General features: G+C 42.9%; 1 long non-coding RNA gene across 1 annotated transcript; it reads left to right on the top strand.

Annotated features, from left to right (window-relative positions):
• The first annotated feature begins 29,065 nt into the window (after positions 1-29,065).
• Positions 29,066-31,724, top strand: LOC118318266. The gene is made up of 3 exons (XR_004795656.2): positions 29,066-29,167; positions 30,900-31,046; positions 31,167-31,724. It is a non-coding gene; the product is annotated as an uncharacterized LOC118318266 (long non-coding RNA).
• Positions 31,725-72,089: the final 40,365 nt, after the last annotated feature.

Genomic DNA, 72,089 nt, shown 5'->3' with positions numbered 1-72,089 from the left:
AATCACCAGTTTGCATACCGAGGTAACAGATCCACAGAGGATGCAATCTGTTCTGCTCTTCACCCAGCCCTCACCCACCTTGATACCAAGAACTCCTACGTCAGAATGCTGTTCATAGACTTTAGTTCAGCATTCAACACCATCATCCCTCAGCAGCTGATCTGCAAACTGGACCAGCTGGGGCTCAGCACTTTTCTGTGCAACTGGCTGCTGGACTTCCTCAGTGAGAGGCCTCAGGCAGTTCGGGTCTGCAGCAACACATAGAGAACCACCATTCTAAGCACGGGGGCCCCCCAAGGCTGTGTGCTCAGCCCGCTGCTCTTCACGCTGCTGACCAATGACTGCGCTCCATCCTTCAGCAGCAACCATTAGTGAAGTTTGCAGACGACACAACCGTGGTTGGTCTCATCTCCAACAATGATGAGACCCACTACAGGAAGGAGGTCAGCCAATTTGTCACGTGGTGTAGGGATAACAACCTCTTCTTGAACATCAACAAGACCAAAGAGGTTGTTATTGACTTCCGGAGAGGCCACACCCATAAACCCCCACTGACCATCAATGGTGCTGCTGTGGAGAGAGTGAGCAGCACCAAATTCCTGGGGGTAAACATCAGTGAGGACCTCTCCTGGACAATGAACACTGCATCACTGGCCAAAAAGGGCCACCGGCGCCTCTACTTCCTCCACAAACTGAAGAGAGCAAGAGCCCCCCAACCCATCAAGTGCTCCTTTTACGGGGCACCATCGAGAGCATCCTGACCAGCTGCATCACTGAGTGGTACGGGAGCTGCACTTCCTCCAACCGCAAGACCCTGCAGCGCATAGTAAAGGCAGCTGGACGGATCATTGGTGTCCCACTCCCCTCACTCCTGGAAACCTATGAAATCCGCCTCACCCGCAAAGCAACCAGCATTGTGGGTGACCCCAGCCACCAGTCACACAGCCTCTTCAGCCTCCTGCCATCTGGGAGAAGGTACTGGAGTCTCCGAGCCCATTCCACCAGACTGGCAAACAGTTTTATTCACCAGGCTGTCAGGAAGCTCAACACCCTCCCCTCCCTCCCCTCCCCTCTGGCCCCAAGAACTCTGGACTCTGAACCCCGCCCCATCAGGAACTGCGCCGGTCACTTTACATAGACTCTGAGGAACACTAATGCACACTACTTTTGCACATTTTCCATTTCTTTAGCTTTTCTATCCTGCGTGGTTTGCCTTACTCTTACTTTAGCACTACTTAGAACTTACTTATTTTGTATGTTACATACTTTATTTTCTGTTTTGGTTTAGTTTTTTTGTTTTGTACTATTGCAACGTGGGTCAGAGAAAAAACGTAGGTTGTTCCTCTGTATGTCTGGAACAATACTGCAGGAATTGACAATAAAGTTGACTTGACTTGACAAGTCCTAATCTCGACTAGGGCACCAAAGTGGCTAGAGCCTGAGGTCAGTGCTTTGCTATGGGTTTGTGCCCTTGCACTATTTTTATTTTCTTTTTTAATATTCCATTTACTGAGCTTCCTTCTCTGATCTCTAACCATTTGAGCATGCACACTTAAAAGAACAAATACTTCAAAAGTCTTAATCTCTATAGTCAGACTAGACCAGGTTGTGTATGTTATAGCACCCTCGCCTCTCCATGTTTCTCTTACCTGCAAACATTTAACATCAAAGATCCATCACAGGCTCAGCAGTGCCACATGACCAAAACTGTGCCCCAGGCCACACACACTCTACATGGGTGTGGTATGAAAATGTAGTGTGCAAAGTGCATGGTGTACTCAATCAGCCACCATAATCATGCCACACATTCTAAATGTTTTAAACTACGCAGAATAACTACTCGATTTTCCAGTATGTTTGTGCCAGGATGTAGATTGCAATTTTCTCAGTACGCTGTCTTAAATTACTTCATAATACCTACATGAAATTGTTTATTCCCATTCTGGTTACTCCATCCCATCTTTCTGGTCTCACCACTACCACATCATCGGAACATCACATCTGGGACTAGTAGTAGCGCTGCAAACAACGTGAGACCTGTTCACACCAAGAGGGACAGAAAATGTGGAGTGGATTTCAGTGTACTTCGGCCTCTACAGTCCACCACCCCATCCTCAAGCCTCAAAATTGAACTGTTAAACACGCACTCTCTAACAGATAAATCCAGTCTCATACATGATCACATCTTAGACAAAAAAATTTACTTCATGTGTCTTACTGAGACTTGGCACCCGCCAGAGGACTATTTTGCACTAAATGAAGCCTGCCTACTGGCTATCATCATTTGGAAAAAACCCGCTACTCTGGTTGCGGTGGTGGCTTAGCAGTAATACACCGCTGTGACTTGAATCTCACCCCTCTATCTCTGCCTGAACTGCCCTCCTTTGAATGCCTTGCTTTCAAATGCAAACCCCCCCTCCCCAGTGACTATTCTTCTCATTTACCGGCCACCCAGATCAAACCCAGCTTTTCGTCCCAGAGATAAGTGAACTTCTCACCTCACTGTGTACCACCTATTTTTTTTAAATATATTTATTTTATCTTGTTTTTACTCTGTAGCTCCTTGAGATTGCTTTTAGCAAATAAAATCCATAAGACAGTGGTTTGATAAGTCAAAATATTGACAAAGAAAAGAGTATTTATTCATTCATTTTGATGGTTGAGGTGGTTTTTCAGTAAGAGAAACTTGGAAATGTCTGATGCTCAGGGCATTTTCTTTGGTTTGTACCTTCATCTTCCAAGCCAGCCCCTCTGACTTTAAAAGAGTATAATGAAAATTGTGAAACCTGTGGTTACATAAACTCATTCAGGCTTACTCAAATTGGTGAATTCTTTTAAAACGCTGCTTCATTTTTCATCCTCTCAGTAAAAGCCTCTGTTATAGATCACACAGTATCCAACAGCACTAAAAAAAGGACAGATCATTCTCAATAAATATCTGCTGTGGAAAAATAACACTGTAACTCACAATTAAAAAGCCATCTTGATCTGTGTGTGAGGGAGTGTGATTATTTTCATATCAATTTTCATAGAGTAAACAGGAAATACGACTATGTATATAGAGCTTTTCTAGCCTTATTGACCACTCAGAGCATTACAGTACAAGTCATGTGTGTGTATGAGTCTGTCAGCCCAGTGCTGTCAACCTGTTAAGAGGTAGTGCGTGTGTGTGTGAGAGAGTGTGTGTGGTTTTAAGGAGATCAAGCATCATCTTGTCTTCATTGCCTCTTTGAACACAAGGCAACTGGAGTAATTGAAACGTCTTGTGTCAAAGAATTATAAATTTGAAGTTTTAAACAAAGTAACTATTTGCTTACTTTATGTTGCAACAGTAGTTTATCCTAGGATAGGTGGAATTATATATATATTTAATTTTTGTTTACAAGATCAAACTGAAAAAGTTGTCAGGTAGGAGAGCAGGAAGCAGGACCCAAATGCAGGATGTGGCAAAAAAAAGATATTTAATAATAAAACGAACAACTCAAAAATCCAAACAAGGGTGTCCACACTACGTAGTAAAAAGGAGAACTGAAAACTGGAGCCAGGGGAAAAATCACAATGAACAGATTCGGGGTAAACAGCAGAAACAGACCCGGGAAGACAACAGGAACCGACCAGGGAAACCACAGGAACAGACGACTCAGGACAGACTGGGGGAAAAACAACAGACGATCTGACACAGACAAAGGGAAGCACAGAGACTAAATACACACACGGTGGGCGGGGCAAATAGAACACAGGTGAGACACATTAGGAACAGGTGCAGACAATCACAGGGGCAGGAGACACAGGAAAAACAAAGTGAACAGACAAGAGACAGGGAAACAGGAAGTACAAAAACTAATTCAAAATAAAACAGGAAATACAAAACACGAGATCATGACAAAAGTTAGGGGTCAATGAAATCTATGATGAAACAACAACTTGATTTGACGCAGGCTGTACTGTCTCTCATCTGTCATTGATTTTGAGTCCTTCACTCGTTCGGGGCAGTACAATGGAAGAATGGAGACACACATAGGCAGTGTTCAGTGTTATTTTGTGCATCCCCACTCCTGGCTGCTTATCTTTCCTCTCCCTTCTCCCCTTTCCAGCCATCCGTATAGCGTCCATCTCCCTCCTCCAGGCACATTGTGAAAATATGGGCAAGCTTGTTTGATTGCTGTGAAGAAAAACAAGCCTTTTCAGCTCACAAGCTGGATATCATGTCAGTATGAAACCCCAAATCCGATTGCTATGGGAGTAAAATTACCATCGATTTGATTTGCAGGGATTAATTAAGTAGCATTACAGAAAGCATCACTTGCCTGGCAGCATTAACACTGCCGACTCAACCACTTAATTGTTGTTTCTAGAGGAGCGTGTGTGAGATAGTGTTTTTCGGGGAGGTTGAGTGACAGTTTCCTTCCACTCCTTGTGCACACTCTGACAAGCTGACAAACTCTTCTGTCTGCCTGCCCCAGCGATTTAAATCCATCTATTGAATACACTCATTAATATCACTGACGCACGCTTGTGTACGCGTTCACCCACATACACTACACACTCATACCCCTCTCCACTTCCTTACAATTCACGTCTATCATTGCCAAACACTTGTCGACATAATCTTTGAATTTATTCAGCAGTATGCATGAGCTCAGCACGCATCACTGTACACTTCGATGTAAACAGCTTCTGGAATTGCTAATACTTGACTGTTTACCTCAATGGGTTTATGGACTCAATCAGCAAACTAGCATAATTCACATGAATAATCACTGTAAAGTGCTGCGGGTATAAAACTGTATGAGGGAAGAGAGAAGCAGCTTAAGAAGAAAAGTTGGTGTTGGACATGTTCAATGACAGAACTCAAACATTAGCTACATGTATGCTTTTCTGATGACCTTTTCTTATCAAAATTACACTGCAAATCGTCAAATGTGTGAGTCTTCTCAGTAGTACTTTTACACTATCATGGCATATCATGATTGCATAAATCCCTACTACTGTTTTTAGCCAACCTGATCCTTCTCCAATGACGTCTGGGCCCCCTATCTCCAGCCTTATCCAGGTAATATTGCTCTTAGCAAGCCCGTTTTACTTGATAATGTCAAGGCCTCCCGTTCTGCCCATCTGATAAGAGATGGGGAGTTGGTACTTAAAGGAAAGCTTTCTCTCTGCACCTCCACGTTGAGCAGATTTAATCTACCCGTGTTATCTACTGCTCAGATTGTACAATCCTGGTGTAAATAAATGCCTGTACAAAACTTGTTGCATGTAGTGCATTTCCATCTCAACCATAAAGACTTCTAGTATAACATGAATCCAATGTGCCCATCATGTGTCAGGAGATATGCAAACAATTAGACATGAGCTCATCAAAATTGGAAATATTTAGGCTGATCTGAAGAATCGCCATTCATGCTAACACAAGCAGATGGTAGGGTCAGAATTTGGCATCAACAGCATGAATCCATTGACCCAACTTGTCCTGCTAGGCCAGGCTGGTGTCAGTCATGGTGTAGAGGTGCAGCATATCTGGTGCTGTATGGCCATCTATTAGTGACTACCTCAAGCATGATAATACACCATGTCATAATGCAGAAGTCATCTCAAACTGGTTGTATGAACATGAAAATTAGTTCAGTTGACTACAATCACCTCTGAAGTCACAAGATGGGAATCCATCACCTTTAGCATGCGGTAGAATGCCAGATGTGACAAATCAGCAGCAATGATGTGATGCAATCATATCGACATGGAGCAGAGTATCAAAGTAAAGTTTCAAACATTTTGTGGAATCTATGCCACAAAGAACTGATGCCTTATACTGTATTAGTATCGTGTCCCTAATAAAATGCCTTGTGAGTTTTACACACAGTATTAAGCAATTTACTTACGCAATAAACACAGTAGTTGTTCATGTGTGAAGAATGCACAAATAATTTCTACTGACATTTCCCATGGAAGTTAAATGCGCTTTTTGTAAGCCTCTTGAACAAAAGCACCTTCCAAAGAAGACAAAGAGTCATTAGGGGAGTCAATAATTGTTGATTAATCTGCTGAATATAACTTTGAACAATAGTTTAGTCCTTTAATTGTAAAAAAAAAACTGTGATACATCAAATCATATCTAATTCTGACAAGGAAAAAAAAAACCATTGAATCCATCTATTTTGACATGATGCTAAATATGGTTTAATTTATTTTGGAGTCAAAAGCAGGTGAGAAAAAACATGGATATGCAGCAACACACATGCTTGCACTCACATTCCCATTTGTTCCCCTTCCTTCCCCTGTTCTTCATTGCATAGACTAATGAGGCATCTTGCATACATGGCCTGAATTTATATGGGGCTATTTGTATTTGCAGAGGAGGAATTTGGAAGATGGCACAAGTAATTTCACATGAAAGTCATTTTAACCAGGTCCAAACCTCTGAGCGGGGGAACAACTGCTTCCCTATCATCTATTTGTCATGCTTTTGTTGGAGGACTCTGGCAAAACGCAAAAGGTCACAATGCGAGCAGCCACAACTCAGCAAGAAAGAGAAAAATACATCATGAAATAGGCACAAACAAGGAGAGGAAAGAAAAAAGGAGGGGTTGTGGGGCAAAAGGAGCAAGGCATGGGGGCGAGAGATGTAAGTGTAAGATTTGTTGGTTTTGTCGGCAACACAAGGCATAGACAGATAAAGAAACAGAGAGAGAGAAAGAAAAAAAAAAGAGGACAGAGAGAGCAGCAGTAGGAATGCCCAGAGGAAGCAACAAAATCTCTTGTAGTGTCAGTGGTCATGTAGTCATTGGTGGGTTAACTCCTGCTTCTCCATGGACTCAATTCCTTTCCCTTTGAGGTTTTTGTTTTGGCTAATTTCAACTGAGCCCTGGCCTGTAGATGGGGTGTGGTGATTTATCTTACTCATTATAGGCCTGAATGTTTCCGCTCACACAGTCCAGTATTTGTTAGGTAGTTGGCCATTAGAGAAATCCCTCAGTGCAGTGCACACACTCAGTATGATGCACCAAAGGGCGGACTACACTTCACTGACGCATCATCCTACTGCACATCTGAAGACTGCTTCCATTCAGTTTACACAGTGCTTTCTTAAATCACCAGCAAATGACAGCAAATATCCAATCATAGTTTATCAACCATATAAATGCATGGCAGGTCTGTCAAGATTTGGATTTTACGCATGCTAAAGTGGTGTACATGAGGGTGTAGTAAGTGAGAGATACAACATCAGCAAAGTCACAGATAATAGATTAACCCATACAGTATGTGTGTCTGCTTCAGTATAATACATACCTAGCACCTTAGCATAACTGGCTTACTTCCAACAGTATTAGTCCTCACAAAGAGTTTATTTAAGGCCAATGAGCTCCATCAGCAGTGCGGCATTGGTGATGCCGATGATCACCAATCTCTTGATCAATAAACCTTCACACTGAGTAGCCTCAACAGTTAAAAGTCAAACATTACCTAATGTATCACAGTATAAATGGCACTCTAATGTAAACTGACGTTTGAGGCTCCTCATAATTATTTAATTTGTACATTGAACTATTTCAATCAAGATACGACTTACAAAAACAATAACTAATAAACCTCCGCTCCTATGGACGATCTGTTCATTGAATTTCCATCTACACCAGAGAGCAAGCCAGACTGCAGAATGAACATTGTGGAGAACTGTGGAGTATAAAATAAAAATGAGAGGGATGAAGAGCCACTTCATCTCAACATCTATATTGTATGTACTTCAAAAAGGGATTGCTGTCACTGAGCTGTATATTTTGCAGGCAGTTCTGTAGCAGATAACTTAAAGCCTTCCCACAGGTTTTGTAAAATATCATGCGAGACTCAGGAGTTTTGAATCTGTGCTAGGTCGGTATGAGTGCTGCTCTGATAATAATACAGCCTGCTTTCCCCCAGGGGGGAGAGACAGAGCCCAGCGATCTCTCATCCCTGCTTCATTACAGACAACGTGACACCTGGTATGGATCACCTGGCCTCACCCATCCTTGCACTGTCACATGCGCCACATTCAAGCATGTTCCCCCCCACACATATCTTCTTCCTGGCACATGACCCTCTCCCTCTCCATCTAACCCTGTCACTGTGTTCGCCATGCTTTTCAGAAACCTAGTCACCCCTTGGAAAGGCCACACACACACAAACACACACACACAAGCACATACTAGGCCATGGCCTAATGCATGAACAGTCACAGACATGACCCTATGTGTTTCACTAGTGACCCTGTTCCAAAGCTCCCTTTCTGTTAATAACACACACTGCCACCCATGGTGACACACGCACTTTGCCCTGGGAGAGAGAACTGCAATTTAGTGCTGAGAAGAGGGAGAGCAGGAATGGGAAACATTGGTCACATGACCATTGGAGGCAGGCAAAGATGTGTGTAGACTATACTACATCTCGGTAGTCAAATTTTGATGTGGTTTGTGGCCAAATGCAACAGCCAGGCTGGAGAAAGTTGTTGACAAACACAAAAAGTAAACATGCTCAGTCTTATTCTTTATGGCCGGCAATGGGCACGCTGCAGCTTTGCTTTGTGGTGGTAGTGTTAATTCAGCAGCCTCAGACAGTCACATGACCCTCACCTTACATGCTGTACTGCTCCGCTGAGACTCTCCTGAGCAGATAAAGTCAAGCAGACTAGTTTTATGAGGCATGTGTGCACATGTATAGGCCTGTGAAGTGGTCAAGAATCATGCAATCAAAGCAAATCATAAGGGGACAGACTTACAGGACAGTACACACGCTCACTCTCTCTCACACACAAACACACACACACACACACACACATAATGGAAATGGGGGAAAACATGGTTCCACAGAGGCAGAAAATGGGATGCATTAGAATGCTGGTCTGTCTGTACAACTAATTATGTCCACAGAAATGTCCGAGGTCACTCGTATCCCCTCTGCTGTCCTCTTCCTGTTTTTAATTCTACAGTTTGAGTGAAACTTTCCCCGACGGGAGAAGTCACTGAAATTACATAGCCTAAACCATATCATTTTTATACACATTCAAAGGCCTGCTGCCTCCCCCTTTCTCTGTTTCCCGGGATTAAAGAAAGTGATGCATGTTATTAACCACAGCAGTCTTGATTAATGTTGAGACGAGTCACCAGAATATCCTCACATTCAAGTAAAGTCCTGAAGATACACAGTTTTGAGATACTATATCTATTTTTTACCCTGTCCTTTTCCCTTATTGTCTCTCTTGGTGTGTGTGAGCTGAGAATCGTTGGTTTCCTCGAATGGACTTGTGTACACCAATCTGGTGGGAAAAAGCTTCACGGTACTCCAGGGTAACGGGTAGAACGAAACATTTAATCCACAGTTTGTGAAAAGTTACAGATGTATCCAAAGCAAAGTAAAGATGGGTATACTACAGTAAGAAAACCGTGTCGCTTGGTCGGTTTCTGAATCTCCACTGAACTAACTGGTCAGCACCAACGCGATGCTGACCAACATCAACGGCACATTGATACTCTGATGTCCAGTACATCAAGAGCATTAGGTTCTTCTCTTAAGGTGACAGTAACATGCTTAACTATTAGACCTAAGGTACTATAAATTATATAAACTGCATTCATTCTAGACTAAGCACGAACATGAACATGTCGCAGTGTAACTTGGCTCCCACATGGTATTTGGAGTTCTTTTTTTAACCTGTTAACACACACAAGCTCACGAGCACTGCTACGTGCTGTAAAAAAATCTGGTTCATGTTCATGTGGTGCGAATCCAGTTTTATTCATTTATTCCTGCCCCTGCATCAAACACAGCAGAAAGCTCCTAACAGACCTATTTTCTTTTCTCTCTGTCTCTGCCCCACACAGGCATACACACACACACACACGCATGCACACACTCACACACACAAAAAAATGCACTCTTTAATCCTCTTTGTCCTGATCCCCTCCTCACACCTTAAGCTGAAATCTGCCTCTGACCTCTCCTTTTTCTTGCTGCTGAACTATCACTATCATAGCTCCTTCATTACCAATGCTCCAATGCTCAATCAATGTCACATGTCATGCATACAGGTGCAATACACACACATGCATGCACACATACACACACACGCATGGTTTATCAAAAAACACCAGACCAGATCTCATGCTGTCACTCATTTTGGGACTCTGTCTGCCCCCTGGCTGTAAATGTGTGTCACTGATGACATTGCTCTGAAATACATTTTCATCTCTTGTTGAGACATCATTGTAACCTATTTTGTTTATTTAGTTTAGCTTTGGCCATGTTTAATGATACAACAACATAGGTATAAGAGTCCACAAACTTGCTAGATGCTGTGAGGCTAAATCATAACGTATTCACATTAACAATTCGTACAGGTTGATGCTAAGAGGGTGTAAACTATGAATACATTCCATTTACATGCTTTGGTTCCAATCTGTTTCGTAGATGTTGAAATATTTGACAGAATAGGTGAAAACTCTGACCTTTTTGCAGTTTATATGCACACAGTGATCACAAAACTCATCAACATTTATCATTTGTGGAGCATAAATATCAACATGTCAAATGTTAATAACTTCAGTCGTCAACAACCAAAATGTCTTCATCCATGCCGTTAAAATAACTTGGTTTTAAGTTCAGCCCAGGATGTTTACTATTATCTACTAATGTCATTCAATTAAGCCTGGAAGCTGTGCAGCGTTATTTGCAATATTTTGTATTTCAAACCTGTCTTGCCATTTCTTCAACAGCATCAAAAACGAATCAAAGAACCTCAATTTACAATAATAGAAGATATTGTTATTAGAATGTGATTTATTATTCACTGTCCTGAACAATAAAGAATGATCACAAAATCTAAAACTATACACATTGATCCTATGTAAGCCACACCTAATTCAAGCTGCCATGTTCTACAAATTGTTATAGGCCTTCCAGTATATCAAGCTCCAAAGCAGGGTTGAATCTTAGTGGGGATCTCCAAGGATTTGCTATTGATACCCGGAGTGGATTGAGCAGAGATCTCACTGTACCCTAACCTCATCCCAGACACATTGTCAATATCTGCTTTTGTCCCAGCATTTTTGTTGTCTAAGTACTAAAACCCCATTGGGAGGTTACACCTTGAGGCAACAGTGACTTGAATTGAGCAAGAAAATATATTTCTTCAATTACACAACACCTATTTTGTTAAGTAACATCTTTTTTTTCTATGACACTAAGCAAACAATCATTGGTTTTAATCATGCGTTATTTCTACAAGAGTATATTTGAGTTGGAGAAGTGTCAAAAAAATCACTAGTAGCTGCTGGATACAGTTCAACTAATGAACAGCTCAGTAATTCTGACGGATAGTGTCAGGACTTTTTCATTAATTTGTGAAGTAATTGAATTTCATCTATAAATCTAATTGTCCCTGTTATTATTCAGCAACCCTCTGTCTGCATATAGCATCAACATTGTTTCATACCAAAATAAAAACCAGATTATTATTCATTCAGTTATTCATTTTTCACTTGCTCTCATCTTCCTGACGCTCTCTGCCTCTGACCAAAGCGGGAGATTTGAGTCACGCAACAGCAAAACATCATAAACATAAAGAAAGGATGTACTTGTCAACTGACATGTTGTTTTGCTTATTAATTGAAGAAGTCAATCTATTTTTAATCAAGTTTGGTCAAAGTCACTATGCCACAGCCCTTCTGCTGAGTTGTTGACAAGCAAGAATTGTTCATGCTGATTTATTGCTATATTTTGCTATGAAAGGTTGCCTTATCTGTCTTCTATCATCTCCCATCTCTCCATAACTTTCCCCATCACCAAGGTCTTTAAATCTGACTCCAAATGACAGTTTACTTTCTCTTAAAATTCCAAAAGAAAGCTTGGAATATAAGTGTCCTTTTTGTGAGAGCAATTTATAGCAGAAGGGCCAAGGCTTCTCTTTACAATGGGCATGTCCTGTTTACTTCACAAAGGACTTGTTTATGCGTCGGAATCATGAATAATAATAAGGAAGATGGAGCCTTCATCTTAACACTCCATCACGGTTTGAACCCTGGCCATCACTGGCAACATGAAATGGAATGCAGACAGATAAAGGCAGAGACATTTATTTACTAATGTGATTAGGTTTATTTTTCTCTCTTGTTAGAATTATTCTTGACCACAGAGTCAGATCCCGAGAGTCAAGTTACCCTAAAGTCTTGTGGGCAGGGGTAGCAGTGGGATGGCAGAACGGAGCCTGCAGTTGAGCAGGCAGAATCACATCTATGATATGTAGTCCTCATAAACATTGGCTAGCAGAAGGACTGGGCTAGGAACAGCCATCAACCCCCATTATGAAGCTCAGGGATAGTAGAAGAGATAACTGATCGAGAACGAGGTGAGAGGTGCTGTTGAGGAGGAGAGGTCCAACAGAGCAGTGGGAACTGGAATAACAATAGAGTAGAGCTTATATGTCCACCAAGACCCAACAATCCCCTGAAATCAAATGAAGCCACACCAAGTTGCACAACTCATAGATATCATTCCCCAAAATATGCCTGATCAACACATTGCTCCCTGGGGAATCGCTAAAATTTTCCCCCCAAATTTTTAAAAACTACATATATCACCTCTTTGTCCAGATCTAAGCCAAAATTGAATGTGTTCTTTCTTGGTCCATGTCCCATCCTTCCACCAAGTTCAGTGGATATGTGTTCTATAGTTTTTGTGTAATCATACTGAAAAAAAATCAACCAAACAGGGGCAAAAACGCAACCTTTGTGGTGCAAGGACTAGATGGGAGCCAAACCTGACATCAGGTTCTTGGTTCCAGGCCCTCCATGATGTCCTCCCCAGTCATTCAAACCAACACTGCCGGGGTTTGAGTGCTCCCATCGCCAGAGAAAGGGGACTTTTGAGTACATCTTGAGCTGCTGTTCGAAAGCTCCGGGTCAAGGCCAACATTGCTGGCAGTGCAAACAGATGCCCAAGACCATTGCAGAGATCATCTACAGTACCATGACCAGCCAATGGAGATGAAAAAACTTAAAGCAAACAATCAGATTAATCAAAGCTGGAGAGAAGCCAAAACCAATGCCCGATGCAACATCTGGAACTCTCAAATCTGCACCGGACTGGCTGCTGCCAGTGGTAGCAGCATGTCCCAAAGTCCACAATCAGGCCTGACATTGTTCTTGTATCAGAAGCATCGCTCGCCTGTTTAGGTAGAGTGCAGAGGCTTTGAAGAATTGTCCCTCTGATGGGCTCACATGTTGCTCAGCATCACATTTGAGAGGAAGATGAAGGCCCTCTAAAACAACACAGACTTCTGAGAAACTTGTTAAGTGGCTTAGAACGAGAGAGATTAATGGCAGAGTGCAGCAAGGGCACACACTGAGGCTTGATCAACCTCAGCAGGGTGGCCTGAGAGAGGTTGTCTGTCTGACAGACCCAGATAAATTGTTGACAATATGCCTTAGCTTAGCATTAGTAAACGTTTCCTGAGCCAATAAATTGACCCTTCATCTCAAAGGCTTTGGCATTTTGGTAAATGATTAGGAAATCAACTATGGCAGTTATACTGACAATGCTTGCTGAATTGGTTTCAGCTGCACTGAAATAGAGAGACAGGGAAAGAGAGGACAAAAGAATAAGTAGGGGGAAATGATGCAGAGAAGAGAGGAGGTGGAGCTGACCAGAAGGGAAGCAGAGAGAGGAAAGAGATGCAGCAGAGGAAAGAGAAGCAGCAGAGGAGGTGTTTTTGGGAGGATGCAGTGATGGAGAAAGGGATGCACTGGCAGGAAGAGAAACATGAGGGATGATGCATGAGAAGAAATAAACAGGAGGATAAAAATGCAGACAGGAAGGGAATGATTGACACTTGATCCTGGGATGGAAATTTAGACATCACAACGTGGGGAGTTCCTAAGGAGTAAAGTGATAGATAGAAGACCACACAGAGATCAGACAGAAAGTGACAAAAAGATTTGGATCTACCACTCGTGACCTTTAGAAATGGACAACAGGGCCTTTAGCTGCTGTTAATCTCCTTGCATCGTCAGACTCATGTAAAAAAAAATTATAGATTTTCCAGTGGCCATTACCCCCAGAATTGTAACACAGCCCCTTCTCCTCTAAGGACTCCAAGAACAACTGTATCTAAAATAACTATATCTGAACCCCCCACTAAGATTTACAGCTTAAAAAAACAACAATAAAACATAAGCTTTCTTAAGGCACCCATCTGTGATTCTGACAACACGTTCTTACACAACTCACACACACACACACACACACACTTATATCAAGACAATATCAAGACAATGAAAAGCAGCACAGAAATAGATGCAGGCCTTCTGTCTGCCAGTTAGATTAGGTAATATTCGCTGACACGTTTGCTATAAAAGCTTTTTAAGGTGATAATGAGTCAGATGTTGTGTTTACAGCTTAGTCCACTGTTCCAAAGAAGACAAAATATCTAATGATGCGGTTTTATGAAGTTAGTATTCAATTAATTGTCATTCATTGCGTGGAAAAATACATTGAAGTAGGATGGAGTAGTTAAGTTAGTAAAAAAAAGACAAATATAAATGATAAGATAAATTTACAGAATATAATAAAATGTTTATTTACAAAACAATCAATACAAAAATAAAATAAGAACAGCTCTTACAGTAAAAGGCAGATTATTTGAAGATATTTCACAATCGTTTTGTTGTGTGGAGTAATGTCATGATTTTTCAATTAGTGAAATAATTGATGGTTTACTGTAAATGTATCAAGTGTTTTTTTATCAAGTGCAACAAACCAGATCATTCTGCGTGACACTGAATTGTTGGTCTCTTCCTTTCATGTTACATCGTAAAAAAGCAAACAAATTCATTTTCTTTTGTCGCTTTCACTTAGGACCAAGCTTAGCTGGGAAACTGTCCAAATCAGTGACTCCACAAGCAGTGAGCATGTTTCTAGTTGCTGAATTATCATAGCTGGCTTGCTTGACACACCTGGGAATGAAAGGAGAGGGAGAGGCTAGGGGAAACGAAGAGCGGGCAAGAAAGCAATAGTGAGAAAGAGAGAGATAGAGAGAGAAATAGTGTGTGGAGGAGAGCAGAGGTTGATGTGCTCATTTCCTCTACTGTGCATGATCCAGGTGACAGGTGCTGGTGCAGGAAATGGCACCAGCACCCCCCCCAGACATCCACCTAAGGGTTCCGTCACTGGTGTACAGGTGTAAGTGTTTGTGTGCATGCGGTCTTTTAAATATATATACTCATATGTAAATATCAGCATTTCAACTTCTGTTTGTGCGTATTCATCATTGTGTCCACAATGTGTGCTATTTGTGCATGTATAATGACAGTAATACTTTATGACAGAATGATCACACCCTTCTCCCCACAGCTCTGAGGAGTCTCTCTACTCCACTCCATCCCCCCCACCACCACCACCACTCCCCAAATGAGCTATGCGCTTCCACATATGTCAAAGCCTGTTTCCCTGTGGGCACACAGGGACCCACATAATCTCAGGAGTCTGTCCAACGCTTAACAACTTTACCAACATAAATCATGTACAGTAGAACATATGGACCCCCTGATATGACAATATTAAGCCACAATGTCCATCTGGCCCGGCTGCGAGTTTGAGTTTTGCCCTGTCTTCTGTGCTATGGCTCTGCTGCGACAAATAATGAGGATGTGAGTTTTTAAAACTAATTATATCCGTATTTGTTACTGTTTAATGAGCTGCTGAGAGACGTTTTGAACCCAGATGTTAAAAGGGAAAAAAATAAAGAAAATGTTGATACTGTTTACATCTGGCTGGGGTGGCTCATGTTGCAACAAAAATGATGCATGATCTGTTTGCTTTCATAATGCATTGACATTGTTTTTGTTGTTGTCACTACTTTTCATGTAACTATTTACACATAAAAAAATGATTACAAGCTTTCATATGAGAAATCATTTGAAGAGATGCTGTCATATTAATCATGCTGCACAAATACAGGGAAAACATGACAGACACGGGATGATTACATTACATTACTGCAGGGGATTATGTTCTTGAATTATCATTTTGCATATCTCAATCTTGAATTAGTAGTAATTAAATGTAGTATTCAAGTTTTATTACTGATAAAAAAAAGAAATGGGCCTGTAGGTTCAAATAATTTCATTTGTTTCTCTGCTGATTGTCTTATTTAGGGTGAAAAAGGACGAGGTTGTTAGACTCAAAATGCCATTTAATTAATTAATTAGTTAATATTTTGTCTATTTTTTGCTGCACCATCTATTCTTCTCTTCAATCCATTCCTCCACTTCTTCATCAAGTAACCTTGCGCCGCTAGCCGACACTTGCACCATAAAGCATCTCACTTGCACTAGTCCATTTCCAGACAATTACTTCTCCTAAATCACAGCCTCCAATAAAGAGTGAACAGATACTCTCAACAGAGGGACGTTGTGTGCAGGGGCCGGGCCTGACTGGTGTCACGTTATAAAATCTTCCTCCCTTGTTTGGCGGGCCATGCCAGGCATTTTAAAAGGTGGATGGCACAAAAGTTCCCACCCTTGACTGCTGGTCCCATAAGGATGGAGAGGTGGCTCCTTACATCTCGCTGGGAGTGAAGCATGAGCAATTGTTTGTGTAGGTGGGTTGACAAAGAGTGAGAGAGAGAGAGACGAGGCTTCTAATGTAATTGCTTGGACCACTTCATCATAAACAAAGCACTCATGTGCCACCACTCCACCTTCAACCCCTCCATCCCGGACGACACTATCAAGGCTTTGGGCCACATCAATAAACGCCATTAAGATCAACCTGTCAGCAGGAGGGAGGCTTGGCATAAACCAGGCTATATGTAAAAAGAAACAAAAACAAAAAAGGGGGGTGGACAAATGTTTTTAATCCAGTTTGAAAGTTAAGATTCTGAAGATTTCAGTCCTTCCAAGTACCTCTAGTCAGGGTAGGGGCATTTTGATGGAAATAGACTGCTGGTTTGTTATGAATGCAAAAGAGAAAAGCCACATTTTTACAGCGCAACCAAACAAAGTTAAATAAATGAGAAGTTGACTCCGTGATGAAGTTGTAATTGACAGCTCAGAAATAGTAAACAGAAATGATAGAATTTTGAGACTGAAATAAAATAGTTTTTCCTGTGTCGACCATAGTGCTTGATTCATAAAAGGAAGTGTGATGAACAAAAAAAAGGCAAATAAAAAGTCAGAATCTACTCAAATACATAACCCAAGTCTACCTTACTTTGCAACACTTGAACTGCTCACTGTGTTTCATAGTTGCAGCAGATTTAGGGAATGCCTTTTATTTGTTGACAAAGATGCTGGGTGCACAGTCTGGGGAAAATTTTGTATGAGAGAGAATGTGTGAGAGTGTGCGCTTGCTGCCTGTGTGTACCTGTGGCATAAACAGGCTTTGGTTGACTGGCTGAGTAGCGTTGCATCAGAACCAGTCTCAGACCAAAGCTCCTATCTCTAATGGCTTTCTCCTCCTTTCCTATCTAGACTCATGTTGACTTTGTTCCCGACCTACACATGGTGTTTTGATACATCTCTATTTACCTGCTGTTTTTTTGTGTTTGAGCATGTCGATGATCATGCCTGTGTGTACCAAATGAGGGGGGGCATTCCACTCAGATCATCTACGTCGATCGATTCCTCCCTTCACCACTTTGTACCCCTACCTTGTACATCCATTCCTGATTGCAGAATGCATGCTGGGCTGAGATTGATTCATTCCAGGGTTTCTAAATTTCAATACCCCCTCTGGCATTTATTTGGTACATGCCAAGTTAAAGCTGATCCATATCAGCCTTCAACTCCTGTGATCTTGGTGTCCTCATTGATCTGTCTGTCAGTCTGCAAAGAGGAAGGTTGCAAGGGTGGCATATTTTGCACATCCCCCTTTTCCCCGCTGACACAGGGACAAGTGGGGGTTGGAGAAATATTAGTAAAACTCAGTTTTCTTCTGAAATGATAAAGCAGACCATATGACCCTGAGCTACAATCTAAACTTGAACGAGAGGACAACAAGAAACAAGAACATTTGTGTTTGCAAGCACTTTCGTCTCTGTAATACCCCTAATCCCGTTTGATATCTCTCCAACATCTCCTGTTTTGTTGTGTTTTTGTTTTTTCAAGTGATGGTGTGAGCCTCTTCAGCCTTGCAGATTTTTGTATGATGGCGGGCAAAACAAAAACAAAGTTTATAAAGAGAAAGCTTTAAATCTTTAATAAAAAAGATTGAGAGATGACAAGCATTGTCTGCACTGCAGTAGGGAAATATATATTCCTTCATAGCTTGATGTAGTTGGCATGGGGCCAATGGAGGAGTTAATGCCTGTAACTGTAAAGAACATTGAGGTCCCTACCTCACTGTCCTGTTCAGCCAATTCTAATGAGAATCTTATCTGTCTGAAAAAAAAGTGGACACTGTGTTTCCTGAAAAATAAGCTTCCAAAGGAAGAGCAAGTCATCTTTGTTTACATTTAATAATGCACCCTGTACTCAAAAACGTACTTTACATATTATTACTTCACTTGGATGTTTGAACTTCACTGTGCAGAAAAAGTTATGGTTTTGACTGAATCTTATTTTATCTAAGCTCACCTTAAATCTCAGCTTAAATTTCAGTTAGATTTTTTAACTTAATTGCAGGAGGTCAACAGTGGACCAGTGTGCGACAGACACAAGTGTGAGTGTGTGTGTGTGTGTGTGTGTGTGTGTGTGTGTGTGTGTGTGTGATGAAACAAAACAAGCAATGGCACTAACAGAGGTGAGGATCAATATTTTTTAGATAGTTGTTTTGGCTAAAACCAGCTGTGAGAAGCATCATTATCATCTAACACCAGATGGCCCACCAGAGAGAAGCAGCTCCAGCCATCGCATCAGAGACGTTACTATGATATAGTGAGTAGAATAAGCAAATTTTATATGAAAAGTCACATACAAAATCACAAAGAGCTTTACATCAATTTAAAACAATACATTTTTAAAAACAATATCCCAGGTAAAAATCATAACAACAGAAAATTAAGTCAGACAGAAAAAAGGTAGAAAATATAATATATATTTTTAACAACCAATGTTTTCAATTCATATAAGTAAAACACTGCACAAACAGTACACACCCATGGCTTACAGGGAAACACGAATAGACACAGCCATTGTTAATAGTATCACCTTTGCTTTTCCTACAATGACAAGTCAAATGTTGATTGTGAAAACATCAATTATTGCTTATTGACATGTATTTTGTCTGTGTTTTAAAGGACCTAAACAGTACAAATGAACACTTAACACAACAGCCCAGATTTGGAGACCTTCCCTGTTTTGATGCATTACAGACAATCAACAGTCACTCATCAGAACCAGGAAAGGCAAATGAAAAATAATTAAACAAACAAAAAACAAGGTTGCTAACGACTTGATGATGATACTTCTAAGTGCAATGTAATAAAAGTATCACCTATATGAGTAAAAATTCAAGATAGCGAGTGTCTTTGGTCTGATATTTACATATACTGAGATGCTAACAGACCATACACTGTTACAAGCTGATGTTGGCATCCACAGCATGCCAGCAATAACCTAATGCAGAAATTAAATAAAATATTCTGCTGTAAAACGTTAGCACTGGAATAGCAAAAATCTAACCAAAATCAGTGTTATTCAACATGGACAAGCAGAAGGTTGAAAAATGACCACAGCATTAATCAGTCACTGTGAATTTGCTGCGAGAAATTACAGGAATACACTTTTAGTGCCCAAATCCCTCCTACCTTTCAGTGTAGTTTTGGGATAGTAAAAAAATAATTAACAGGACTTCACTCCTATATTTCAGTTCTTTATTTAATCCTTCTTGGAAAACAAAAGACTCAAAACATGAGTTGTTTTTTTTTCTTTTTCTTTTGGGGTTCAATGGAGTATATCACAACGAAAATAACAAATGTTAAAATTAACAAGCACTGCTGGGTCTACACTGATGGATTATAGACTCAGAATATGTCACATTTCTGCCAACAGGATATTTAAGTTTCAAACAAAAGCAAAGAATTGACAGTAAATCTTATGAGCAGCTGTCGGAAAGCAACTAGAAGTAACATATTATGCTCTTGTAAATTTTACCCATAATATTTATTTTGCATTGTTTTCCATGTCTGATAGCGTGAAAGGGAAAAGTATGAACTAAAAAGGTACTGGTAATCCTTTCTGCAAACTGGCACATTTATGTTGTATATTTTCCATGAACCTTTGCTGACATGTTTAAGATCCTGAAAAAAGAGGCAAACAATCTAATTATCTAGTCAGAACAAGTCTCCTGCACCCATCAGTGGCGGAGTGATTTGCATACCACCATGCTGAGATTAAATTGTTCAGTGTACGTGGGTATATCCTTGCAGTTTTCACAAATTAAAAATGCTGAGGTAATTAACTCTGTATATTTATTCAGGCTTGCACCAGGGAAATGAACTACATCAGTTTCAATTTTGCTTAATTCCTCTGTCTATCATACTATAATGTACAACCAGAGCTGCTCTTTTTTTCTCTCCATTTTTACCTTTCTTCTCTACCATATCTCTACCCTTCACCTTTAACTGTGTTATTATGCAGCACATCCTTCTCTTCTTGCACACATTTAGTAGGCGAGGGAGTTCTGGAAAGCCCAGATGTTTGCTGAACTGGAAGTCTGCCTTGGCAGCAGCTGCCAGCCCATCACAGAGGAACAAAGGCACAAAGTTAAAAAAATAAATAAATACCAACTTATAGATCCTTTCCCTTCTCCTTTTCTCAGGCTCATCTCCACCAACATCATCTCTCCCTCCAATAAGAGAGTAAAGTGACTCCAGCACCTATACATGTGCACAGATGTGTTGTGACCACAGAACGGCCTTCAGTTTGAGTTGTTTGTGAAGGAGAAAAAAAAAACCTTGGTTGGCATTTGATCTCTTAACCTAGTTCCTCACAGTTCTATCACTGTACTGCCAGATCCTCAAAATCCTTCCTCCATCCTTGAGCATACAGGTCACATCCCTGATCTCTCAGTGATCATGCTTCAGCATTATTCAGAGCTCATTTCCTATAGCATCTGTTGTCTACTGGCCTAATTTCACTTAGAACAAGTAGTGGCAGAAAAGGAGGGAGGGGGCAAGCAAATAAAGAAAGAGGGACCCTGGCAGCAAGAGACGGAATCCATTTGGAGCACTCAGCCAAGAGTCCCCAACGATAAAACTGAGAGGGAAAATGACCAGCAGGCAGGCATTAGTGACTCCAGAGAAACGAGAATACATTGAAGTAAAATGTAACCTAGAAATAACAACCCGGTGAAAACTCCGTCAACCAGTGGCCTCCCATCACTTCCATTTTTTTTCAGCCACAGCTGTGACACAAATTTGCACCGCAATACAGATTTTAAGTCTCTGTTTAAACAATTAGTAAATGAATATACACACTGTCAGCTCAACATCTGGGCTTCATGGTCATGTTCTGGACAACCATATCCTTGGGTGTCACAGTACTTGGTTTTAGGCTCTTATAGTCCACAGTGATACAGCTATGTTTGCAACAGTACTTGATTAGATATAACTTGACTTTGGACAATTGGCCTTAAATATATATTTTCCTTTAATAAAATAAGGGTGACTGAAATAAGCTAAATATTCCCACATTTTTCCTTAAAAATATGGATTCAGAAATAGCCAAGGGTCCAGTTTCATCAGCTGGTCTTAGACCTTGTCTTAAACTGAGTTGGTCGTAACCAAGTGGCAACCCACTGTAACGTCACCCATTGGTTTGTGAACTGTTTCAAAGCCTCGAGATTAGCATTTTGTCCAGCGCCATGTAGTTTTTTTTGCAACTGGATGTAGAATTGGGGCTGGGAGAGCTCGTCCACTGTGCACACACCTGCAACTAGGTGTCAATGAAGCTGTAACCACGCTATGGTGCTTTAGCGTCTATTTTACTCTGACTAAGACCACAATTTACAAAGACTTATAGCTAGAGATTGAACCATAAACTCTTCAGGAAAATGTTTACTGACGTTATAAATCAAGGGAGAAGCAGGGTCATTTTCTCATAGACTTCTAAACAGTAGGGTTGCACTGGTTGCAATTTTGTTGGCCGACCCCAATTGCTGATTTTAAAGTCTAACCTACCGATACCGATTTTTGCAGATTCCATATTTTTTCCACCCTTAATCTATAATTCACAGCGTACAGAACATTTTTTGGAACTTTTCTTTCATTTATTGAACCAAACTATGAAACATAACATGTTTAAAACAAATGAATATTAATATTTGTAAATCAAAAAAAAATGTAACAGGTGAGGTAGTCTAAAATAAATAATTCAATTCAATTCAATTTTATTTGTATGGTGCCATATCTGTTATATTCTGCTCTTTATGAATCACGAAGACTGCAGAATTCCTTATTACTACCCAACGGGGTACTTAGTTTTAATAAACTTCGGCATCACATTACATCTCTAAGACGCTGGTCACTCTATGTGTTACCCTAAAACAGGTCCATGTTGCAACAACAACAACTGGTGGGCAGGTCCATAGCAACATACACTTACAAGGATGTAACAATAGTTCCTATTGTTACATCCTTTCTCTTTTGAGTTTTTTCCTCTTTACAGATATAACAGTTATAACATCTCAATGTCCAACTTGTACCTGATTTAGGATCAAAAAACTTAAATCTCTTCTTGATAGAAATACAACAAAAAATCTTCATCATAAGGTGCATTTTCAGCTACTGAGAACAAAAGTGTTTTGTTTTCCCATTCAGCTGGTATGTATCTGTACAGCTCAAATTTCACAAACAATGAGTGAGTAAACATTCCTGAAAATTGTACATAACCATTTTAGCATTTTTTTAACATGTGTACATCATCGTTTCAGAAGACTTTAGAACATGTTTACAAACATTATAGAAAACTTTAGAGCATCTTTTCGTCAACATTTCTGTGACTTCTGTAAAATTTTCTTCACATTTCACCTTTCCCCCCAAAGTCCATTCGTGCCACCTTTGTTTTTATTTGTTTTTTTTTAGTTCTTTTAAGTCACAAAGTCTGTGTAGCGTTGTGGCTTCACCACTGTGCGGCCAAATCTGGTGGTAACTGATGTGTTAGCGTTCTCCTTGTCTGTGGTTCTCTCAGAGGGAGTATGTGGAAGAGAAACAGTCTCTGAGTCACTGGGGTCAACAGTTCCTGTGTCAGTGGGCTCACTGGGGCCCATTCCTTGAGCACGTCTCAGGTGTCTCCGATTTCTCCTGAGAACACCACCAGAGTCCAACTGGACTTCGTAGGACCTAGCATCAACTTGCTTCCGCACTCTGCCTGCTCTCCAGACAGTGTACAAATGGCTGTACCCTCAAACAGTCACCTGGTTTCAGTGTGTCTAGGCCTCTGGCTGATCTGTCGTAGTAGGCACACTGAGGTTGTTGTTTGTTTTTCAGATTCAGCTGTGCTCCTATGACTTTTGGCTGCAGAAGACTTGTTTTTGTAGAAAGCAATGTTCTAGTATGGCGGCTAAGTAGTCTCTGTGCTGGACTGGTTTTAAGGCCCTGTGACGGCGTGTTGCGGTGGTCTAGGTGTGCAAGATAGGGGTCCTGACCAGCAGCTTTGGCTTTGAGCATGAGTCTCTTTGCTGCCTTCACGGCGGACTCAGCCTTGCCGTTGCTTTGAGGGTAGCCTGGTGATGAAGTCTTATGTTGGAATTCCCACAGTCAGCTGAACCTCTGGAACTCTTGTGATGTGTATTGTGGTCCATTGTCTGAAATGACAGTATCTGGGATACCTTTTTGTGGGCGAAATGGGCTTTCAGTTTCTTTATCACGGTAGTAGACTTTGTATCAGACTGGTAATCTATTTCCCGAAAAATTTGAATAATAGTCTATTGTGATGAGGTAGATCTGTGCCCACCTTTGCCCATGGTCTGCTTTGCATGTCATGTGGGAGTAGTGTCTCTTTTTGCTGTTTATCGTCCACTGACCTGCAGATGTCACACTTTGCCACATGCGTCTTGATGTGGTCATTCATGCCCTGCCAGTAGATACACTCTCGAGCCCTTCATAGGCATCCCTCCACAACAAGATGAGAGGAGTGCAAACGGTGAGTAATGTCTCTCCTCAGTGCATCAAGGATAACAGCACGTTCTCCTCTGAACACTATTCCGTCTTGACAGCTCAGCACTTCCTGGAATGAGAAGGACGGCCTGATTTCACTTGGTAACTTTGTGTTGTCGTTTGGCCATCCCTGGCACATGGTTTTGATGAGAATCTGTAATGTTTTATCCTCTTTTGTTGCAGAGCAGATCGCGTTGAGCCTGTCTTCAGAGATTGGTAAGTGTTGTACCATATTCACAGTCTCTATTTCAGCTTCCACTGAGCCAAAGGATGAACACTCAGGGAGGTAGGCTCTGCTCAGGGTGTCCGCCAGCAACATGTCTTTTCCTGGGACATACACTACATCCAGATCATACTTCTGAATGAGCAGCATCATTCTTTGAAGTCTTTTAGGCGCACTCAGTAGTGGTTTTCTCACTATGGTCTCTAGCGGCTTGTGATCACTTTGAACAGTAACTTTACGGCCATAGGTGTACTGGTGGAACTTTACCATGCTGAATACCATGGCTAAAAACTCCTTTTCTATCTGGGCATAGCCGCGCTCTGTTTGTGAGAGAGCTCTGCTTGCGAATGCGACAGGCTTACTCTTCTGCATAAGTGCCGCGCCCAAACCTGTGTCTGAGGCATCGCACTGTACAGTCAGTTCTTCATCTGGGCTGTAATACTTCAGGACAGGACCATCTGCAATAGTCTCTTTCAGTTTGAGGAATGCTTCCTCATGCTGTGCTGTCCAGTTCCATTCAAAGTCTTTATGTGTCAGCTGCCTCAGCACCTCACACTGGTCAGAGAGGTGTGGGCAGAACTTAGCAAGGTAATTTACCATACCCAGTAGTACCCTGTGAACAGCTTTCACGTCTGTTGGTTTCGGTTTTCGTCATGTGTTTGATGGCACACACCTTTTCTGGATCTATTTTTAGTCCATCAGCTGTCAGGAGGTGTCCGATATATGCGACCTCCTTTTGTCTCAGTTTGAACTTGTCTGCATTTAGTTTGATGTTCTTTTGTTTGCATTGGTTCAGAAACAGTCTCAGTTTTTCATCATGGTCACGCTCGGCTGCCTCTTGTGTCTCACCTTCACCTGTGATCAGCACATCATCAGCGATAATGTACAGGCCAGGCAGATGGTCCAGGGCTTGTGTGAGCTTTCTTTGAAAGATCTCAGGGGCTGTACTTATCCCCATTGGCATCCTTAGCCATTGGTAACGTCCAAAAGGAGGGGAGAACGTTGTCAGGTAACTGGACACCTCTTCTAGCTTGACATGCCAGAAACCACTTTTGACGTCACACACTGTAAACACTTTGGCTTTCGACAGGTCCGGGAGTATGTCCTCAATGGTTGGTAATGGGAAATGGCTGCACTTTAACGCCTTGTTCAAGGGTCTCGGATCAATACATACTCTTGGCTTCCCATTCTGCTTTTGTACAACAACCATCCCGCTGATCCAGTCCGTGCTGCATTCTACTGGTGTGATGATGCCTCTGCACTGCAGATCCTGCAGTTCATCTTTCAGCGGCTTCATCATGGCAACTGGAACGCGTCTCTTTGGCAGCTGCACTGGCTTCACGGTGCTGTCTACCTCTATTTTGTATTCTCCCTCAAGACAGCCGTCCCCTGTGAACACCTCAGCATACGCTGCTTTTATTTGTTCCATTGGCCACTGTTTGCTCTCTGTGATGATGAAGTTGTTCTATTGCCATAATGTTCTCATACTGCACTTTTATCAGTTCCAACTGGTACAGTTTTTTGTTTCTTGGGTTCCTTAGCTTTACTTAGCATTTCCCCAGTGGCTTCAGTTTGCTTTTGTTGTACATTAAGTTTTGTGTCAGGATTAAGCAGTTCAATCGGGATAATATTGCAGCTAGCACCACAGTCAATTTGGAATTTCACAACATCTTTGCCTAGTAGCATGCCCGCAAAGAGCTGAGTATCCTCCACATTCTCAGTATCTGCTTCAGGAACACAAAGGATTTCTTCATACTCATCACTCTCACATTCTGCTACATTGTGCAAAGGTCTCTTTTTCTTTTGTTCTGGGCGTGCTCTACATTTAACTGCGAAGTGGTTGTCTTTTCCACATTTTTTGCATTTCTTACCGTATGCTGGGCATTTCTGTTTACTTCTTTCATGCGTTTTCCCGTAAAACTTGCATTCCAGTGTGTTGCTGGTTTGTCTCTGGCGCGCTGCTCCTTGTACTGCATGAACCTCTTCCACCTTCAGTTCGGAGATGGCTTTACTGTTCTTATGGGAAAGCTCTGCGGCCCTGCAAAGCTGTATGCATGAGTCCAGCGTCATGTTCTTCTCACGCAGCAGTCTCTCCCTCATCCCTCCGTCGATAAGTCCACACACAATCCTATCACAGATGACCGAGTCTCCCAAAATTGCACGTTTTGGTCAGCAATTTCAGTTCTGTGACATAACTGTCAATAGTTTCACTAGCGCCTTGGTTTCTTGTAAAGAAACGATAAAGTTCCACGGTCTCATTAATAACCGGGTTGCAATGGTGATCAAATTTCTCAATAATGTCATCTACCTTCCATGCATCTGCAGTTATGTCACCAATCAGCGTGTCCAGTAGCTCCCTGCCACTCTCGCCGACAAGATAGCTGAAAAGTTCACTTTCTTCTTTTTGTCCTTGGCCGCCATCGTTAAGTCCACGTAGAGCATAAACTCATCCCTCCATGTCTTCCATGTCCGTGAAAGATTACCGGAATCCAGGCACAGAGTTTGTATATATATATATGTGCATACAGACTGTTACCTAAAGACCTTGGACTTTTCCTCCGTCTCCCCACTAGCTGCAGCTGTTGTCTCTAACTGGGACAAGCATAATTAGCGTTTACATTTACTTTCACTCTTACTAAATATTTCACAGCTCGATCATGTGACCGACTTTACTTGCAAAACATTTGTTTCTCTTGTGGCAATGAGCGTTGTCTCCATTCATTTTTACAAGTACAACGATACGTTCACTCTCTGCCATCTTCACACGGAGGAGGTTAGTGTCTCGGACACAGCCCAACTCTCATCCCTCATTGGTAGAGACCCGTACGGCACAGCGAGGGGTCCCGTGATGACACAAAAACCATAAAAAGCTAGCTGTATTGCGGCGCGCGCGCGCGCACACACACACACACACACACACACACACACACACACACACTCTTGCTTGTTGTCTTTTCATAGGATTTTCCTATGATACATGATTGGTAGCTTCGTATATGATAGATATTTGTTATATTTTAAAGTTTTTTGGGGTTATTTGCATGTACATTGTGATAAAGGCTGGTTGAGAGAGTCAGTGCTCAGATTCACACCTTCAGTTCACATAAGTGCCATTTCATTCAAACATCTTTTAATTTTTTTTCATTCCATCAAACTCTGCGCAGCTTTAAAAAAGCCCAAAGCACCCTCTCCATTGGCAGAGGAGATGGTTTAAATTCAGAGTTTCTTCCAGCTTAGGCGGACTTTTTCTGAGTTTCGATGACAACACTCATAACAGAAAACATCTCATATCAGCATTTTGGGAATTTCTCTCTATTTTTTCAGTCCCTTTAAATAAGTTCTTGAAAGAAGACCAATGTGGGATAAAAAAGTAACCCTAACCCTGGCTGACAAAAATTAAGTCCTTGGAGAGACTATATGCTGTGTTTTAGATGACTGGAAGCTTCTCGCATCTCCCTAAGGCAAATGACGGAGCCAAAGCTGTTGGTTTGAGATTCTGATGCGAACGCTCACCAGCAAAGAAAGACAAATTCTTCATAAAGTCTGTGCAAGCTTTTAAGACACATAATGACAAACATATTTAGCAGCCTATTCCTCATATGTAGTTTGTTGGGTGGAATAAAACAATATTGTTTCCAGGCTATTGACAAAATCCTGTTCACAGTGAAATGGGAGGCTGGCAACCATATGTCTGCTGTCCTTGGCTGCAGTTCTGCTTATCCGGCTGGATAAAGTCCAGCAAGAGTGACATTTTGTATGAAATGTCTTAATAGTGAGCTGAGAAAGCCCACAGAATGGCAGACAGGCCTTCCTTACTGTAAGCCGTCAGACAGAGACAGAAGGAGAGATTCTGTTGATTACCTGACCTGAGTTTGGCATCGATCCCTGTTTAGCCATGGGTTGGAGTGTCTATGTGTCATTGAGAAAGTGAGCCGCTACCCACAGCTACAACGTCTGATATACACAAGCAGAAGTGATTTCAAGGTTATTTCAGTATGCACAAACCATAATGGAACCAAAGCAGGCGTAGTACTAACTCCATCTGTGGAGGTTCACTCTCATCATGAACACACACCAGGTAGGTGTAGGTGTAGGGCTGGGTGATAAAACGATAAAGATAATTATCATGAAAAAACTTTTCCTCGATAGAAATATAAGACACGGTCGATATAACTTACATAGAACTAACTCCATCCATGTTTTGACAGACAACACAAACAGCCAATGATAATGAGAATAGCGCTGTGCCGGATCAATCATGTGACTGGAATAGTAACAGCCACGTCAACATACAGTAGGTCGACGCACACAGCAGAGCGAAGGAGAAGCAGCCGGCAGCAGCTCACCTGTTAATGTTTTGGATACTGCAGTCCTGAACATCAGTACGTCAGGAGTGAGAGTGAAATAAAAGAGAAAATGACAGCCAGAAATATTAACTCGAGCGGAAGCGTTACAGAAGAAGATTTCCCGGTGGACACAGCCCAAGGCTTAAAAGACGAGGACATTGTTTAAAAGAAGGGGCCGGGGGAATTTGGTAGTGTGAAGATATTTTGGCTATTTAAAGACTGACAAGAAGCAAAGTAGTAGCATGCGCTGCAAACTTTGTCGAAAGCATTTGTAGCAGTTGTATTTATACAATGGCATTATGCAGCAGTTTTATAATGTTCTACAGTTGATTGGTCGTATTCAACTTCTGACAGAAAATAAATTATATTTAGACCAAAATTAAATGGAATGTCAAAATGGAACATTTCACCTCCGGCTGACGCCCTATACTGAAAGAGGACCCACCACAACGAACCAGTGACATGGAATAATCTGTAAGTGGCTGGAGAGCATTGCACAACAGCAGGAATGTTTGTTAGGCAGGGTCGAGGTAACATGTAAGTCAGTTGAGACCCTTTAAAATCCGCCGTCTAAGGCTGATAAACATACGAGTCAAAAATTTGCTTGTGTGCGTATTTGTGTTCAGCGATGTTTACATAAGTGGGTGCATTCGTTTGTCTGTTGCTTGGATCCATGGTGATGGATTAGGGCTGGAACTAATGTGCTTGTCCACCTGTGAAATGAGAAGCAGGGGAGAAGGGGATAGACAGAGGAGGGCCCCTGTCACACTCACATCAGGCTTACTACACACAACCTGGCATTTTATGACCGTTTGATTGTGTAAACACATACACTCAATCTATGCCCCGCATTCTCACTTTCCTTTTTTATTTCTCCTAGAAACCTCTGCACAAAACAGACCTGATAGTCGCACAGCTCTGAGAGATGCTTGTAGTGCGAGACGCGTATGACCATGTCATCCAATACAGGAGGCCATGGATGAGGTGGACACGCATGAAAAATAAAAATCTGGCACAGCCAATAGCTCTGCAGAGAATTTTTCAAAGAGCAACAAGGCAGAACTGCAATATACCAACAGTATTGTTTACTGTGACATGATTGATGTGTTCTCCTCTTTGCTTTGTATATTGTATTTCTTATGAGTGAGACATTTTTTTCTATTGTGATTGTGTAAACGATTATACACTTGTTAACAAGTTTTAGATTTTATGCTTAGTTAAGTTTTTATTTGAAGGTTTTATATCCATATGAACAATACTCAGGGTTATGCATCGTCAATGCCACTATAAGCATGTGGTTGTTGTTACACATTCTGAACACTAGAGGGACTTCCAACATCAGCCTGGCCTTGAAGGGGACCTATGTCACAGCGCATTGCATTTCTAACACGCCGCTCTCTGTTTACATTCATTTTCCACCACGAGCACACGGCGACAAACACAAATCAACAGAGAACTCTGTAATGAAACATGATCTAACAATTATATTGAAGCGGCTCTGTTGTAAAGGCTAACGTTGCTTGGTTAGCACAATGACATCATGTTAGAAAGCACGGCCGAAACAATTTGTCAAAAAATAAAGTGAGAAAGGTGTTAGCCACGATGCTAACGGCATTGATAACTAAGCCAAGCTGTCATTGCTATTTTAGTGATTTAAAAGCAAACCTGTTTCTTGCAGATTGTCACGAGAATACAGCTGCAATGTTAGTCGTGCTGCCAGTGGAAGACTATGGAAAACTGTGGCTTTTTTGTCAACAACGCGAACGTTGTCAACATAACTCACTGGAAATCCAAAATACTTCCACACCGGTGACTACAGTGAAAGAGGAGGGGGTTCAAGTTCTGTCGATGGGTCTCCTGCATCTGCAGTTGCCATGCTATCTTTTGACTGGCTGTAGCTAAGTTAGAGGAGTTTGACTCGCAGCACTTCAACATGTGTTTTTTTCCGCTTGGCAAGCCGACCGGACGTGACATGGAGGCGTGGCAGCATCGACGATTCCATTTTTTAATTCGAAGTTCGAGATTGTGACTTCATTTCGGTTGATTTAGAATTAAAATCGAAATCGTGACACCCTTAATTTCTTTGGACTTTTGTTTCTTTCTCCTGCACTGCTGTACTAATAACAAACACTGAAGCTGATTACAAAAACAATTGTGAGCTAGCTAACCTTGCTATTCTAATTGGAGCATTGTAATCATCAACAAGGTCCTGAGCCTACTGGTCGACATCCGCCATCGCCTGAAGGAAACGCAGCCTGCCTCTTCAGCTGTCCATGTAGAGAGGATTGACACCATGGAGGACTTTGAGTTACAGGAGCAACACCTCTCTGATGCACAGGCCTTTGATACCCTGGTAGGTTTTACAAGTCTGGAAGTAATGGATAGCCTAGAATAAAATAATACAGTGCACTCGCACACTGTTAGATTCCTCTGGGGAGTGTCAGTCAACTTTATTATGGACTGATTCCAACAGGTGCTGCAAATTTCAAGAATTGGTGGGTGGAACACCAAGGACTGTGTCCACAAAGTGTTGGACAGGTATCTACAACATTTTCTGCATGTTCTCATTATCCTTCTTTCTGAGCATGTCAGAATAGGTCAAAATTAAATGAAAATACAAGTTCACAACCAAATGCATTGTGAGATTATAGACCAGCTGTGCTTGACAAGGAGATAAGTAGAGGGATAAAAGGAGGACCACCCTAGGGGACACTGATAAAGTAGTGTAAAGGGTTTATTGCATGTGTAATGTTGTTCCTACATATATCTTTCACATACATTTATTTTAATTTATTTTTTCTTTAGGCTCTTCACCAACAGCCTCATGGCCAAATTTAATTTGAAGGGCAAGGGGAAAAGGGGGAAACACCCTTTAGAGGGAATGAAGGTTTATAGAGCAATAGACTCCCAGAGTCTGTAAAAGTAGAATGGGAGGCAGAGCCTTCAGCCACCAGGCTCCTCTCCTCTGGAACCAGCTCCCAGTTTGTGTCAGGGATGCAGATACCCTGTCTACATTTAAAGTTAAACTTAAAACCTTCCTTTTTGATAAAGCTTATAGTTAGAACTGCTCAGGTGTTTAATAAACCATTTCTTTATTATGCTGTTATAGGCCTAGACTGCTGGGGGAACTTATATCATGAGCATCTTTCTCCCTCTCCCGTTCTCTCCTTCTCCCTCTTTCTCTCCCTTTATATCTCTCTCCTTCTCCCACCTTTTCAATCTCTCTCTCTCTCTCTCTCTCTCTCTGCCCCCATGTATCTACATTACATGTCACTAACTCTGTTTTCTCTCTCCCCTAGTAGATCTGACCCCAGATCTGCAGGATCCAAACCCGTCATTATTATTATTACTATCATTATTATTAATAACATCATTGTATTTATAAGTATCAGTTTTCACTAATTATAAGTATCAGTCTGGAAGAAATTAAAGCCACTGTTATACTACCCCCCCATCCCCCGATATGTTTACAGTACATGTCACTAACCCTGTTTGTGTTTTCTATCTCTCCTAGTGTATCTCTGACCCCAGAGCTGCAGGACCCAAACCTGTCATTATTATTATTGCTATTATTAATATTAATGTTAATATCATCACTAATAATGACAACAACATAATTGTATTTTTTAATTATAAGTATCAGTCTGGTAGAGATTACAGCGGCGGTTGTACAACTGTCCTCTCTCTCTCTTCTCTCCTACTGTCTCTCCTCCCACCCTCTTTCTGCCCACCTCTCCTCTCTTCCTCCTCCCTCTCCTCAACCCAACCGGTCGAGACAGATGACCGCCCACAACTGAGTCTGGTTCTGTCAGAGATTTCTTCCTGTTAAAAGGGAGTTTTTTCTCTCCACCGTCGCCAAGTGCTTTGCTCATTGTGGGATTTGTTGGGTTTTCCCTGTAATATTGTAATATTGACCTCACTATGTAAAGTGCCTTGAGACAATGTATGTTGTGATATGGCGCTATACAAATAAAATTGAATTGAATTGAATTGAATTGAATACAAGGTAAGCCCAAGTTTCATGTTGACCAGTCTATAAATATTAACTTTGGACAAAACATTTCCTTCCCTTCTGACTTTTAAAAAAAGCAATGCCAATTCTCTATCTTGATAGATAGTTAGATAGACTTTATTCATCAACAAGAGGAAATTAAGGTGTTACAGCATTAAGAAAGAAACAAAAGACAGCAAAGTTGAAAATAAAATATGGTAAATAATGGTCACAATTCTCTCAAAATATTATTCTCCTCTCACGGCACAAAGGTGAGTCATTACAAACTGTTATACCAGTGGGTATGAATGACTTCCTGTGGCGGTCCTTATTACATTGAAGCTGAAGTAGCCTCCAACTGAAAACAGTCTGCTGTCTGACAAGTAGTACAAGTAGTGGATGAGTTGTATTATCCAGAATACTTTTTTTTGCAAAACTCTTCTCAATAGTAATTTCTATGGAGTCCAGTGTGTTTCCAAGCACAGAGCCAGTAAATTGCACTAAGCACAACAGGCTGATAAAACACTGTTAACATTCTAATGCACACATTAAAGGATCTAAGCTTTCTCAAAAAGGACAGTCTGCTTAGTCCCTTCTTGTAGACAGCCTAAGTGTTACAGTTAACAGTTGCTGAGATGGCTTTGTATTAATCCAGTATTGATAGTGGATGCAGAGGAAACATATTTTTGCTTACAAATGTGTATGACTGCAGACTCCCTTTGCATATATCTAAATCATTTGTCTTTTTCCGCTTGTGCAGAAGGGCTCATGAAATTCGATTCCGCAGCCACTGAGGAGTACATCAAGGTGAACGTGTCCGAGCACCTCAAGCATGCGCCGCAAAGATGTGGAGGTGGAAGATTCACTACGCCCTGATGAGCTAAGCCTACAGGACTTTTAAAAGAGTTCAATTCAATTAAGAGTTCAATTCAATGAAAAGAGTTCAGTTAAATTAGAATCTAATTATGCATTAATAATTCTGCCTCCACTGTACATTATGCTTATTTTTGAATAAAGATGGAAATGGCGGTATTGAATTGTGATTTATTTGTATGTGTATGTGTATAACTGTAGTCCCATGTTTCCAGAGGGTGGAGGACATGTTTTCTGTGCCAGTTAATTCTCATGTAGCTCCAAAAACTCCATTTGATTGTCTCAGCAGCAGATAACTGAAGACGCATACAACGGTCTTATGCATTTCCAGTTCAAACTAGCTGCTGAGCCAAACAAAGATACAGGAAAATGAACACATGGTACAGAAAACGTGTACTCCACCCTCTTGAAACATAGGACTACAGTTATAGAAGTAGTATAAAAACAACATCTAAAATTTGACTAAATTTGATGTTGAAAAGACGTCCACAAATGGCCACATTTGGACTTTAAATAGCCCTTACACAGAGGTCCCACGGACGTCAACATTAGACGTGCAGTAGACGTCTAAAAAAGACGTTACAAAACAACCCCTACAGTGGACCGAAATTGGACGGCCAAAAATTAGATAGAAAAGACGTCATTCCGACATCACATTTCGCAGTGGGTATTCAGGACGTTGTCTGGCATAGACATGGCTTTCATCTTTGTGATCATCCATTCAGTACAAAGCCAATATTTGACATGAGCACCTGAGATGTCTTCAATGTGGCCATTTTTTTTTTTTAAATTGCAGCAGTTAATTTTGAAAAGTGCAAATATTTTGTTAATAATTCTAGTACTGCAGTCTTTGACCTGAGATCATTTTAATCTATCCCACAGAGAGACAGTCAGCATTTGTTTGTTTTTACATACACTAGAGGAAGACAAATGACTGGGCCAGAATAGCTCCAATGACAGTTTGAGACCTTTTCGAGATTTGTGTGGCAGCGGTGAGAAGTGACGCCAACATTGAGAGAGGGATGCAGTGCCCTTACAGAGGCCAAAGGTAAACAACAGAGAGTTGAGAGACACTGGACTGTTTTTGAGAACAAGAGACACTGGAATTAGCGTCTAACAGTCTGTTTGAAGCTGCCTTTCATGCTGAGAAAGAAAAAGAGATACTGACATCGTTAAGGAACATTGTATCTGCCCTTCTGCGGACAAGACCTTTCGTGATCTAAGGCAAGCCCTCACCACAGCACCAGCTTTGCTCCTCTCAGAACATCATCAGCTTCCACCTGCATGAGAAGCGTGTGTCACATGATCGCCCTGTTGCATATTGCTCCTACTGGTTTCCACCTGTGGTCTTGTCATGGCGAGCTGTCTCAGAGATGTAGCCGCTGTTGCTACCATAATTACCCTAATTGTTAAATTTCAGCCATAGTACTTGGTCATGACTGCTGTTTGTGTTTTTTATGTTGTTTATGCAGGGCTGCACATCTTGAACATGATGCAGCAAGGAGATCTGACTAGGAAGCTTTTAGATAGTCAAACCCTCACGTTTTTTTTGAACAGAATTAAAGCAGACCAATTCAAAATTCTGATCTGATTTTGAAAATTGATGGATTTGAAGATAACACACGCCTGAATGCGCTGTAGTGAGTGATTGGGAAGTTATGGAAGCAATTCAATGTGTAAAGGCACATCGACAAGCAGTAGAACTATATGCTCTCATTAGAGCCTGCATTCTGGCTATTCCTGCCTGTTGGTTTCCTGGTCGTTTTCCCCCTGGCTCCAGTATTTGGATTATCGTTTTGTTCGCTACATTTCGTGGACACCTTTAGTTGTATGTTGGTTTTCTTTTATTATTAAATATCTTTTTTTTATCACCTTTGCATTTGGGTCCTGCTTCCTGCTCCCCGTGACAGAACGATCCAACCACAAAATGGACCCAGCAGGTGATTTTTTTTGATTTAGATCTTTGTGAGTTAATTTACACCCTGACTTGTATTCATGCACAATTTAATAGAGACATAGGATGGGAATACAAGGAAGGGTGTCTGCGCATGGCACGCAGGGAAGTTTCCCAGAGGCCCTGGTTGAAGTGTTCGTTGCCTGGCTGGCTCAAGGACTTTTTGAATACTCCGGACTCCCACCCAGTCTCCCAGTGTGCCATCCAGCCGGCACCCCAGTTGGCTAGCATCAGGCCTGCTAGCATCCAGCCAGCCTCCCAGTGTGCCATCCAGCCGGCACGCCAATTGGCTAGCATCAGGCCTGCTAGCATCCAGCCAGCCTCCCAGTGTGCCATCCAGCCAGCACCCCAGTTGGCCAGCATCAGGCCTGCTAGCATCATGGTTCCGTGTGTGCCGGTCTCCACGTCGTCAGTCAGAGGACCAATCGACACGTTCCCCGTCGGTGGTTCGGCCGACGTCTGCTCCTCCTCGTCCTCAGTTTGTAGGGCAAAGAGTGGCGTTTCAGTTGAGGAGCTTTATGACATGATACGAGAACTCCAGGTATTTTTGGATTATTCGGCTCGAGCTAAGAACAGGCCAACAATGTCGGCAGGCCTGCGGCTTGCTTGCCTCCAGCCGTCCTCCTCGTCCCCAGTCGGTGGGCTGATCGACATGTTCCCCGTCGGTGGTCCGACCAACGTCTGCTCCTTGTCCCCGGTCAGTGGACCGATCGACATGTTCCCCGTCGGTGGTCCGGCCAATGCCTGTTACATGTCTCCAGTCGGTGGGCCGATCGACACGTCACTCGTCGGTGGTCCAGCCGAACCCTCCTCGTCCCCAGTCGATGGACCGATCGACAGGTTCCCCGTCGGTGGTCCGGCTGACATCTGCTCCTCCTCGTCTTCAGTCGATGGACCGATCGACACGTTCCTCGCTGATCGACATGTTCCCCGTCGGTGGTCCGACCAACGTCTGCTCCTCGTCCCCGGTCGGTGGGCCGATCGACACATCACTCGTCGGTGGTCCAGCCGAACCCTCCTCGTCCCCAGTCGATGGACCGATCGACACGTTTTCCGTTGGTGGTCCGGCGGACGTCTGTTCCTCGTCCCCAGTCGTTGGGCCGTTCGACATGTTCCCCGTCGTTGGTCCGGCTGACATCTGCTCCTCCTCGTCTTCAGTCGATGGACTGATCGACACGTTCCTGGTCGGTGGTCCGACCGTCACCTACTCCACGTCCCCTGATGGTGGGCCGATCGGCGTGTCCCTCGTCGGTGGTCCGACCTCACCTGCTCCACGTCCCCGGTCGCTTGGCCGATCGACGCGTCCCTCGGCGGTGGTCCGCTCAAGGCCTGCTCTACGTCCCCGGTCGGAGGGCCGATCGACGCGTCCCTCGTCGGTGGTCCGACCAAGGCCTGCTACACGTCGCCAGTCACAGGCCGATCGCTGCGTTGCTCGTCGGTGGTCCAACCAATGCCTGCTCCGCGTCGCCAGTCCGACGGCCGATCGACGCGTCGCTCGTCGGTGGTCCAGCTGAACTCTGCTCCTTCTCGCCAGTTGGTTGGCCGATCGACGCGTCCCTAGTAGGTGGTCCCCCGGAACTGCTATGCCTGCCAGCAAGGCCACCAGGCCTTCCCCCAGAACTGTCGTGCCTGCCTGCAAGGCCACCGGACCTTCCCCCAGAACTGTCGTGCCTGCCTGCAAGGCCTCCGGCCCTTCTCCCAGAACTGTCGTGCCTGCCTGCAAGGCCTCCGGCCCTTCCCCCAGAACTGTCGTGCCTGCCTGCAAGGCCACCGGCCCTTCGGCCACCGGGCCTTTTATAGCCAGAATGCAGTCTCTAATGAGAGGATATTATTTTGCTGCTTGTCGACGTGCCTTTTAACATTGAATTGCTTCCATAACTTCCCAATCACTTAATACAATACATCCAGGTGTTTGTTATGTTTAAACCCTACTATTTACAAAATCAGATCAGAACTTTGAATCAGTCTGCTTTGATACTCTTTAAAGAAATGTGAGGGTTTGACTATATGAAAGCCTCCTAGCCAGATCTCCTTCTGCATTATGTTCAAGATGTGCAGACATACATAAACAACATAAACAACAAAAACAACACAGTTGTGACCAAGTACTATGGCGGAAATTAAACAATTATGGTAGCAACAAAAGCTACATCTCTGAGACAGCTCGCCATGCAACACGGCGATAATGTGACACACGCTTCTCGTGAAGGTGGAAGCTGATGATAGTCTGAGAGGCCCTAAGCCGGTGCTGAGGTGAAGGCTTGCCTTAGTTCAGGGGGGGGCAGAGATAATGTTCCTTAGACATACAGTCAGTGTCTTTTTCTTTCTCAGAACGAAAGGCAGCTTAAAAACAGTCTTTTAGACACATATTCCAGTGTCTCGTTGTGAAAAACAGACCAGTGTCTTTCAACTTCTCCGTTGTTGACCTTTGGCTTCTGTAATGGCATGCCTGTAAACAACCATCAAACTTGAATGGAGTTGAAAATGTGTTATCTGCAAAAATTTAACCCCAACAAACATCCCACAAAAGACCCTGCCACATGCTGTGTGTGTGTATGTGTGTGCGTGTGCGTGTGTGTGTGTGTGTGTGGTTAAAGGTAAAAGGAGGCTTAAATACAACTGGTGCATTTCTCACAAAGTAAACACAACAAATTTGAATGCTCATCTCTTTTGCTTGCATGCAAGGGATGGTGAGTTGCGTCTGAGATTGCAACTGACTGCGCTCAAATCAAGCTTATAAACATCTAACTTCCTGTTTTCTTTCATAATTCAAAAAAGAGGCTTTAATAATCTGCCTATTAGAAAGACTTCCCCGAGGGAGCAGCAGCTTTTAGTTTTCTATAATTACTATTTAAAAGTAGAGATGAATGTCTGAAACAGGTTGTGCAGAGTCCATCTGTTCGCTGTCAGGTATCCGAGCGTGCTTCTTCCTCAACAGTTTGTGTGTGTGTTTGCTCTATCTACACTATGAGTGCAACCCTTGCAGATGTCCAAAAGCTACTTAAGGGCGATAATTTCCCTCAGATTACTCTAATGTGCTACGGTGCTGCTATCCTGTTTGTGATTTCTCCATTGGCAGGACCACACACACGCTCCATATGCTCGCTGATTGTCAGGCCGAAGAGACACTCTTATCACAAAGAAGGCGGCTATGAAGAGATGAAAAGGCAAATGAGTAGCCAAGTGGCGGCATGAAAATTGTCTCCACTTTGTAATTTGTACATATTTTATCGAATTCTCCCACGACAGCACTCAACATTCTTCACCGTGCCTCACTGTGTTCCCAGTTGCAAAACCAGTCGGATAAACAAGGGTTGCGAATAACAAAGTGAGAAACTTTTGAAACAATGGAGGTCTGGGGTGAGCTTGGGGGGATTAATAAATCATATTTGTTCATAAATTAGTAAGGAGGGGAACTAATGAAGTAGGGGTGGGCTGAGCCCAATGCTGTTGACAGATTTCAAACGTCAATTTTTAACTAGTGGCTACAGAGTATGAGGTGTGTGTGTGTGTGTGTGTGTGTGTGTGTGTGTGTGTGTGTGTGTGTGTGTGTGTGAAATGTCTAATCATACGAAGTTCTCTTTTTGGCATTTCAAGGACAGAAAGCTAAGATTTGTAATCATATCACCAATTAAAAAAAAGACATCCAGTCAAGACTAATAATACACAGCTAACATTATTGGGAACATTTACCACATTGAAAGGCTTTGAATCACATGATCATTTTGTGACATGGAAAGAATTGTCATGTGAAAACGTACATTCAACTTTGCCCATCAGCATAGGAGGATCTTTGAGCAGCTGTGTCGCCCTACTCTTTTAAGTTGGCAGTGTTGACGATTCCAGCTGAGTGGCAGCACACTTGGCTGCATGCTGACCCTGCAAGGCCAAGTGGAAGCCGACTTTGGCTCACATACAGTACGGCTGCCAGACATGATTAGTATTCAGGGATATGGACATGGGCAGATTTGGAACGAGAATAAGTTCCAGTTAGAAGCATTTAGGCAAAATCTGGGGCACTGTCATGCCGTTTAAATTATCTCAAAGTACAGTGTAAAACTAGTCAATCATTATTCAAGTCAACAAGTAACAAAATGTATGTATTGTTTTAAACGTGACAAGTATCACATTTCTTTAGAGCATCGTGATACATAATTCATCTACAGTCAACAGAGCTTTGATATCATATTGGCCTTTAGGTATGTATGGACATTTTGGGTACAGTGCATTTGCTTGACTTTCAGGATGTAGCATTAGGTTAGGGGGTGGGATCGGGGGTTATTAACAAGTTTGGTATCAGAAAAAGACCAGTGATTTTTATTAATTTAAATATCTATTTCACGCAATCTATCCTGTAATCAGGGCATGAAACTACCACAGCATTGGCTGCATTTCAAAAAGTGAGCCTTTGTCGAGGTTCCATTTTTTGTGAAGACAGCCAGTGCTTTTTTAAATAAAAATTTAAATTAAACAAACTACTGAAAGACAAATTGGAAATTTCTCCCATCTTCAATATGTTTGCACTCTAGTCTTATTGTCCCTGCATTATACCACGCTGAAGTTATGGTATCCAGTACCTACTGTTGCCTCAAGGTCACAATGCTGCTAACAAATACAACAGGGAGATACAACGTGACAGGTGTGTTTCTGTGCCTGTTACATCTTGTCATCAACACAGGGGATACATGACTGAAAGTCTTGCACTGTCGTGGGGTGTTGGGAAAATAAATGCAATTTCTGTTAAATGGGGACAAAGAAAGAACAAGTCTGGCTGCCGTTAGTAGCGCAGGCCTGTCATTTAGTGTGCATGTGACGCGTTTTTCTATTAGCCAATGAAATCTCTTTACCCTTGAGCAACAGTACCCTTTATACAATATCATATAATGACTTTTTGTAGATAACAATAACTGTCCACTACAGAGTTAGTCTCTAAATAAAATGCTGCAATTCTGCTCTTGTGTCAGCCTCTCTCCCTCTTTCTCTGGTAAATCAGACTCATGACATCACGGCTCAGATTATTGTGTTCTTTTCCAAGAAGTACTCACAGCAGGCACAGCAGGCCTGTTGCCAAAACAATGTGCATGGGGCTCTTAATAGGATCAATATTCATTATGTTAAGAGATTAGAAGTGGTGTGTTTTTTATCATCTTTCCAAAACCACGTGTGGTTTGTTCGCCCAGTTTTGTGTGTCTAGGTGTGCAAGATTGTTGGCTTGGAGTTGTTTTCAGATTCCTTCCCCCGCCAATCCACCTCTGCAGCTGCTAGTATTCAGCTGAGTAACTCGCCACCTCCTTCTGTACCACCTCATCCCTTGTGTCTTTGCCAGTTCGTGGTACAAACGCTATGGCCAGCTTTCTAATTTGTATATGTGATTGCCTGCTACACACTGTGCCTCAGATCCTGCTGCCTCCACTTTCACTTAACGTCTAGCCTCCAGTATTCAGCCTGCTCAACTTTGCCACTCCAGCCTGCCCCGTTAGACCATATTAGCCTACCAAAACCTACATCAAGCCAGCCCCTGCCTTGTTGCTCTATCATCCTTAAGTTTGCAATAAAACTTCCTTTAAAACTTCCTCCTGACTGCATTTTGTCTTTGGTCTGTGATTTAGGGTCCACAATCAAATTGTTCAAGGTTTAAGGAAGGAATTAAAATATAAAAATGCTCTGCTTACCAAAAACGTACAGTAGTAACCCTGCGTTATTTCCACAGGCAAGGCACATGTCAGTAACTACCATTGATATTGGCAAGAAGGGGATCATTTTACACATGCTAGGCTAACTCTACCCTGCAATGCACATGCAGTGCTGCTTTTTTATTTCTCTGTGTTCAGCGGGTGAGGATGCTAGTATTTTGCCAGGGACATGTCAGCTCGAATAAAATGATTACTGTCACACAAAAATGATTTTCCCTGCCTCTGAGAGCCTGGATGTGAGTATGTAACTGACAAACCACAAACTGTGGGCTTTATGTATTACACTATTCACTCATACAAGACAAAAGCTTCAGTGATGAGGGCACTCCTTCACTCAGATTGCCCCTTCCCTTGATTGGATTATTAGTATTTTACCATCCTCAAAAATACTTTTTCTCAAAAAAAGATGATGGGGCAAAAATAAGTTCTGGCATCTTATAATCAGTGTCATTATACCGCTATGTCAAAACAGTAGGATACAGTACAGTACATTACACATCAACTGTATCCAGCCATCGTCTCTCTGTGACCTTGTGTATTAATTATTTATATTGTATGACTGTAGCCCCATTGGAACATTTTCGTTCATTAATTCTAATATGTACAGGGCTGTGGGGCTGAAAACTCATTTATACACTGATTTAAACAAAATCGCTGTGTTCCTGCTGTTCAACATAACCTTTATTACTGTTTTTGTTCCATGTGTCATTATTACCGTGTCCTTCTGAACCTTTTCCCACTGTATATGAAGACCCATATAACATCATTCTTTCCATATACTCTCCTTTCCATATCTGTCAATTCTCATCTTCCCTCTTTTTGCTTGAATCAATGATACAAGACAAAGAGCATGTCAAAATCGTCATGATTTTACAAATGTTATGTGTCCATACTTTTGTGACAACTGGCGAACCAGTTGAAAGTTACCTTGACACATGTGAAGCTGGATTTGTGCTTTATGCATCAGCCTGTGTGCACGAGTTGACTACAAATTGTCTCTTCCCTTGGCGGGGGGTCCACTAAGGTGTTGTTTTGCACCTCCCATTCTTTGGAACTTGTCGCTCAATTGCATCTGGAGCATTTGCGATATGGACTTCTTCATTGAAGTAGTCACTTCCTGCATAAGGAGGGGCTCTAATTGCTACATGTTTTCCATCGATTCACGCTAAACAATTGGGAAAATTCCTCACTCTCCAAAACTTGCAATGTTTACCCATCCAGCCCCTTTGGGCAAGGACACTTTTCACAGTGCCTGCAAGACTGAAGCCATACACACCTTGGGGACGATGCTGGAGACAGTAGGTCAAAGGACGAACAGACCACCTTCTTCTTTTTCAGCGCTATTCTGAAAGCAAGCTTAAAACTAACATTTCTTCCTTGTCCAACCACCGCAACACCAGCTCCCCCCGCCGTTGTTTTTTCTTGTGGCAATTCCAGCGGTGTGGATAGAATTTTGTCAGCAGCGACACCTTTTGTCTAGGAGAAGACTGGAGTCTGGATGTCACAGCCGTTGTGCGCACCGAATTATGCGTCAAGCATAAATCCAGCTTTACTCAGCTACAGCCTTATATTCCCTCTCCTTTTTTATCCTCCATATCACAGAAAGCACACTGAGTCTCGTTCTGAAAGCTCAGCCCAAACCCCAAAACCTGAATACCCTAAGCTCACAGCGAACTCGTCCAGCTAAGTACCAGCTAAGTGGTACTTTAGCTGCATATCATTGTTCTGGAGGTTCCCCATGACATTTGTGTTATGTCAGGGTGAACCATGCTACACAGATCATGATGCAACTCTTAAACAAACCAGAGGGAATATTGAAATTTTGTTTCTTGTATAGCCAATAGAAATCTCAATTGTCTGCTACTGTCATGATACACTGTGGCTTTCTGCTACAGTATCTTTCTTCATTCTCCATAGGTTATAGCCAGAGTATACTTTTGCGACAAATATAACATGTCAATACAATCTCCCTGTACCCCATTTGTGTGCTAAATTATAAAATTACACTATTGGCTGTCAGTATGTTCGGTCAGATATTTCCTTTGAGTCAAAGAGATGTAATTACCCAATACTGTTTGTTATTTTTAAGTAATTAATTGCATTATGTTGTGGTTAGAAAATGTCAACAATTGTACTTTATTTCGTTTTAAAGTTATGTTAGCTTAGCAGCCTATTAGCGCTATGGAACACTTTGATGATTTTTGATAACTTCAGCTTTTGTTGGACGTGACTTGATGATGTGATTACTACTGACATATGTAGTTCAGACTGCAGTAATCTAAATATGATGCAATATTACTTTTAACATAATAACTAAAGTATTGTACGTCTGGTTTTCCAATTATACCAAATCTTTTTTGAGATTTCACTAGTTGACAGTGACATATAAAGCGCACCCTAAAACACCCTATTTTTATTTCATCTTATAAATCCTTAACATCAAAAAATGGAAAACAAATTTAGCTCAATAGCTACATAGAATATATGATATGTTTTTTAATTTTGTCATTTTGTGGCATACAGTTACACAATATTGTTGGTTGCCCCCTTGATTGGAGGTGACCCCTTAAAAAAGTACTACTGAGCCCATTTGACTGAAACACAGAACAACCAACCAAAGAGAAGACACTAAATAGACATGGTTAAGTGCCCACACATTCATATACAAATAGACTTTGCCTCTCTAAAGTGAAGAAGCTTTCACACATATACCCGGACCCATGGATATCAGTTTAATTGCAAGATAGACTAAGAATCATATGGAAATGGGAATACAGCTGTCTATTAGCGTATCCTTTGTAATGGATATCAAAAATAGAAAAGAGGGAATTAGGCCTTGCTACTGACAGAGCATTAGAATAATCCCCGCTATTTAGGACAGCAGTCAGATACTAAACACACCAAATCCACTTCCCCCGCTCACAGAGCAAAAGCAAACTAATGAACAAGGTGCCTTTGCATATTCACCATTGTAATTGAAGTCAGACAGCAAGCATTTATTTTTATAAAGCACTGCAGCAACATCCACATGCCTTGCCAAACAAACCTAAAGGCACACAATACTGGAGCAGATGCATACATTGACACGAGCATCCACACACTTACCCATTAAATCCTAACAAAGCTGAGAACATTAATTTCCTGAATTGATAAGGGCAAAGCATTAATGCCATAACTGGAGGAAAAAAAAGTTACAATACAAAGCTTGAGAGAAAAATGAAAGTAGCAATGAGGATCATAGTCAAAGAAAACAAAGACTTGATCAAGCCAATCCCCCCTATCAGCGCAGATGGTCACCACATCAAAGTGTTAATGTCAGCCTTAATTTCTCCTAACCTCCTTGCCATTTCAATGCCTTTATGTCATTATAATTTGTAGAACCTTCAATATCCACTTTTGACGGAGGGGGTTACAATCTATTTGCAGCGATTGGAAGGTTATTGAGAAATCCCCACAATGAACTTCCACGTAGAGGATATGAATGTGTCCCTGAGTGCCTGGCGAATGAGGCAAGGTCATACAGGCACAGTTTGAATGTCAAACCCTGGTGGCTAAATGGCAATATTGATACACTGGTTGATGGTTATATCAATATTGTCATTTGTAATTGGTGTAACACGATGGACTGCACATCAGTTAGAGGGTTTGTTGCCATTATATTATCTGTTAGTGAAGAGCAGATAATGATGTGTGATGGACAGTGTCTGTGGTTGAGGAGGAGAGGAAGCACAAGCAGAAACAGCAGGGAAACAGGAAGTTTATGCACATTTCAGTCAGCTGTATATGTGAGTATAATGAGAGGGTGTTTCATGGGAAATTCTTAAATCAGAGCATTCATGTTTCATGTTTTTGGTGCTGCAGTACTAAAAGATTGATGTATTTTTCTTTCAATTTTTTTTTTACTTCCATAGCAGTATACATTATATTAAACCTTTCACCTCCTTGAAAACATTGATTGAGATTGACGTTTGTCACTAATTTCTTACATTTTATAGAGCAATGTAAATATGAATTAGAACTTTCAAGCAATCGCTTGATTGATAATGAAAACAATTGGCACATACCCAGGTTTGAAATATATGTCCAACACGGAAACACCACCCACATTTGTTTCCCAAAGTAGATCACACACACATACTGTATAGTACGTGTCTTCACACACACACACACACACACACACACACACACACACACTTGTTCTTTTATAATGGCTTTGTGTCAGCGTATAACGGATGTCTTCTAACAGTGCCATTTATTACCATCTCTAGCTAGCCTATGCCTGTCCAAACAACAGCATGAAACAAAGGGTGGAAAACAACAGCAGGGAGACAAACACATCAATCTGCCATCAAACACACACATATGCACTACACAGATAGATAGTCTTATAAAGAGTGCAACAACATAATTATTGAGGATTTTAACTGATACATAGTCAATGATTGATTTGGGTAAAGGGCAAAAACATAAACTTTTCATAAACACACACCCAACAAGTACCTAAAATGAGTGCATGTAAAAATACACCTAAACGTGCGTACTGTGTTATAGAAACACACAGACACAGCGGGATGAAGAGGCAGAAGCATAACGCATAAGGAACCGGAGCAAGGATCAATCAGCTGTCAGAGCGCTGTGTGTCTCTGAGGTGGAGTGTGCCCTTGGAGCTGAAGTTAGTCTGATGCAGAGAGCAGATCTTTGATTGGAGCCAAAGCTTAATGGGCCTCTGCACTGAGAGTAGAACGGGGGGCAAAAGCACATATTTGAAAGAGGCACACGGTTGTTTTTTCTGTGTGCTCACCTGTGCGTTTCTGGGAAGAAATAGAGAGATCAGCCTCCTCCGAAACAACACAAACACATTCTCCCCTTTTGTTTCTGGCTCATACTGTAGCAGCACTGAACACGAGAGCTCCTGCAAAGATGCTACTTGCACTTGAAGCAGTTTCACTACTGTGGTCCCTCCATCTCATTGAAATGTGCTGTATATATACATTATATTGTTTTGTTACTTGAATCCCCACATGGGTTTTATAAATTGCTAACAAGCATTGAACAATTGCTGAAGCGACTTTTTCAAAACTCTTCATACGGTCTGCATTAGCAACATGCATCGTGGCCAAGTGAATGTCTCAAAATGAACTTGTTCAACCAGAATACTGGCAACAAATCCCACTCAGAAAGCAAACACTGACAGTCACAACACACTGACTTAAAAAAACACTAACAACAGGGAGCATCACATAAATTAAGGAATTTTATCTTTGAACTTCTATGATGTTTCACAAGAAAATCACATTTTACTTTATTGACTGTACTAGAGTATATGTAAGAAGAATGAATCAGAAATTGCTCTAAATCATTTTTCCCCCTTTTATCATTTCTTCGCATATAGTAATTTACTTCATCAAAAAAATCTGAAAATATCAGGGCTGCAATAATGATTACAAAAAACCAACAAGTGTAGTATAATCACTCATGCTGAACAGTATTATGGGGGTTCTAGTTCTCCTTCTCTCCTGCATTTGGCCACAAGTCCTCATCGACATCAGCGGTCTTGGTCTTCCTCTCCTTTGACCTCCACACATCCTCCCTCTGCGACCCCGTTTTCACCTCGCAGTAACATCAGACCTGAGTGATCCGATCACAAGTGGACAGCTCTCAGTACTCTGTTCTCACCTGGCAGCAGAATATGTTTCCAGATGTGTCTTCAGTGACCACTTGTGATCTGATTTCCCTTACCCGCTCTGTATGGAAATCGAAACGTATATCATTTCCGTTAGCAAAAGACCAAATGCGCTGTTGTTTTTAACAAAATCAGTAGCAGTAAATAAAAAGGAAAACCGGTATTTTACGCATTATGGTAAAAAAAAATTGCAATTAGTACGCAGACCACATGCGTGTCTGTCAAAGTTTACTATCACTCACGCAGAGGGCGTCAGTTGAGTAGGCGGTCCCTAATGTGGCCAAAAGTACCATACCCTTTTCACTGCTATTAAACTGTGGACACGTGGCTTAAACCACCTCCGAATATGGTTTTTGAGATCCAATTGTAATGCGTCCTCAATGCGTCCTGAGAGTGTTTTTATCTGTACTTAAAGCTGTCCACTTGTGATCGGATCACTCAGGATGGATGTCTCTTGTGTATATTTGGTAACAATACATTTGTAGGCTTTCAGCTGAAAATGCACTCAGCTATGTTAAGAATTACTAGTATTAATGTTACTGTGAAAAAGATATTCTATATATTTGAATATGGTTACTGCAGAAATTTGTCATCATTCTGTTTTGAAAACTGTGTTAGCATTTGAAAATCATGATGCAAACTAATGGTAAATACATTATATTTATACAGTGCATTTGTAGTATTATTATTTTATTTTTACAGCAAAAGTTACATTCACCCCTACATTCATACAGCGCTGCCATTTAACATGCTATTTCTATCACATTCATACACTGTCGGACGAGCCGTTAGAGACAATTAGGGTTACGTTTATTGCCCAAGGACACAGTGGCATGCGGACTGCCGGCAGCATACCTCGAGTATTGCAGTTGGTGGAGTATGAATGAGAACAAACTGTAAGTTGCACAAACACCCAAACTTATGTCCCTAGTAAACTGCAGTAAACCACAAACAAATAAGAGTGAAAAAAAAGAAAGAACTACAAACGTACAAATTTAAGTATTGAACCACTACAACAACAAATTAGCCCGCAAACGCACCCTGCCTGGTGCCTGTGTGGCAGCCATTGATTAAAGGCCCTTGTTAGTATGTACAGCCCCTCATATGTTTCTTTTGTGTCATTGATAAGGCTTTTGTATTACAACTAGCTGAAGGGAGCCAGCTAATTAAAAACAAATAACAGCCAGATTCAAGGAACAAAGGCATTGGTCCCACAGTCGCAGATTTGTATACGCATTAATTGGTGCTCTTATTTTCATCTTTAAGTTTGTACAGTAAGGCTTACACACTTACACACATTGTAGTGAATGGGTGCTTCTGCAGCTCTTTCCTGTAGGAAGTCTGACCATGTCACAGCCTTACAACACAAAATGTATACGGCAGCTACATGATCTTACTCTTTTAGAGCTCATAGTAGCTTATTATCCCAATATATCACTTGGCTCTGTAAACTCATGACTACTTGTGGTTCCCAGAGTCTGTAAGAGTAGAACGTGAGGCAGAGCCACCAGGCTCCTCTCCTCTGGAACCAGGGAGGCAGACACCCTCTCTACTTTTAAGGTTTGAATTTTAACTTACTCTTTGATAAAGCTTATAGTTAAAGCTGCTCACGTGTTTACTGAACCATCTCTTAGTTATGCTGCTATAGGTCTAGACTGCTGGGGGGAACTTATACCATGAGCATCTCTCTCTCTGTCTTGTTTGTCACTCTCAGAGCTGCAGGATCCAGATCTGACACTACTCAACTACTACTATTCTTATTCTTATTCTTATTCTTCTTATTATCATTATTATTATTATTAACAACATAATTACACATGTAAGTGTCACTATTATTACGTCATTAAGAACCAGTCTGAAAGATATAAAAAAAACAGTTATACAACTGTTCTCTCTCCTCTCTCCCCCTCTTTCTGCCCACCTCTCCTCTCTCCCCCATTTCTCTTCTCTCACCCCAACTGGTCACGGCAGGTGTTCCGCCCACAGCTAAGACTGGTTCTTAAATAAATGTCTTTCTGTTGATAGGTTTTTTTCTCCACAGTCATTGTGGGAACTGTTGTGGTTCTCTGTAATATTGTGAGGTCTCAACCGCACTATGTAAAATACCTTGAGATAATGTATGTTGTGATTTGGCGCTATACAAATGAAATTGAATTGAACTGAATTGGAATTCAACAATTCTTAAATATACTGTAATACTCGGACAGCACTATGATAAGGAGTACTCCAATTAGATATATTGTGGTACTCTGTGCTATTTTTTTTTATCAATAAAGGCATGGTAATCTATACCCTTTCAGAGTTATATCTAACATTACACTAGAAGCAGTGTCTTAGCTTAATGAAAAAGTGGTAAAAAAAAAACAACAACCAAAAAACAGTTAGATGAGAATTTTCTACCACATTTTGCTGGTCGCACCATTCTCTCTGTCCTCTCCTCTGCTTGTTTGACTAACATCGACTGACACAGACAGATAGATAGATAGACAGACAGACAGAGCGGACAGCATTGCGCAAAGGCAGAGGTAGAGAAGTGAACCAGGTAAAGTTAACGTCTTGCTCCAGTTGATGACAACATATAGAGAAAGAAAGTTACATTTTTCACAAATCATAAAATGTGGAACATTTGTGTAAATGTATCTATTGCCTGAGACACAGGCTGACTGATAAAGAGGACAAGAGGACATAGGACAGTATGAAGGACTGATACTGACAAATGTGTTTTTCAGTCTCTCTACATTTCACTCCGTATTTTAATGTTGGGGATATCATTCGTTTTACGGACATTTGAGTTTTCTTTCCAGTGAGTGTATAAATTGACTTTGCTGTTACAAGCTTGCTGCTCTAGAAACTCAATTCAGTTATATGTCAAATATTAATCAGTTCTAATCATATTTTGATTTAATATTTTTTTAAATAAATGATGAGTCCAGTCCAACAGGTGTTGTGTGGCAGTCTGTTACCTCCTGTTAGAATTGTGTTTCTCATAGTGCTCCCAGGGTTAGGTTCTGCTTTCACCTGGACTAGCTGTTTTCCCAGCAAAGAACAGGTCCAGCACCTAGCAGTATCTCCAGGGCTCCAGATGGCGACTAAAACGGTCGCCAATGCGACTAACTTTCTGATTTTGCAACCTGTTTTTTCTACTGGTCGCCAGTGGCGACCATCCAGACGCAAATATACAAAACAAAGAAAAAAATAATTAAAATATAAATGACTATATGTTGCGTTTGTGTTACCCGCTAAACTCTCAGCTCCTCACGCCTGCATCTACCTGCCCTGTGTGAACGATTTTGGTTTCAGTTTCACATACATTACGGTCGGTCTTTAGCGTTAAAGCCTAAAATCAGTGGGAAGACAGCAGGAGTGCTGGTGTCAGAGGAGGAGAAGGAAGGAAGCGGTTAGGAAACCACAGCAAATAGACACTGCCACATGAAGTTAAACTTCACCGGGATAAAAACTCCAGATCATCCAGCAGCTCTTACGTTGGCTTTTCCGCCACTGTGTTTCTCTCCTGTCGCTATTGCGCAACACCGGGAAGACGGTTTAAATCACGTTCCATTTTTCAACTTTGAAGTGGTATCGTGTTTTATTAAGGCAATTTTGATGTAATTCTGTTTAACGGAGTATCAATTTATAAATTACATGTAGCTAACCACATAGTTGGTAAACGAAAAGTGAAAGAATCAATAAAGTACATAAACATTTGTCAAATAGTCAAAAGCAGCTTCAAGTGCTCATTTTAGTTTGTTATTTGTTTTTTTTGACATTCATGTATTATGGTAACAAGATTGAAGCATATTGGACATGGCACATACTGTGCAAAGAAAACATTGTGCACACTATGGGATGCAGGGCAGACAAAGGCAGACAGTACAGAGGGGAAAGAAAAGGTAAGGGAGACATCAACTGGAGCAAGACGTTAACTTTCTAGGGCCTCCTCTATTCTGGGCAGATGAAAAGCGTCTCTCGTGCTGTAAGAGTTGAGCTTCCTATAGTCAATGCAAAGCTGTAGTGACCCATCCTTCTTGACCACAATCACCACTGGGGAAGCATATAGGCTTTTACTAGGCCGTATGACTCCTGTGGCCTCCATCTCTGTCAACAACCTCTGCACATCTTGCGACTGGGATGGGGGGATCTTGCGATATGGCAGTCTGAAGGGCCTAGAATTGACTAACGGGATTTCATGCTGCACTGTTTTTGTGTGACCATAGTCAAAGGGATGCTGGGAGAATACGCCTACATTCTTTTCCACAAGCTCCTTAAGGAGAGAGCGCTGCTGCTCATTTTCCACTGCTGCTTCACTTAAGTCCACATGACAGTTTGCCACCACTTGATCAAGACTCAGACATGCTTCTTTACACTCATCATTTTGGCCCTCGACCTGCTTTTCGTCTGGGAATTCCACAACACTGTATATCACGAATACGTTGGCTAGTGCGTGTGGTCTGATCGTGACTGCGTGCTGGGACAGGTTCATCACTCGGATCCTGGGGGAGTTTCAGAGAGCCATGGCCTTCAATCAGGGCTGTATAGGTCTTCCTTTGTGGGCCAGCTTTAACCTTACACCTCAAGTCCATCTCTTTCCCACCAGGAATGCGTATTTTACTGCCAGCATACATAGCAGGACCCACCATGTCATCCGTTTCATTTGGTTCGGTGTTTCCAACTTCCTGGAGAGCCGTATAACACTCTGGATGGCTCTCTTTGACCTGGTGTAGAAACTGCCGGCCGTAAACTGCTTGGAGGTAGCTCCTCGAGGCTCGAATAACATTGGTTCCCACCAACAAGGGGACTGACAAACGATAGTCTGAATCTGGAACGACAAAAGCTGGCACAGTCTTTCCCTAGCACTTTTAGATTAATGTGCAGCACTCCATGGTAGGGAACATTTTGACCTGCTGCTCCCTCTGTAGGTATTTTAGAGGGGTGTAACTTCTTTCCCTTAAGGCCTGGGTGGCTGCACCAATAACAATGAGTAATGCTAGTTACTTGAGAGCCTGAATCGATGAGAGCTTTACACTTTATCCCATAAACTTCCACCTCTCCCTCGTCCTTGGACCAACTAAAGGAGTTTCTTCCTCTCCCCTATCAGACTCTGTCACCTCTGGGTGGGGGCCTTGCTGTTTGCCCATGGTTGCCCCTGGAACCATAGGCTCTGTTGCTTTAAAGACTGAGTTGCATGAGGTCCGTTTCCACCAGCAGTGGCCATAGGATGTTGTTGGTGGGCCCTGGGAATACAGCCCTGCAAACTATGACGATGTGTGCTTGCCTTCCACAACGGTGACAAACAACACTTGAGCTCTGCATAGTACTTCTCGGTAATGACTGGATCGTCCGTGGAGGAGGCTGGAGTGGAGAACTTATTCTCGACTCAAGTTGGGACAGCTTGGCCATTTGTTCCTCTTGGCTAAGGGCTAGCTTTTTGACTATCTCTGTCAACTCTGATAATTCTGGTGTCTGTTTTGTTCCCTCCGCTTTTACCTTCCCACTACACTCCGGGGTAACATGCACCTGAGCAAACATTTTCTTTGGCTTGTATTGGGGCTGGAATTTTTTCGTTTCCCTTGCCAGGTTTCGGAGCTCAGCCTGCAGCTCTCGAAAGCACACGAGTCTGGGCTTCATGGGTGTTACTCTCAAATACACCTCCTCATCCGTAAGCCCTCTTAAGAACTGCCGAGTGAGTTTACCATCCCGATCAAGGAAGGGCCTGCCCCCATGCTGGCTGTCCTCGGCAGCTCTGAGTGTTGCCTCCAATGCAATAGCGTAAGAGCAAGCATACTCTCCCGACTTCTGGCTTCGCTCGTAGAATTCGGCCAAGTGATCCAAGGACTGTATTCTGCCCTTAGTTCCTCAAATGCTTTCTCAGGGGTCTGGTCATAACGAGGAAGATTCAGGACCAGCCTCCTGGCCTCACCACTTAGGTATCACACAAAAGTAGAGAAGCAGAGGTGTGTGTGGAGTTCTATTGCCTCCAGGAGATACTGCATGTCAAAAATCCAGTCTTCCACTAGCATCTTGCTGTCTGCATTACCAGTGAAAACTTGAACATTTTTGATCTGATGTATCTGCACCAAACAACCATAGGCTGCCGGTGGGAGGCTTGGGCTGGCTACGGCTCTGATGGGAGGCTGTGGGGGCGACTCGTGCAGGTGCGAGTGCATGTGCCATGTGGGGGATTGAAATGGGGGAATAGTTTGTGGACGCGTCCCTGGATGTGAGACAGGTGTCTGCTGAGGTGGCAGGGCCGGGACACAATCAGGAGCTGTATAATCTGGGGATGAATGTGTCACACCCCGATGGGCGTGCATAGTTGCGCTTGGGACCCAAGTGTTAGCAGCAGGTTGGGGCATGAGAATCACTGTGCTATCGGCAGGGCAACAACACCTCATGCGACATGAATTTCAGGAGTCGTTCGATACTCTGAACCTGGGAGGGTCTGTCTAGCAGTAGCCGTATTGTTCATATGCATTGCTGGCGATGCTTGACATCTTGGGACAGAAACCTGGGGTGGACTGTAATTAGCCTGTGTAGGCCTGGGAGCTGTATTGATCTGCATAGAAGGACAGAGTTGGGGGTAGTGGGGAATGTTGTGCCCCCTCGCTCCAAGGGTGGAGGGCTGTTTGATTCTGAGGGGCATGGGTTGGGCTTGTCTAGGGCAAAATGTGTGGTTGGGAGCCCAGTGCAGATGTGGAGGGACCCTGTGGCTGTAATGGAGGACCTGTGTGATTATGCAACATTTTTCTTGGGTTTTCCTTTTTTTTCCAGAATCGTGTACAGTAATGTTCGTGATTCTGTACTAATGTTGTAAATCAATTATGTAAAGTTGTTATGTCGACTGAAATGTAATAGAATGCACTATACAATCATCAGTTAGCAACAAACGATTATATACACTCAAATTATAAACACTGCAAACATATTTTCAATATCTCTGTTCACCTTTGCAAACCAGCAAGTTAATACCCATTATGACATGAGAAGCCAGTTCATGAAACCCCAAAAATGCAGTTATGTTTCATCATGTTATAAAGGATACGGTGGGCAAGTGTCTCTAGTGTTGGTTCACAAGATGTCCGACAAAATGAAACTTTCTGTGGGAGTTGAGGCGGGGTACACAGTGTGATTATGCTGACACTGTAGGAACAGCTTCAGTATCACGAGCACTGACAGTTCAGTATCCAATTCAGCTGAGGACACCATCAGAGTCCATTGGTTTGTCCGTCCAGCTTCAGTCTCGGAGCACCGAAATCCGGGTCACGGCACCACAGATGTAACCCACTCCCTCTGTGGTCCCGATCACGGCTGACAATTCTCTGTACACCCGGAGACTCTAAGTTGTGTTTTATGGTGTGATGATAGGGTGTTCAATGGAGAAAGAGAGACACAGGATCCAAGGGTTCTGTATTGTGGTTGAGACGTCTGCGTTTTATTTGCTTTTTCACAGTTCCTCGCTTTGCCGCACAAACATCACCTTTCAAGGTAGAGAAGGGAAACTCCTTTTTAAAACATGTTCCATACCATCAAGGAAAACATTAAAACTAACAGGAATACATAGCCCAATGTAATGCAACAGAGATAACAGTGCATATAAATGAATTACAGAGCTCTTAACAAATATAGACTGCATTAAAATGGTTGAGACAGAAAAGCTAGTGCTTCACCGCATACTGTGTCTATACAGGAGTCACCAGAGCACAGCAAGCTAGCTAACCCCAGACATACTAATATATTAACACACACTTAATATCAGCCGTGATTCGCCCTGCTTACCTTTCAAAGTAGAGAAGGGAAACTGGCGAAACATGGCGCCAGTCGCACAATGAGCCACCAGACAACGGAGACCCACAAGGGTCAAACAGCACACACACAAGATGCTTTGGGGAACAAGCAGGTGTGACAGAACCACCTAGTGACGCACATAAACTAGTGCCTTACATAGATAATAAACAGAGTTTACAAACCGTCCTTAGTGGTCTCCAGAGTGACATTGTCAGGGTAGACATGCAGCCTCTCCTGCTAGATACCAAAACCTCAGATGAGCTTTTGTTAGAGAAGCTAAACATTGCTTGTGCTAATGAGATGGAGAGATGAAACACAAAGAGGTTTAGTGCCCCACAGCCAGCTACGACTGTAAGTGTAGTTCAGTCAGAAGATACGCCATCTGCAAAGGGTTTTGTGAAGGAAACCAAAGGTAAGATACCTGCTGAACTGTTAACAGAGTTAGCAGAACTTAAGACAAGTGTAGCTTCTCTAAAAGGTATCAGTGCAGAGATAGCTCAGACTAAAGAGACATTACAGCAGCCTGTGTTTCAGTAACGGCCTTATGCCCCACCTTCAGTTAGAAGGCCAGATAGGGACCCCCAGCCACCTGTTTCCCAGCAGCAGTATTACTGCAACTACAGTCAGCCCCAAGTACCCGACCCTGCGCAGGACCAGTATTCACCTCACCCATACGCCAAACGCTCTTCTCCAGTTCCAAGGAGATGTTTTGTCTGCCAGCAGACTGGAACAAGTGAACGCTGCACACACTGTTTCCGATGTGGGAGTGGAGAACACTTTCAAGCTGGATGAAAATTCAGAGGAATCAGACAATCAAGAGAGGCCCCTTTAAACGGGACAGGGTTACCTGAAACGATGTTCATCCTGTGAAGAGACACTGTATATTTTAAGTATGTCAACAACAACATTGGACTAAACATAAGAAGAAATGCACTCACCTGACAACTGACAGTGAAAGTGGAAAGCCTCCCTGCATAGAGGGAAATGATAACTCCTTACCAGCCCTAGCTCAGGTTTGCCACCCCGGTAAAGTCACCTCATTAGTTGGCATGCAGTTTCTTGTTGTACCTCAATCACCACCACATCCAAGCTCTATGGGACACAGGCTCTCAGGTGTCATTCCTTGATGAACGATGGAGAGCAGAATACCTACCTAATGCAAAATTGAGGGATGTTTCTGAAATCCTGGATTCACCTGATGATCTGAGATTGACTGCAGCAAATGGGACTGAAATGCCTTATTTGGGGTGGATTGAAACAACTTTCTAGCTAGCATCTGAAGCTGACCAAACAAAAGAACTGATCATTTTAGTGCTGGTAATGGAAGGCTGTCGCCTATCCCATCCCATCATAGGTTATTGAACACATTCTGGCAAAGACTGAGAAGACTAAACAGTACAGTGCTGTATGAAAAGCTTTCCCAAGCCTCAAAAGAAATAAGGTGAGGGCTTTTATTCAGGCTTTTAGTGCAGAGCAGACAAATAAATATGCAGTCAAGACAAAGAAAGAGAAGGTTGCCGTGCCAAAGCCCAGTCGCATTCAGATTGAGTATTGTGTAGATGCCATAGACTGTATATAAACATGGACGTAGGGAATGTGACGTCACCCATTGGTTTCTGCAGGCCGGTTTTGAAGCCCAAAGTTGGCGGTTCCGCAGCGGCTCAGCAGTCGCCATCTTGGCAGGGCCCAACTCCTCCCTTACCCGGCTAATCCATATATGGACAAAGAGGTGGGTCGAATGCAGACCAGTCGCTGAAACGTGCCCACCTACGTTGAAGCTTCCCAGTTAGCTGAGGCTAAGGAGCTAAGTTAAAAATCTAGGCTAAGTGCGAGCCGGCTAGCACCGCGGCCCTGGGGCTGCACAGGGTCAGTACTAACTGCGGTAACGTGAGCTCCGGTACCAGTCGTCCCAGCCAACGTTACATGTGGTAAGTTACACTTAAAAAAATTATTTTTTTTTATTTGTATTAGTGGTAATTTGCACCACTATATTTAGATTCTAATATATTAAATCAAATAAACGTTAACTAAACAGAAGTTACATGGTGGTTTGCGTTCTTGGCATACAGTTAATATTTTATTAACACTGGCTTGTAGTCTTGGTTGTTATTGTCGTTTATTTATTTATTTTGGCCTTAAGGGACATACACATACACCAAACAAGAAAATAGAAAAACTATAATTCCCCACACCACTGTTGTAAACGGTGCACAGATCAAGTTTTCACACTGACAGAAGTCCGTGGTAGTCTACCTTACCTGTACTGCTATAGACATTACTGTACCAGATGATCACTTTGAATATGACTGTAAGAAAGGCACTTTTATATTTGTTACAAGATGTTTATTACTTCCAGCACATTTTTTGTTGTTGAGTTCACCTGTGATGCTTCCACTATCTTCACAAAACAAACCAGTACCAGTCGTGGCTGCTTGACTCTACAGTTAAATAGTCAGTCTAAAAATAGAGTATTAGAGACTGTCCTCTATATTTTGTGATGTAGCTCTTTAGTTCCATTTTATCCTAAAGATGTGACATAAGTGTTGTCAACATAAAAATGTGAGCTACACTCTTTAGTGGACTTCACAAATGTTCATTATCTGAAGCATTCACTCATTTATTCATTTTAATTAATCCTACAGTCACAATGTGGACCTGGTGATGAGTTTGTACGTCGTTGTGTCCAGAGAGCTGCAGACCTTGGCTTGCTGTGTTTGGCAGGTGGACTGGGGTGGAAAAGCCTTCTTCCACTCTGTTTCCATTCCGTGAGGAAGAGCAGCAGCTGACGTCCTCATCATCCACTGTGGTGACGACAACCTGAGGGAGATCAGTAGCATCAGGCTGGTCAACAATAAGACGACCTGCAGCAGACTTGCCTCCAGCACCTTGTAAAGGTGACCTGTAACTGCTACAGTTGGCAGTGTCATTGCTATTGAATTTGGCCTTCAGGACACACTTTGTTAAGCCTAAAAATGTCCCTTACTTTCATGGACAATGTTGAGTTTATTTTAATGTTCGTCATGGTTGATAAAAAATACCAACTATAGTTATAACACTTATTACCTCTGCTCTTCCCGTCCCCTACAGTCCCACACTGTATCTCCTCCCACCACATGAAATCTGCAGCTCTGGGCTCATTCTGCTCAGTCTGTATATTAAATGTGTTCTATAATTTTAATATTGTCCACCTTTTTGTGTTTTGTACCTTCACTAAAAATAAATCTGAGAGTTAATCTATAACTTCTGGTTCTGGCTCATTAATTATGTTTATATATTTTTTTTACTATTTTTGTCTTTAATACTGACTGAATATGTGAGATTTCACATTCAAATCTGACTATAAATTGACAAACAACTCATACACTACAGGTAAAACCTTAAGCCATAACAGGTTTGTGTGATTTAAATATATTTTAAAAGCTGTGCAACAGTACATGTAATGATAACAACCGAGTGATTTTTCTTCCTTGCTCTTGGAGATAGAACATGGTCAGCACAGTGGAGTCCTTCGGGCAGGTCCTTCCCTAATAACAATGACAAGACACAAATAAAAAAATAGTAAGGCAAGTTTGTAAATAAAGAGGTTTGTGTGCTTGTGTTCTGTAGATACTCAACTGTATTTGAATGTAGTTTTAGATTTAACAATGTTCTACCAACACAGTGAATGTACAGTACAGTATGTATAGAATATTTAATTGCTATCAAAGCTTACAGGCACCTTTGTTTTCATGTTTCCCTTGGGGAAAATGTGATCATTAAGTTATTCACAAACCATATTTGGAGTACCTGGGGTCAGTGCTGAAGTGAGTCCAAGTTCAGTTCTGCCTCATGTTGAGCTTCCACTGGTCTAGTCTGTCTGGATCATCTGGAGGAAAACTATACAGACAAACCACGTCACATGCGATCCCAACAAGTCTGTTTCTGCATCCTAAATATCTATCATGTCGGTTTTAGTAAAAAATATGAATCAAACTTCTTGTGTCTTTTTGTTTCATTTTAAGTTACCGTAAAGTCGCAATAAAAAAACTCCATCACAACCAACAACACACAACATCCTCTATGTTAACGGTATCTTCTGAAACAATGCTTATGTGACATGAACACTTGAGTTACAAACACCTTAATGCACCTTGACAGTTAGCATTAATGTTACGTTAACATTGCATTGCTCGTATGGCACATTTAACGTGGTGGGCCATATTTTCCAACCACACGCAGACACCTGTTTACCGGCTCATGTCGTCGTCTTGTTGTGTTGATCCCGCTAGCCTCATCAGCAGAGCTGGAGTCTCGCTCAAGGCTAACCCCAGGCTAGCTGCCTAATAAGCGATTTAGCGAGCTAAGCTAACAAGCCAGCATTTAGTGAACTGCAGGTTATAGCAATTCCGCATAGGCTTCATTTCTCAGCCTCAGAGTTGGCCCCTTGGTAGCTGCCCAGCCTTTTAAAGAGGACATGACTATGCTTTTTCAGCCAGATCTGAACCCCCACAGTGGTCAGATGGTCTTGAGTTCTCTGACACACTAGTTAGAGTCAGGAAAGGTGTTTTTCCAGCCATCATACTTGATGTCTCTAACCCCACTGACCACGACATTGCTTTGCTAGGTCGCACGATCATCGGTACAGCACAAACCATTATGACTGTTACCTGCCCAGGTCTTTGAAAAAGCTGTCACCCTAAACAAAGAGCAGAGACAGGTAGTTAGGCAAATGCTTCACTCCTTCTCAGGAGTGTCACTTCTCAAGATCAGACAATGACATTGGCTGCATTGAACAATTGAAAATGACTATTTCTCTAAAGGACTCTGAACCAGTCAATCGCACATTCATGTCAGTACCTAGGCCACTGTACCAGGAGATGAAGGGTTACCTTCATGACCTCATAGCACAGGGCTGGGTTAGGAAGTCAAACTCTTCATACTCTTCACCTGTTGTGTGCGTCAGGAAGAAGGATGGGACCCTCCGGCTGTGTATAGATTACAGAGACCTGAACAGGAAGACACATCCCGACCGCCAGCCCATCCCTCAAATCCAAGACATCCTGGACAGTTTAGGTGGTAATTCCTGGTTCTCCCTCTTAGATCAGGGAAAAGCTCATCAGGAATTCATCTCTGAAGATAGCAGACCACTGACAGCATTTGTGACACCGTGGGGACTTTATGAGTGGATACGCATGCCATTTGGCCTCATGAATGCTCCTGTGGCTTTTCAGCGTTGCATGGAGGAATGTTTGGAAGGGCTCTGGGATGACATCTGCATTCCTTATCTGGTCAACACGCTTGTTTTCAGTAAAACCTTCGACAACCATGTGAACGATGTGCGGAAAGTTTTGCAGCTCCTCAGACTATTGCATCAAAAAACCTGACACCAAGAGGAGGACAAGGTAAACTCTGTGGCCATTTGGAAGATACAGTTCACAGTAGTTAGACAAATGGGATCGGACCTGCCGATTTATGAAGTGAGACCGGAAAGGGGTAAGGGAAGCTCCAGGGTCCTGCACAGAAATTTTCTCATGTCCTGTGACCACAGAAATAACACATGAAGACAAAAGTAAGCCAAAAAAGAAACATCAGCCTGCATCACAGCCTTTAGAGTCTAATGACGACAGCGGGGATGAATATTACCTTCATCATGAGCCGTTAAAGGTCCCCACATTTCCTTCATTAACTGGCGAGAAGCATGCTGAACCAGCGAGAGAGTCTGAACATAGGGCCCCACCAGCGAAACAGACAGTTGTAGTACCAGTTCATGATCCGCTACCAGCACAGCCTCTCGGTGAAGAGCAGCTGGAGGAGTCGACAACAGTTGAAAACCTGCCTGCTGAGGAGATGAACTTACCTGCTGAAAATCTGCTTGATGATCATCTGCCTAGTATCGCTCCTTTATTAAGTGCTGCTGTTGAACCTGAGGAACCAGCCTACCAGACACCACAAAGACAGAGACACCCTCCAAGACGCATCATCTATGACCACCTTGGTATCCCCTCCTGCTACAGTATCCAGCCACCACCACAGTTGTTGACTGTCTAGCCTGCAGGTCCATGGCTGCCGCAACTACAGCCATACTACCTTCAGTCACCCTACATGTATAGATTCCAGTGAACGTGAGGCTACGGAGTTGATATGTTGACCATGGACTACTGGCATATTATTCATACTGTTGCCGTAGACAATATGTGGACTGATTGTCTGATTTCAGAGACTGTTGTTGTGGACAATTTGCAGACTCCTCGTACAGATCATTGAAACTGATGGACTGTTGATCAAGAGCATGAGAAAAGACTGGTTATGGACTGTGTATACAGCCAGTCAGCAGATAAGGACTGTGAATATCGCTTATTGACTCTATTTGAACTGTGACCTTTGGCCTTTGTTCAAGTAAAACTTTACAGGAAGAGGATCTTCTATGTCCACTTCATGAGAGACTGTTTAAGAAGAAAATGTTTGGTAATGTCGGGACGACATTTGTTTTGTCGGGGAGAGTGTGACAGGTTAAAGAGAGTACACTTATACTATAAATTAAAAAGCCTTTGAAAGTTCATGGTCTGTTAGGATCTTAAAATCTCTACTGAGGTTAAAAAGATCATACATTCAGGTTTGCTATTTCATAGGGATTGATTAAAATCATAAAATTGTGTTAAACAGTTTAAATCAGTCACGTGGAAAAGTGAAAAATTCTAGAGTAAGTAAAGGAGTAATGTGTTAATATTATGAGTTACTTTATTCTTCTCTAAAGTCTAAATTAAGGTGTTAATCTGTGATCTACAAAGTGATCTGAGTCTTGTAGCCTGAGATCGATTGCTTTTGTCTCCACCCACGTACCTGGGGAATCCACGGTCTTTTCCTCATTACACTAAAGTTCTCAGTGAGGAAACTTCACCGTATCATTCGTGATTATTTCTCCCCATTTTCAGTGTTACAACACTTGCATCCTCCACAACACTTATGTGGTAGCAGGTGATATCCTGGAGGAAGAGAAAGAGGGGGATGAAGGCCCGGACCCAGAACGCAGAGGCTGATGAGAGGAACCTGGTCCAGAAATGGTGTCCGGGGAAAAGGCTTGCTATCCAGCTCTCTCCTCCAGATATATATATATGCATAAATAGAACAGATGAACACAAATGAAAAGATTTTGGATCAAAATGCAAGACAAAGTAAACTTTAAAAATCTCTGATGCTGTATGACCTTTTGTCAAGTGCCCATGTTCCACCAGCTGTAGCTATGTAGTTAAATTAATATATTATTACTTACATAATGATTGTTAATATGTTGTAAATGTTCTTTTCTTGTAATGTTCTTTTTCTTGATCTGACTAATTTAAATTGAACTGCTTTGTTGTAAATAAAATGTATATCACTGTAAAATACAGAACTTTTGGATTTATTTTGTTTGGTTGCAAATATACACAATACACTGCTGCTTTCAAGAATGTGGCTTGGCTGTTGGCTCTCCAAAGAACACACAAGTCTACTCCAATGCATCCTCTGTAAAGGGGGCGGGGCAAGAACAACATCCGGGCATTTGGACTGTTCTTGGCTCGATGCGTTCTTTGTATGTGAACAGTACTTTGGCTGCGACTGATGACTTTTCACAAGTACACGAAAACGCAAGTACAGAGAAAAACGGAGATTGAGAAAAGGCCTGTGAGTCGAGCCAATTAAGCTAACGCTCAGTAGCTACGTGACGCTAGCGCTCGTCAGTCACACAGACAGCCCGTGTCCAACTGCGTGTTTGTGTATGTGTGTGATTTAGTCTGGTTTAAGCTACCTTATGGGCCCTTTACGACTGTAAGTTTATTTTACCCATTGCTATTGTGCAATATTGTGTATTGCGTAGTCCTGTCAATCAATATAAAAAATGTACTTACTAAATCGCACGATTTGCTGTGATTAATTGCAATTAATCTCATTTAATTTTCTTAAGACTTAAGTTTGTAATAATGGATATTTAAATGTAAAATGATGGATTTAATGTAGAATCAACACAAAGGAAGTATTTAAATCCAAATAATATTGTTTAATAGCGTATTTTTAAGTTAGAGCACAGTTTCTCTCCTGTGAACTACAGATTTCCAATGAATCCATCAAGGCCAAAGTGACTCACCAAGGCCTCGCCGACGCATTGGAGAACCATCTCCTGTGTGAGCTGTGATGTGACAGGCAGTGAGTGTGTCAACCTGGAAACCACGATAATACTCTTCAATCATTCTCTGCCTTTTCCTTGTTTGTGAAAAAATCATCGTGCAGACTATATGCTGGGTTTTTTCTGTCATGTTGAGTGTTTTCACTGCAACAGATGACGAGCGGAACCTCGAGCTGACTGTAATGCGGAACCACAAGTTATTTTTCTCCCTCCGCATAAAACAGAGAGCGTCCGCTCAAACTCCTTCCTGTTTCTTTCAACATAAGAGTATCTTGCGATATATTGATCGTTTTTCTTTTTAACGTCCATTGTGAAAGTGACAAACAATTCCTGATTGCGTTGTAGTGTAGGTAAACTATAAATGACCAAATTGCTCATTGGGCGTTTTTCCCTGTCACTATTTTAAATATTTTACCTAAATAATTTGGTCAAAGCCCAGCCTACTAACCCTGGCTACAAAATGTACAAAACATAAGTCAACACATCAAAGTAGGTTCACCAAATAATGTATATTCAACTAGATAACAATATAATCAAACAGGTAAATCACTAACATTTTTCAACACAATGATCATACAAATTAAATCCAGAGTCCAAATCAATGTCTTTTAACTTTAACAAATAACAAACAAAGGTAGATAAGGACCGCAAATAGAATCAGTCTTTCCATTCATACGAAGCATGAGGTCGCTGTGTGTGTGTGTCCAGTCCAGTTCAGTTCATGAAATTATGAAAGTGTGTGTGAAAAGGGAGGAATGTGAAATTGTTTGGGGGGTGTCCAAGGAAGGAGATGAACATGGATGATAGGAGGCAGGTATATAGAGGCAGCCAGGAGATATTAAAGGTTGGAGACTCGACTTAGCTTCGCTTTCTTTTCTTCCACCACAGTCAGGGGTTCCAGCAGGTCCACAGAAGTTGCAAGGGTCCATCTTCACAACGCACTTTTAAGTCCAGCAAGGTCCCTTTATGGCCGGGTGTTAGATGTCCGTCACAGTTCAGTTAACTATGATTTGTCTGTTTTCTTATCTTTTAGTCTTTATTTGTTTCAAAGCTGTAAACTGCTAATTTCTCCTTTCGGTACTCTCACTCATCTTTCAATCTGACCTCCATGGTTTCTTTGTTTAGACTTTTCCCCCCTTTTTTTGCTCACAGGTGTGCCTGATTTATCATCTCCCTTCCCCCTCCTTCCTACCCTTCATTTCCTGTCCAGGTAGAGAGTACTTCCTGCATAACTTCCTTTCTGCTACAGCGTGTGTATCGCATATTTCCCTGTGTCACTTTTTGCGTGTGTTTTCGTGACAAAACATACTTTAAACTCCCATCTAAGCTGTCCGTAATTTGAAAGATGTTTAGTTAAATGTACACAAACACACACACACACACACACACACACATCTAACTGATTGAATCATTTACTTTTACATTCCAGCTCAGAAAAGGGGAATACCTGAGGCAGGAGGAGAGTGTGGGCTATGGCAGTGAGACCTTTCAACATTTGGTGAAGTAACTTCTGAATTACTGATGCTAATCAACTGCCTAATAAACCTTTTTACAGTTATGTTTAGATCATTTTGTTATATGGGGCAGTAAAAACTTTACTCGTTGCCCCTTTAGTTGCCACTATTAAGGAAATTAAGAAATAATGTTGCATAAAACATCATCTGGTATTAAGCTGACAGGCAGACATATGCTTGCCTGTCTAATTGCATATGTGCAGCTGAGCATTAGCACGGAGGGGACTGGTAAGGGGGGGTGAAAGTGCCATGTTCTCCCCAACACCTCCCTTGCCCGCCCTCTCCCTCTGCCAAATAGGGACGTCACTTACTAGAAGACCCTGAGCTGTCAGCAAAACTGCATACGGAGGCACACGTTCAATCTCAAAGTACATGTACTCTTTCTCATCTTCACACATCCGTGTGCAAGTCAAGGAACATGATTCTGTCACCGTTTTTATCTACTTACCTGACAACCTCTCCACCTCAAAGAATGCTGCTCCACAACGTCATCTGCTTGGATATAATTAGCATTGGGTATGACTCAAAGTCCGTTTAAAAAAGGTGAACGACATGACAGATCCCCAAACGTGAAGACACCCTCACCATCAGATGTTGCTCCTTCGCCGATCGAGGATGGTTCCTCTTTGTTCTGGGTTTCAGGAGAAGGAGCAGGGGGAGCCTCCCACCGGGGATTTATAGGAGCAGCCAAGGTCCTAGTGGGTTGGTCAGGGTGCTGCTGATGAAAATCCCTGATGAACCGCAGAGGTGGTGAAGGTGGGGCAGCAGGGACTAGTGGGCTCTCTCGGACCGGTTCGACCTTAGAGATGTGGAACGTCGGATGAACCCGCATGGACTGGGGGAGCTTGAGCCTCACCGCCACAGGATTGATGACCTTGATGGTGAAAGGGCCGATGAACCGTGGTGCCAATTTCTTGGATTCAACCCGTAATAATAATAATAATAATAATAATAATTCATTTTATTTATGGGCGCCTTTCTCAACACTCAAGGTCACCTTACAAAATCAATAATAAAAACAATAGAAAGGGTGGAGTCATTCCAGTCAGAGCAAATGAAATTAAAGGGAGTAGGCCTGTCTGAAAAGATGGGTTTTCAGGTGAGATTTGAAATTGGTAATGGAAGTGGAGTGTTGGATGTAGTGAGGCAGAGAGTTCCAGAGGTGGGGGGCTGAGCGACTGAAAGCTCTTCACCCCATGGTAACCAGACAAGCAGGTGGGAGGATGAGCTGGATGGAGTAAGAGGACCTGAGAGAACGGGTGGGTGTCTTGATATGGAGGAGCTTGGTGAGATACTGAGGGGCACGATTGTTGTTGGCCTTGAATGTAAGGAGGAGGATCTTGTAGATGATGCAGTATTTGAAGGGGCGCCAGTGGAGTTGCTGCAGGACAGGCGTTATGTGACTGATGGAGGGGGTTCTGGTAATGATACGGGCAGCAGAGTTTTGGACCAGTTGTAGTTTATGGATGAATTTGTCAGGTAAACCAAAGAGGAGAAGAGGAGAGAGTTGCAATAGTCTAGCCGGGATTTGACCACCGTGTGAACCAGAATTTCTGCATTGTTGGGGGAGAGAGATGGGCGCAAGCGAGAGATGTTACGTAAATGGAAATATGCTGACCAAGTGACGTTATTAATGTGGGACTGGAATGATAGAGTGCTATCTAGGATGACACCCAGACTCTTAACCTGGGAAGAAGGGGACAGATGATAATCAATGAAGATGGAAAAGTCATTTATTTTAGGGAGGATGGATTTGGTGCCAATAAGGAGGAGTTCAGTTTTGTCACTGTTGAGCTTGAGAAAGTTTTGGGAAAACCAGGATCTGATTTCCTGAATACAGTCGGATAGGGAGACGGGAGGGAGGGACGTTGTGGGTTTGGTGGATAGGTAGAGCTGGGTGTCATCTGCATAGCAGTGGAACTGAATGTTATGTTCACGGAAAATATGGCCAAGAGGGAGAAGATAGATAATGAACAGAAGGGGTCCAAGGACAGAACCTTGGGGAACACCAGAGGAGAGGGGGGAGGAGTGGGATCTGAATGTTTTGAGTTGGACAAACTGAGTACGGCCAGAAAGATATGATTTAAACCAGTCCAGGGGTGTATCAGACGCTAGTCGGTCAATGAGGATGGTGTGGGAAATGGTGTCCAAAGCCGCACTGTGGTCCAGGAGGATGAGGATTGTTAGAAGTCCAGAGTCCGCAGCCACGAGGAGGTCATTGGTTATTTTAACAAGAGCTGTTTCGGTGCTATGAAGGGGACAGAAGCCTGATTGGAACTGTTCATAGAGACTGTTGTGGGAGAGGTGGTCATGAATGTGAGAGGCAACTGTTTTTTCAAGAATTTTTGAAAGGAAGGGGAGGTTGGAGATTGGGTGGAGATTGTTGAAGTTGTTGGGGTCAGCACCAGGTTTCTTAAGAATGGGGGTTATTGCAGCTGATTTGAGGGGTGACGGAACAGTACCAGAGATGAGAGAGGAATGGATAAATGCAGTTATAAGAGGGGTCACGGAGTGAATGCAAGCTTTAACCAGTATAGTGGGGAGAGGATCAAGTTGGCAAGTTGATGGTTTAGATTTGCGGACAAGGTTGGTTATTTCAGCAGCACTGGGGAGGGTAAAGTCAGAGAAAGGATGAGGGGAAGAAATTTGAAAGTCAGGGAAGGGTTTGAGGGTTGAGATCTGGGGGGCTAACTGCTGATGGATACGGTCAATTTTAGTATTAAAAAATGTCATAATGGAATTACAGGAGTCAGTGGAGTAAAAGTGAGGTGGGAGAGAGTCCGGTGGGCGTAGTGTTTTGTGAACCAGTGAGAAGAGTGCTTGAGAGTTGCCAGAGCCTGACCTGATTAAATCTGTATAATAGTTGGATTTTGCAGTGGAAAGAGAATCTTTGTAGGAAAGGACAGTTTTTCTGTAGAGGCGTTCCAGTTGACGACCTCTGGCTTTCAGTTGGTGAAGTTCAGAGGTAAACCAAGGTCCAGATTGGGAGAAGGAAACAGTCCATGTTTTTAAGGGGGCCAGGGTACCAAGAAGATTGTGTAAGCCATAATTGTAGTGACTGAGCAGTTCATCAGGGGTGGATATGAAGTTGATGCTGGGAAGATTGGTAATACCAGAGTCTAAAGCAGCTGAGTCGATGGCCTTAATGTTGCGGAAAGAGATTGTATGGGGCAGTTTCGTTTTGAATAGTGTCACCTTAGCATTAAATGAGATTAGCATATGGTCGGAGATTGGAAGGTCAGATGCAGTACAATTTGAAGGAGTGACACCAGAGCAGCAGAGTAGATTCAGGGTATGGCCTTTTGAATGGGTGGGAAATTAATAAACTGCTGCAAGTCAAAACTAACAAGGCATGATATAAAGTCTTTTGTGAGGTAGTTATTGCCATTATGAATATGGATGTTAAAGTCACAAGGAGAATAACATTAGGGGAGAGGGATGAAATAAGTGTGAGGAAAGCAGAAAATTCATTGATGAATTCTGAATTGGCCTTAGGTGGACGATAAACAGTGGCTACAGTGATAGGGGATGGACCATTGCACAGAGACAGGCAAGACTTTCCAGCTCTCGCGATAGATTATCGCGAGACCTCCTCCGCGACCGATAGTACGGGGTTGACAGCTGTAAACAAACCCGGGGGGAGTTGCTTCGTTTAACTGGGAAAAGTCATTTGGTTGTTGCCAAGTCTCTTTAACACTAAAAAAGTCATACTTGCGGTCATTGATGAGATCGTGGAGAAGATGTCCTTTGCCCGAAAGTGGAGGAGAGCGAAGCCGGAGGAGCTCAGAAGCCGTATACTGGAATAAACCAGCCACGGGATGGTGGAAGAGCAGCAGGGTAATCCAGACGAGTGCAGACCAGATGAAGATCCTGCAGTCCCACATAGTAAGTTTGGACGACGGAATGGAGTCGCGGAGCCCGGTGATGAATCAAACCGGTAGCTAGGCTAGGCTGATGTTGGCTCGCTCACATGCTCAGACTCAAACACACCAGAGTGACAACAGGAACATGGACATCAGAAGGTAGTGGATGGATTTTATGTTAGGATTGACTCTCGCTTGAGTGCAATTTACACAGTCCGTTAGTCCGTAAAACACTTTAAAAGTTACCGGTGAGTAAAAATTACCGGTGAGTAGCAGCAGCAACTCGCGCCAGCGTCCACTCGCGCCAGCTGCCAGCTTGTCACAGAGACCTTCCCGTAGAGGAAGGTCTCGGGTTGACAGCCACACCTTCTGCCCAACCTGGTATGTGGGCGCCTGAAAACGACGACGGTTGGCAAAGGTGGCATAACGTTCAGCCGAACGGAGAGAAATCCTTGCTTGGGTCCAGGTGCGGTGACAACAGCGGATGAAAGTCTGGACAGCCTGGCAGGAGACTTCTTTCTCCAAGGCCGGGAAGAGTGGTGGTTGGTACCCATGTGCACATTGAAATGGAGAAAGACCCACGGCGGAGCTAGTCAGAGTGTTGTGAACATATTCGATCCACGATAGTTGTTGGGACCAGGATGATGGATTCTATGAGACCATGCAGCGAAGCGCCGTCTCCATCTCCTGGTTCTTACGTGCCGTCTGGCCATTGGACTGGAGTTGGAACCCGGAGGACAGACTGACCTTGGCTCCAAGCTGTCCACAGAAAATCTTTCCAGAAAACCACGATCTGATACCACGTCGAAAGGGAGACCATGAAGCCGGAAGACGTGGAGGAGAACCAACCTGGCTGTCTCTTTGGCTGAGGGGAGTTTAGGCAGGGGCACAAAATGGGCCATCTTGCTGAACTGGTCTACCGCAGTGAGGATGGTTGTGTTGTCGTCAGATGGGGTTAGTCCGGTTACGAAATTTAGTGATATGTGGGACCAAGGGCGATGTGGCACTGTGAGAGTCTGTAGGAAGCCAGCTGGAGCCTTGCGACCCCCACTCCCGACTCCCGTCGGAGGCATCCTCTTCCACCACAAACTGGCGATCTGGATCGGGTACCTGGAGGATGGGATCGGAGGTGAACTGGGACTTGATGATAAGAAAGGCCTTTTCTGCAGCCTGAGTCCAGAGGAAGGGGACCTTGGAGGAGGGGAGAGCTGTGAGAGGGGCGGCAATGGAGCTGTAGTTGCGAATGAAACAATGGTAGAAATTGGCGGACCCCAGGAACCGTTGCAACTGCTTGCGGGAGTCTGGAACTGACCCGGAGGTTACCCCCGATACTTTGGCCAGATCCATCTGCATACTGCCCTGGCCCACAATGTACCCCAGGAAGGGGACAGAAGTGGCGTGGAATTCACACTTCTCGGCCTTCACGAAGAGGGAGTTCTCCAGGAGATGCTGCAAGAAGGTTTGGACGTAGTGGACATGCTCGTCATAGGATTTAGAGAAGATCAAAATGTCATCCAGGTAGACAAACACATGACGATTTAGCATGTCTCTCAGCACGTCATTCACCAAGGCTTGGAACACAGCAGGGGCATTGGTGAGTCGGAAGGGCATCACCAAATATTCATAATGTCTGGAGGGGGTGTTGAAGCCGGTTTTCCACTCATCCCCCTCCCGGATCCGGACCAGATGGTAGGCGTTGCGTAGGTCGATCTTTGTGAAGATGGTTGATCCCTGGAGCAGCTTGAACGCAGAGGAGATGAGAGGAAGGGGGTAGCAGTTCTTGATGGGGATGTTTTTGAGTCCCCGGTAGTCAATGCAGGGCCTCAGAGTCTTATCTTTCTTCTTCACAAAGAGAAGAAATGCGGCCTGGTTGCATGGGTTCAGGACCCCCTGGCTGTAGTCCTGCAGGGGGGGTGGAGCTGGTGGCAGGGGAGAATCTCTGTTGACGGCCATGAGGTTGATGACCCGAAGAGGCCTGCTTCTTCTCCTGTCTCCGAGCCCAAACCAGATCCACTCGGATGGCCAGCCCAATCAACTCATCCAACGTCGATGGGAAGTCATGAGAGATTAGGTCATCCTTGATGTAGTCATCCAGACCATGACGAAAAGCGCCACAGAGGGCCTAAGAGATCAAGTCACTCCGGTGGGCCTTGGTGCGAAAGTCTATGGAGAAGTCTGCCAACGACTGGTTCCCCTGGTGCATGCTCATGAGACATCGTGCTGCGTCTGGGCCGGAAACCCCCAGGCCAAAAACCATACGAAGCTCTTGGGAGAATGCCTGGAATGAGGCAGAGGCAGGAGTCTGTCTCTCCCACTCAGCGATCCCCCAGAGACGAGCTCTCCCCGTCAGATGGTTGATGGTGAACACTACCTTAGCTTCCTCAGAGGCAAACGTTGCAGGTGAAATAGCAGGGAGCAGTTTGTCAAAAAGGGCCCACAGGTTTCCGGATCCCCAGCATAGCGTTCAGGAGTCCCCACTAGGGGCTCAGGAGCATACCTGGGCGGAGAAGGTGCAGGACCTGGCAGTGCTGGGGGTTCAGGAACAGCTAACTGGGTTAACGCAGTTGTTAGCTGCTGCATCTGGGTGGTTAATGCTGCAAGAGTCTGTGCTTGGTTATAAGCTGCTGCTTCGTGTCGCTGGAGGACATTCTCAATCCTCTCTAAGCGACTTGATGGTGACGAGGTGTCTGCTGGGTCCATGACTGGCCAGATTGTACTGTAACGGGGGGGAATTGAACCCAAGAGCAGTACACCACAGGGAGAGTTGGCAATGTGTTTTATTGCAGCAGACCAGCAGGTTGGCAGAGAAAACAGTCTAACAGCTTGTAGCGTATACCAGGCGGAAGAGCAGGCACCCAGGAGCAGTGCAGACGGCCGGGGTGTAACACAGCTTAGAGTCTGTAAGATGAGGCAACCCACCGCATTGATGGCTGGAAACTCACAAAGAAGAGCAGGTACGGGGAGAAGCCAGGCCACCGAGGAGACAGGCAATCAGTGCTCCAGAAACACACTGACAAAGCTCGTAGTCAGGGGCAGAAGGCAGAGGTGTTTACCGTGGCAAAGACGAGGCAGGGAAGTCGGTGAAGCAGGGTCGAAGCCGAGAAATCAGTCCAAACACTTGAAAGACTTCCATCGATGCAAAGAACAATCTGGCAATGAGTCTGTGAACTGGAGAGGCTTATATACTGGGTTTGATTGTGGATGAGAATCAGCTGAGAGACCAGGTGAGGGGAATGAACTTATGAGGTGGTTTTGGCTGGCTGGCAGATAGGAGCAGAGGTGGGGTGAGTGGAAATTTACTGGAGCCAGTATGGGGGTGAGCAGACTGTGACAGCCCACAGCACTTTCTTTCCACGTCTGTGGGCAGTTCTGGCAGACACAAGTAGGTTGACCTGCAACGGGACGGCCCGTTGGAGCAGCATCTGCTGATGTGAGGTGTAGTAAGTGAAGCAGCTTGTGTCACGTCACTGCTCCAAGCTCAGTTCTCGGAATCTGGCCTGTACAGTAAAACATGATTAGATTAGATACATGATAAATATTAGATGTATGATTAGATACATTGAACAGAGTCTGGAGTAAACTCAGTCTGAGCTAACAACACTCATCATGGAAGCTCTGAAATGCTAAACAACATGTTATGAGTCCTGTAAGAAATTCACCATTGTGTCACAGATAGTAACAGAAAAAAAGGGCAGAAAGCTACGAAGGTGCTGCAGCTGTTTCATCGTCACACAATGTGGCTGAAGTGCGCTGAAGTTTAAAAATATTAACTCAAAACAAACTTTATCTGTATAGTACAGCGAACGTTTTTTATGTTTTAGCTTAGCCTGCAGCAGCCTGTTGCTAACTAGCAAGCAACAAGTTACTGCATTAGAACTCTATTTTCAATGAGATTTCCCAACA

Source organism: Scophthalmus maximus, chromosome 22 (genome assembly GCF_022379125.1).
Source record: "Scophthalmus maximus strain ysfricsl-2021 chromosome 22, ASM2237912v1, whole genome shotgun sequence".
Taxonomy (NCBI): Eukaryota; Metazoa; Chordata; class Actinopteri; order Pleuronectiformes; family Scophthalmidae; genus Scophthalmus; species Scophthalmus maximus.
Note: the sequence above shows the minus strand (reverse complement) of the source record. Positions and strands in the feature narration are given on the sequence as shown.